The sequence below is a fragment of the Lontra canadensis genome, unplaced genomic scaffold (assembly GCF_010015895.1).
Source record: "Lontra canadensis isolate GAN:19392208 unplaced genomic scaffold, GSC_riverotter_1.0 scaffold12, whole genome shotgun sequence".
In the NCBI taxonomy this organism is placed as follows: Eukaryota; Metazoa; Chordata; class Mammalia; order Carnivora; family Mustelidae; genus Lontra; species Lontra canadensis.
Window position 1 is genome coordinate 22,236,596 of NW_022631006.1, and position 72,089 is coordinate 22,308,684.

Consider the following 72,089-nt stretch of genomic DNA (forward strand, 5'->3'; position numbering starts at 1 on the left):
TGGGATGTTCCTTTGGTGATGCTATATTAGGTAAGACTCCATTTTAAAGACCAGAGACTTTCCTTGAGGGTTTGAAGTAAGTAGGGATGCTCAAGAAACCCATGTAGCAAGGAATTGCAGGTGGCCCCAGGATGTAAGGGTAACCATCAACAATACAGCTGTCAGTCGTACAGCCACAAGGAGGAGAATTCTGCCACAACTGGAATGAACTCAGAAGTAAATTCTTTCCCAGTTGAGCCTTTGATGAAAATGTAGTTCGGGTAATACTTGAGTGAAGCCTTATGAGATGCTAAGCAGAGGACCCAGCTAAGTAGTGTCCAGATCCATAGAAACTGAGATAATAAGTATGTGGTATTTTAATGCAGCTAAGTTTGAGGTAATTTGCTATGCAGCATTAGAACAGTAATTCAGGTTTAGGATTTGGTTCCATTATATAATCTGAGCTGGGTGCCACTGAGTTTATTTGTCAAGGGAAATATCCTCTTTATTTATTTGTATGATTATCATAAAAGGACAAACTGCTGTAGAAGTTCAGGTGTGTGCTTGGTAGCTATGAAGAGACTGTCTGAGGTATAATTTCTAAAATGGGAAAAGGATAGTGGTGGAAATAAACAGTTCCGCTTTGCCTCCTTGACTGGAATGGGATACGTGCATTTCTAGAAACTTCCAAGGAGAAACATAATCAGAATAATAGTAATTTACATAATGAGTACTGCTATTTATTAGGGAGTATAGCGGTGGGAGGATTAACATGAACTTGAAGTCATGCCCTGATAGAGTTATGGAATCTTTCTAATTTGACTAGCCCTCTATGCAGACATAAGCTTAAAACTTGATACTAGCTTTCCCTTGCACTTCATTAGCCACATGATAACCAAACAATCCCAGCATGTTGAACATCACTTCTATTTTTAGAACCCAACTAGGACTATTCTATCCTTCTTAGTCATCCATTTCTATATTTAACAACTCTTACAATCAGACTTTTTAACTTACAGCTCGCATAAATCCTTTCTTCTGCAGTTACAGCCTGTGTTCTTCCATACCTGCCCCTGGACAGATGGGAACACCTGATTATATGAATCTCTTGATGGCCTTTGTCATACCATTTTGTTCTGTTACATTTAATTTCTTACTGGTAAAGTGAAAAGAGTGAGGTGGATTTTATTCTGTAGCACAGAGACACATGTGAAATGCTTTAATTTCAACACTGTGTTCTTACTTTAATTTCAAACACTGAATGGATGACTCAGTGTGCAGTAAATAATATAAAAAGTCATGCCACTTCTAACATACAGCTAGATAACTAACCAGACTCACCTCAGATGACTTGGAAGTTTCCTAGTTAGGGGAACAAAGTAGTTGAAAGTGATAGGAAATGAATATCTTATAACAAGTGGAATGGAAGATTGAATCATCACTGAGATTTCCATCTTCCCATATCTCATGCTAATTGTTTCATAAAGAAGCCAATCATTGTTTTGTTAGGGATAGAATCAGCTGTCTTTCTCCTTATAGTCACAACAGTGCTATCTATATTCTAGCCATAGTGAACAGAGATATAATGGATGGAATCTTTTTTTTTTTAGGTAAATGTACATTATGGAATAAGTTTTTCAGGAAGCAACCAAACATTATTTGGACATGGTAAGGGTAGCTCTTCCCATGAATAGGGTCTTAAAATTTTTCTTTGTTTTTACTTTTTATATTGATTTTAAAAATGTGTGATCGCACTCTTATAGAACAAATGGGGATGATGTTTATATTTACATAGTTGATTTCATTTACTTTTGACCATTATTTTCATTTACGGTTATCAGAAAAACATTTTACCTCTTTGCCATGCTGGGACATTAGGTTGTGATGTTGTCTTATTTCCCCATTCTATTACCCATAGCTCTATAATATTTTACTATAGAAGTCTTTGGGTCTGTACTTGGTGTTCTCCATTTATTCCTCTTGGTAACTTGTGGGCGGGAATTTTCCGGATGGCAAATACTATCTTAGCTGTTCTTTATAATGCCTGGCTCCTTGGTCCTCTTGAGTTGGGAATATCAGTTGGTCACGCCTTGTCTCTGTAATTGTAATTCCACATACTTCACAGAACCTTTTTATAAAGGCATATTCCTGTTCATTTGGACCCAAACAGAATTAGTAAATGTTACATTACAGTTATAAATTATAAAATGTTATGTAAAGCAAGGTTTTAAAAATAAGTATACCAGGCATATGTTGTCATGAGGATTAAATTGAGATAGAGCTGATTCTAAACATTTTGCTGTTTTTCTCTTTGTCCTAAATATAGGCTATGCTAGGTAATTTTCATACCATTGGCCCTGCCTATTCCAGTTCATTCTTTGCTGTTACTTGTTGTTCATGTGTTAAATACCACATTAACACCTCCCTGTTACTTCCCCAAGAGACAGCATGACTTAGCGGATTTTCAACGTGCTTCACCTCTTGGGACTTTATGGACATCAGACTCTGTTTAGCATTATTTTGCTTCTGAATTATCTTTTTAAGTGTCTCTGCTCAAGTGTCTCTTAAATTAGAGGCAAGTTGAGATAGTACATGCCCCAGTTATTCTTGTTTTACTCAGAGTTGCTCATTCTCGCATTTGTCTAAGAATCATGCCCCTTTGTTTTATGTTTGTTTTGTGCCAACCATTGTGTTGGGTGCTCAGAATACAAAGATGAATAAAACATTATTCCCTGACCTGGAAGAACTTTTAAAGATGGAAAGAGGCATGCAGGCACATCATTATGACATGATTTAAGTGCTCTAGCAGGGCCAGGAGCCCTGAATCAGCCTGGAAGGGTCAGAGAAGCGGGGTGTAGGTGTGTAGGTATGAGGGGTTGGCGGCTGCAGAAATGATTTCTAGACTGAGGAAATGGCTTGAACAACAGTGTGGAGGCAAGAAAGGACATGGTTGGCTTGGAGAATAGTGAGAAGTAGGGTGTGACTGCAGTGTAGGGTGTGTGTGTGTGTGTGTGTGAGTGTGAGTGATGGGCTCTGGAAGATGAGCTGGGGTGGGGGAAGTTTGGAAAGAGAGGGAGATGTTGTAGGCTGGGTGTAGAATTTCTAACTTGATTTTGTAGCAATGGGGGACAGTGGAGGTCTTAAATAGAATAGTTAAGTTACATGATAGGGAGACAGTGGACACAGAGGTGTATAGATTAGACTTGAGATGGCAGAGATAGGTCAGAGGGAGGCCCTAAAAAAGTCAGCTAATGCAGCAGCCATGGAATCTTCTAGTAGTAAAATCGGACTATGAGGCTCTTGCAGTTAGACTGAGAATTAAGTCAAGGGAAAAACAATGCAGAGGAGGGGCTGCAGCTGAAAAACTTTTCAGAGGTAGAATTGTCAACGATGTGACTGATGGGGTGAGAATGAGGAAGAGAAAGTGAGGGTAAAATTAATATCAAATGTATGTAATCAAGTAAATGGCTAAGTGCTAATAATTAAGTAAAGCGTAATTCCAGGTTATGGACTTCATGAAGGCAGAATAATGCTTGTTTTGATCCTGTGTTACATGATACAGCATTTGGCAAATAGTTGATGTTCCACAAATAGTTACTGAATGTTGTAAATAGATATGAAAATGGCTAACAAGGAAAAATGCCTGCTATCCTGAAGGCATATGAAAAATGGCCTAAGCTGGTCTGGGGGACAGGGAAAGCTCCTGAGGAAAAGCTATTTAGGCTGATCTATAAAGCAGTTGTCATGGTGACTAAAGGCAAAGGAACAGCATGTGAAGAGACCCACAGGCAAGAGGGAAGCTGGTTTGGTTCTATAATTGAGAGAAGTCTAACAAGGATCAGTAGGCACTGATGGGACCAGAGTGTTATATGATCTATTGTGCTGCATAATAGATGACTCTAGAACTTAGTGACTTAAAACAACAGACACCTATTGTCTTATAGTTTCTGTGGGTCAGGTATCCAGGAGTGGTTTAGGTGGTGATTCTGACTCAGGGTCTCTCATGTGGTTGCAATAAAAATATTGGCTTGGATGGTAGTCATCTGAAGGGTTGACTGAGGCTGGAGCATTTGCTTGCAAGATAGCTCTTGCCTATGGCTGTTGGTTGAAATCTTGAGTTCTTCGCTGGCTATAAACTAGGGACCTTGATTCTTTACCACATTGAGTCCACAGGGTTGCTTATAACATGGCAGTTAATTATTTCCAGATAAGTGATTTGAAAGAGAGAGAAAGCCAAAAGATACAATGACTTTTAAGATCTAGCCTCAAAAGTGATATGTCATCACTTCTGTATGCTGTTGGTCACACACACCAATACTGATACAATGTGGGTGGGCTACATAAGGATGTGAATACCAGGAAGCTAAGGTCATTGGGACCACCTTATAGGCTGGCTACCACAAGTGGTAATGAAACAAAGGCTAGATGGAGTAGGGTTTTTAGGCCATATTATGGGTCTTAGACTTTATTTTAAAAACAATGAGAAGACTTAAAGGGATTTCCAGCAGGGTCCAGAAATAGGACTGGAGATTTAGGGGGCAAGACTACTCCCTGAAGGGTGTAGCAGAGTGGCAAGGTGGAAGCATGGCCTTATTTCTAAGGCCTGAGTGCGTATTTGTTCATTTAACCAATATTTATTGTAGAGGTTGGATGTGCCAGGATATTTGTCAGGTATGAAAATGCAGAGGTGACGAGACCTACTCATGCCCTGACCTCCTGGGCCTTACAGTCCAAGGGCAAATAGAAGTTAACAAGTGGGAGTTGTACTCCAGCACAGTGTATTCTGTAATAAAGCACAGGTTTCTATGAGAGCATTTAGAAGGGCACATTACTCATTTGGGAAAGGAAAAGACTCCTGGAGGAGGTGTCATCGAAATAAGGACCTAAAAGATGAGTAGGCAAATGGTCATATTCATACATGAACGTAGGCCAGGAAATGAGAAAGCAAATGGCTTGTTTGGGGGAACCAAACTAGTTCAGTGTGTCTGGAATCTTGATTGAAGGTGGATTTGGGTGGAAGGGTGAGTTTTATGAAGTCAGTGTGGTAACTGGGATCACATCAGGATGAGCTCTTGGTTCTTGTTAAGGAGTTTGGACATTGGGGGAGAAAGAGGAGTTTTCTAAAGGGCTTTAAGAAGAGAATGGATACTTTAGAATGAATACCTTGGCTGTAACATAGAGAATAACTTGCAAGCGGCAAATTTGGAAGTTGGGAGAGGAATTTAGAGGTTATGATAATAAAACACATGTGAATTGATCGTGGGTCAGGTTGGGGTGAGTGAGAATTGGACTTAAGAGATATTTAAGAGGAAAGTTGCAAGAATCTCTTATTTGGTTGGAAGGTGAGGAAGAGGAAATTTAGGGTAGTATCTAGGATCATGGCTTAACCTTCTGAGTTCTGGATGGGGACTAAGACAGCTACAAAAGAAGCCAAAAAGGATATGATGATCAGAACTTTAATAGAAGTTCTGGCCTGGGTCTCTCTGATCATTTACTGAGATTCAACTGTTGGAGGAGAAGGAGATAAGTTAAGGTTGGCTTTGTCACAATCTTCTGAAAGTTGTATCTCGGACCCTGCAAAGAGGGAGCTTACAAATGTAGAGTAGCTTCTTCTTACTAGGGAGTTTGGAGGACAGGAAATAAATAGTTCTTAAGAGTTGTAAGGATTTGGTCCAACTCAAGGGCAAATGAATAATGAACTCTTATATACCCCAGAAGATAATGGAGTAAATTCCATGAGATTTTATATGGTAGGAAAGGGAAAGTCAATTCTTATCTGGGATATTTTGCCAAAAACATTCTGTAACAGCAAATTTTCCACAAAAGGAAACTACATCCTTTTTATTGGTATAAAATGCATATCATTTCCAGGCACTATGAATGCATATCAGTTATTCAGTACTTTTCTCTTCAAGGTTCTGAGAGAGTTGAATTAGTGAAGAAACCCATTTTACAATACCAATTTCCCAAATTACACTTCTGGGAAGAGTGATTTATCAGCAGGAAGCCACTGTGTGTGTGTGTGTGTGTGTGTGTGTAGATATACATAATACCAGCTCTAATTGAGACCTCATGGACATTGGGGGTCAAGAGTTAAAATTATGTCAAATACAGAGAGCCAAATAACTTTCCATTTGACTCCCTCTTCTCCTCACTTTATCCTAGATCATTACTACTCCCACCACTCCTTTTATATACCCAAGCTAGTCTGATTCATCTGCTTCTCCTTCCTTCTTTCCTCCTACAGAAACTGCTAAAATTATTTTCTATTGAGTTATATCAGTATTTCTGTAGAACTCAAAGCTCCACCTTTAGGTTCCATTGAGTATAGGCTCAAATATGAGCTTTTATTTGGATGATTTTTTTTTTGACTTTTCTTGTTTTCCTTTCTTGCTTGTGTCAGAGAAGTTCTTTGTGGTCCATTCTGTAATTTTATGAAAGACGTTTTTGGAGTTCAGTAGCACTTGCTGTTTTGCACCAAGGAGCTGAAGACCCTTTCCAGGAAGAAAAGGTAGTTTTCTTCAACTGTTCATTGCCCTGTTTTTTTGCCTCTCACTTTCTCCCATCACTGCTCTGTAGACTCCATTTCTCACTAATTATTAATGCTTGATGTCCTGCCCTTTTGGAGGAAGCCCTTTATGCTTCTAGAATTATCTGGACTGTTTTTTTCCCTTCAAAATATAACTCTGCAGACAGACTCTGTGCTGTACTCTCTTCCAAAATATTTGCGTTTGAGACATTTCATAAAAAAATTAATCCATGAGCAAAAGCGAGTTTGTACAGGTAGATGCATTTGCTGAGAATTATTGAAAGGAGTGTCAACACTGGTTGAGCCAGTCACTCAAGTCAGAGGTTTGTCCCATTGAGCTGCCGTATGATGAAGCTCAAACAGGATGAATTAATGTGAAGTTAGCAACTCATTTCTGAACTCTTAAGCTCACTTGCTCAGCTTATTACCTATAAAACTGTTTTTTTGAGCTATCTTTAACAAATGCACAGACAAAAATAATTCTGTTAAACACCATTTAGTCATAATCACCACTGACCTTAAATATCTTTTAAAGTGTCTCCGTATGATCAAGTTTTTTCTCATTTTACTGTTGAAGAAAGTAAAAAATAGGGGGTTAAGTGACCAGATCTAGTTACTATGTTACACTGAGTAAGAGATGAGATAGTTGGAGAAACCAGTTTTTAAAAATTGTAGCTTAATATTGGATCCCCTTAAAACATCCTAAATTAAAATTTTTCTTTTCCTTCAACAGCAAATGTTTATTGAGTACTTATTTGCAAGGTACTAGGCTATTTGTTAAAGACAAAAGACGTAGATTCTATCTGCAAGGATCTTGTAGTTGTGGAGATCCTGGGGATAATGATGTACTCAGAAAGAAATAAAATGAGTCAGTGTATGTCAAAGATGGCTCTAATGTGCAAATACTATGATCAAGCATGTCAGGGTGATTAGGAAAAGGATTCTAAAAAAGGTGGAGATAAGAAATGAGAAAAGATCCTCGTGTACCATCCTCCAGACTGGTAGATAGAAGTGCATGCTGGTAGGAGGGTTCTGGAGACTAGGTGACCATTTTGGTTGAAGAAGGGATTTACGTAGGATAATTGTGGGAGCTTCTCATCTATAGGTTAGTAGGCCTGACTGCAGAGTCTTTAGTAACAAACTGAGGCAAACTTTCCTCTGGAAGTTACTAACAAGCTCCTGAAGATTTTGGACAACAAAATGATAGCTTTTCAAAATATATTTATGGAGTGACAATTATATGTCAGACACTATTCTAGTATAGGATGCAATATCAAGTAAGACAAGAGTCGGTACTGTCACCAAGCTTGCAGTTTAGTGGAAACAGACTAGTAGACAGTCATCTACAAAATGGTATGATAATTCTGCAATGAGACAAGTATAGGTAGACCTGGAAACACATAGAGGAAGGAGCCCTAACCTAGGATTAAAGGATTAGGAAAGGCTTCCTGGAGGAATGCATTGTTGAACTAAGTTTTTCAAACACATGTTTTACTTTCTCTGAAAAAATAATACGCTCGTATTTTAAATATCAAACTATTGTCAGGACAATGAAGTAGTTGTCCACCTGGCAGTAATGAGCTGGAGATACCTGTCCCCCAGCCCCTTCCACTGTTGAAGTGATGTCAGAGAAAGCCAGGTAAAAGAGAGTCTTATAACATCATATCAAATACCAATTTAAAAAAATCACTCATTAAAAACCAGGAAAACCTCCTACTGAATGAGAAAAGACAATCAAAAGATGCCAAAACTGAGATGAAAAAAATACTAGAATCATCTGCCAAAGATTTTAAGGCTGCTATCATAAAAATCCTTCAGAGTAATTACGAACATGCATGAAATAAATAAAAAAAACCTTCTCAACAAAGAAATAGAAGATATAAAGAAGAAAGAAATAGAAATAATGTAACTGAAAGATACAGTTACTGAAATGAAAAGCTCAGTTGATGGTCTCAAAAGAAGAATGGTGGGACGCCTGGGTGGCTCAGTTGGTTAAGCAGCTGCCTTCGGCTCAGGTCATGATCCCAGCGTCCTGGGATCGAGTCCCACATCGGGCTCCTTGCTTGGCGGGGAGCCTGCTTCTCCCTCTGCCTCTGTCTGCCTGTGCTCGCGCTCTCTCTCTCTCTCTGACAAATAAATAAATAAAATCTTTAAAAAAAAAAAAAGAAGAATGGTGAGGTCAGAGGAAAGAATCAGTGAACTGGAAAACAGATCAATAGAAATTACCTTATTTAAACAACAGACACTGAACAACGTAAACAGAGCATCAGAGACCTGAGGGACTATAACAAAAGATGTAACACAGTGTCATTAGAGACCTGGAAGAAAAGGAGAAAAAGAGCAAGATTTTAGAACTATCTGAAGAGATAATGGCTGAAAACTTTCTAAATAATAGCAAAAACCAAACCAAAACAAATTCAGAACTTAAAGATTCAAGAAGCTGAGTTAACCCTAAATAGGATATACCAGAAGAGGCACTAACATACATCACAGTCATACTTATGAAGGACTAAAGACAGAGAAAAAAACTTGAAGGCAGTGAGAGGGAAATGACACCTGACCTGTGGGGGAAGAACAATTTGAATGATAAGTTATTCATCAGAAACTGTGCAGACGGGGTGCCTGGGTGGCTCAATGGGTTAAAGCCATTGCTTTTGGCTCAGGTCATGATCCCAGGATCCTGGGATCGAGCCCCCACATCAGGCTCTCTGCTCAGCAGGGAGCCTGCTTCCTCCTCCTCTCTCTCTCTCTCTCTGCCTGCCTCTCTGCCCACTTGTGATCTCTGTCTGTCAAATAAATAAATAAATAACTTAAAAAAAAACCGAAAAAAAAAGAAACTGTGCAGACAAAAGATACAAATACAGTATCTATCTTAAGTGCTGAAAGAAAAGAACTGTCAGCCCAGAATCCTATATCCAAAAAAAATATCCTTCAGGAATGAAGTGGAAATTAAAACAATTTTGGATGAAGGAAAACTAAAAGAACTTGTTGTCAGTAGACCTAACCTAAAAGAATAGCTTAGGAAGTTTTAATTATCCTTTCTTTTTCCTTTCTGCCAGAGAAATTATAAAAAACAAAAACAAAAACAAAAAACCTTAGAACATCAGGGAGGAAAGAAGAATATAGTAAGCAAAAATACAGGTAAATACAATGACTTTCCTTCTGTTCTGGAGTTCTGTAATATATTTGGTGGTTAAAACAAAAATTATAACACTTCTGACAAGATTCTCAGTGTACATAGAGGAGTTATTTAAGATAATTATAATAAAAAGAAGAGGACAAAAAGCTAAAACAGTGGTAAGTTTTCTACACCTTATTCAAACTGGTAAAAGGACTAGTAGACTATATTGTGTATATATTATGTAATATATTAGAGCAACCACTAATAAGGTCTGTACAAAGAGATAGACTAAAAAATACTGTAGGTCAGAATGGAATTGTAAAAAATGTTCAAGCAATTCACAGGACTCAGGAAAAAGTAAAAAAAAAAAAAAGAAAAAGAAAACAAAAAATGACATAATAAATATAAGCCCTAACATATTAATAATTATATTGAAATAAGCTGTCCAAATGCATCAATTAAATGACAGCTATTCATAGAGTGAATTGAACAACTTGATCAAACTACATGCTGCCTATGGGAGACTCACTGAAATTTAACAGTATAGCTATATTAAAAGTAAAAGGATGCAACAAGAGATAATATGTTAACATTAATTGAAAGTAAGCAGGAGTGGCTATATTAATACCAGATAAAGTGTATTTCCAAAGCAAAAAAAAAATTACTAGAGAAAGAGAGGGATATTATGTAATTTAAAAGGGCCAAGGACCAAAAAAATCCTGTGGCAATCTTAAATATGTATGCACCAAACAACAGCACTGTAAAATATGTGAGATGAAACCTGATAGAACTAGAAGGAGAAATAGACAAATCTATAATTATAGTTGGAGACTTTAACATCTCTCTATATAATAGAAAAACTAGACAGAAAATCAGCTAAGATATAGAAGAACTCATTAGTACCATCAGTCAAATGGATCCAATTGATACTTATAGAACACTCCTCCCCAAAACAGCAAAATACATATTCTTTTCAGGTGCCCAACATATGCTAAGATAGATCATATCCATGGCCATAAAAGGAAACTCAACAAATTTGAGACTGGAAATCATACAAAATGTGTCCTCCAACCTCAATATAATGAAAGTAGACATAAATGACAAAAAGATAAGCATGGGAAATAAACAACATACTTCTGAATAATCTGTAGGTCAAAGAGGAAGTTTTAAGGGAAAAAATATTTAAAAAAGTAAATTGAAGAAGTGAGTGGGGGGAAATCAGAGGGGGAGACAAACCATGAGAGACTGTGGACTCTGAGAAACAAACTGAGGGTTTTGGAAGGGAGAAGAGTGGGGGGTTGGGTGAGCCCAGTGGTGGGTATTATGGAGGGCACGTATTGCATGGAGTGTGGGTGTGGTGCATAAACAATGAATTTTGGAACACTGAAAAAAAAAAAAAAGTAAACTGAATAAAATGACCTGAAAAAAAATATTTAACTGAATAAAAATGGAAATGATGGGCGCCTGGGTGGCTCAGATGGTTAAGCATCTGCCTTCTGCTTGGAGCCCTGGGATCGAGTCCCGCATCGGGCTCCCTGCTCTTTGGGGAGCCTGCTTCTTCCTCTGCCTCTCTCTCTCTCTCTCTCATGAATAAATAAATAAAATCTTAAAAAAAAAAAGGAAATGAAACATCAAAATTTCTGAAAGATAGCTAAAGCAGTAGTAAGAGGGGAATTTGTCTCATTAAATGCTTATGTTAGAAAAGTAGAATAGGTTCAGGGGTATCTGGCTGGTTTGGTTGGAGGATCATGCGACTCCTAGTCTCAGGGTTATGAGTTTGAGCCCCATGTGGGGTCTAGAGATTATTTAAATGAATAAAACTTTAAAAACAAAACAAAAAAAAGTAAAGTAGAATAGGTTCGATTATCCAAGCTTCCACCTCAAGAATCTCCATGTTACCCCCCAAAAGAGCAAAATAAACTCAAAGCAAGCAAAAAGAAGGAAAAAAAAAAAAGAGCAGAAATAATAAATGAAATTGAAAACAAAAAATGGAGAAAACCAATTCAATAAAGAGCTTAGTTCTTTGAAAAGATCCATAAAATTGATAAATCTCTAGAAAAACTGATTAAGAAATAAAGAGAGAAGAAACTAATTACCAGTAACAAGGATGAAACAGGATATTACTATAGACCCTACACATATTGAAAGGATAATAAAGGGAAACTATGAACAACTATACATATAGATTTGACAGCTTATATGAGATTAACAAATTCCTCAAAAAACACAAACTGTCATCCAATATTAAAGAGTTATAATGGCCTATAACTGTTCAAGAAATGGAATTTGCAATGGGAAATTAAAACGAAAATTAAAACTCTTCAAACAGAAATTTTCAGACCAAAATGGTTTCAATGGAGAGTATTACCAAACGTTTAAATATGAATTGACATCATTTCTGTATCATCTTTTCCAGAAAGTAGGAGAGGAGAAAGTATTTCCTAATTCATTTTATGAAGCTAGAATTACTCTGGTTCTAAAACTGGACAAAGGTAGTACCAAAAAAGAAAACTACAGACCAATGTCCCTTATGAATATTGATGCACAAATCCTTAACAATATATTGGCAAATAGAATTCAGCAGTATACACAAATAATTATACACCATTTCCAAGTAGAGCCTATTTCAGGAATGCAAAGCTGGTTCAATATTAAAAAATCAATCAATGTAATCTGCCATATTAACAAGATAAAGAAGAAAAATCATACAGTCCTATCAATTGATGTAGAAGAAACATCTGACAAAATTCAACATTAATTCAGGATAAAAATTCTCCGAAAAATAGTAGTAGAGGGTAACTTTCTCCACTTCTTAAAGAACATCTATAAAAAACCTGTAGCTAACATTATACTTAGTGGTGAAAGACTGAATATTTTCTGTCAAAGATCAGAAATAAGACAAGGATAACTGCTTTCACTACTCTTACTCGACGTAGTGATAGAAGTTCTAACCAGTGCAATAAGGCAAGAAAAAATGACATGCAGATCAGAAAAGAAGAAATGAAGCTGTCCTTATTTGTAGGTGACATGATTTTCTATGAAGAAAAGGAATGTATAAAAAAAAAAAAACCCACAAAAAACGCCAGAACTTATGGGTTCAGCAGGGTAACAGATTTAAGATTAACATACAAAAACCCATTGTATTTCCATATACTATCAATGAACATATCAACACTAAAACTAAAAATACTGTACTATTTTAAATAATCTAAAAAATAAAATGCTTAAGGTGCAAATGTAACAAAGCACGTAAAAGGACTTGTGTGCTAAATAAAACTACAAAATACTGATGAGTCAAATTAAAGATTAATGGCATGAAGCAACATACTTTCTTTATGGATTAGAAGATTCGACAAAGTAAAGATGTCAATTCTTCCTAAATTGATGTGCAGGTTTAAAGTACTCACTATAAAAATCCCACCAAGATATTTTTGTAGATATAGACAAAATTATTCCAAAATTTATATAGAAAGGCAAAAGAACTGGGGAGATAAGACAGTTTTGGCAATGACAAAAAGCTGGAGGATTTAGTCTATGTGATTTCAAGACTTATTAATAATAGTAATAATATTGTGTGGTATTAGTGGAGGAATAGACATATAAATCAATGGAACAGAATAGAGAAGCCAGAAATAGATGCACATAAATATGTTGAACTTACTTTTGGCAAAGGGGGAAATCAATTCAGTGGAGGGAAGATAGCCTTATCAACAAATAGTGCTGGAGTGATTGGTCATTTGTAGGCAAAAAATAAAACTTAATCTAAGTCTCCTATATGAAAATGAACTCAAAATGGATCATGGAATTAAATATAAAATATAAAACCATAAAGCTTTCAGAAAAAAAAAAAAAAGAAAATTTTTAGGATTTAGGGCTAGGTAAACAGTTCTTAGGCTTGGCACTAAAAGCATTACCCATAAAGGAAAATTTGATAAATTAGAATTAATCAAAATGAGAACATTTTTTTTCTCCTTAAAAGAGCCGATAGATAGAATGAATAGGTAAACTACAGACTGAGAGAAAATATTTGGAAACCACGTATCTGACAAAAGACTAGTATCTAGAATATATAAAGAACTTCTAAAAATCATTGGTTAAAAAAAAAATCCAATGAGGGAAAAAAGCCCATGAAGATCCATTTCACTAAAAAGGACATATAGGTGGAAAATAAACCCATGAAGAAATGTTTAACATCAGTAGCCATTAGGGAAATGCAAATTATAACCACAAGGAGGTATCACTTACACACATCAAGATTGGCTAAAGTAAAATGACATCACCAAATGCTGGTGAGGATGTGGGGAAACTGGATCATTCATTTACCGCTAGTGGAAATGTGAAATGTCACACTCAGTCTGAAAAATATTTTGGTGGTTTCTTAAAAACGAACAAACAAACAAAACCCCAAAACTAAGTATGCAATAACCATATGATCCAGCAATTGTACTCTTGAATATTTACCTCAAAGAAATGAAGACTTAAGTTCACATAAAAAACATACATGAATGTTTATAGCAGCTATATTCATAATAGGAAAAAAAAGTTAAATAACCCATATGATTTTAATGGCTCATGGTTGAAAAATGGGTCAATAGATGAACAGGTACATCCACTCCGTGTAATACTATTTAGCAATCAAGGAATGAACTATTGATATCTGCAACAACATGGATGATTCTCCATAGAATTATGTTGTGTGAAAAAAAACCCCAGTTTTTTAAAAGGTTACAAACTATATATTTTATATAGAATTCTTAAAATGACAAAATTATAAAAAAGGAGAATAGATCAGTGGTTTCCAGGGATTAAGTAGGAGCCAGGGGTGGGAGAGAAATGAGCATGACTATCATGGGGCAATATGAGAGATCCTTGCGGTGATGGAACTTTTCTGTATCTTGATGGTATCAGTATTAGTGTCTTGGTTCTGATACTATACTATAGTTTTGTATGATGTTACCATTAGGCAACACTGGGTAAAGAGGTTATCTTTACTTGGTTTTCTCTGCATTGGGTTATTTTTGGTAATCTTTGTATTATGTCTTAAATTGTATGTGAATCTACAATTACCTTAAAGTTAAAAGTTTAATTTAAGAAATTAAACTGTTGGGATGCCTGGGTGGCTCAGTTGGTTGGACGACTGCCTTCGGCTCAGGTCATGATCCCGGAGTCCCGGGATCGAGTCCCGCATCGGGCTCCCAGCTCCATGGGGAGTCCGTTTCTCCCTCTGACCTTCTCCTCGCTCATGCTCTCTCTCACTGCCTCTCTCTCAAATAAATAAATAAAATCTTAAAAAAAAAAAAAAAGAAATTAAACTGTTTTGAGTTCGCCAAGAGAAGAGAGTAGAGAAGGGCATTCTAGAGGATGGATAAATGGAACTGTAAGTAGGTCAGCAAAACTGGATGGAGTGTAGGACATGTGCTGGGGTGGGGGGTGAAATAAGGCTGGAGTGGTCAGGCCAGGCCAAATTATAAAGTTAGAAAGAATTCTTTGTCTAAAGAATTTGAAATTTTTAAAATATATGAAGAGCCTTTGAAGAATTTTAAGTAGGAGAGTCACACAATCATATTTCTGTTTTCAGATAGTTGGAAGATGATAAGAAGTCAGACCAGGGGAGATGTGGGTTTAAAGGCTTGGAGGTATAGATGAAGTATAAGAATAGAGACAGAGAATAAAGAGTAAGAAAAGGTGGAAAGATACAATTTGGAAGTGGATATGAGGCTTTTGGTTTAAAAGGTGGAATAGTTTTGGAAATAGCAAAGAATTGGATTTGGAATAGCAGTAGATTCCTGATATAGAGTGGAGGTCAAGGAACTGTGATGTCAGGTTGTGTAGGAGGACATCAGATTCACCTAGATCTTTGAATGACAACAGCACCAGAGAAGAAAGGAGGGTATTGAGATGATCCAGGTACTTAAATCAACAAGAAATACAAGTAGTAACTAGAAAGTCAATAATAACAGTGGCAAGGGAAGGAGTGGGAGCTACAGACAGATGATTTAACCCTCAATGGAGGTGTGTTTATACAAAGGTGGAGGGGTAATAGTCTGAAGGCAGCAGTGTAGAGCAAGAATAATGTGATGGTTATTCCCATCTGAACAACCCAGGATTGGAAGTGGAAACAAACAGCTGGAGGGAGTGTTGGGGGGAAAGGTGGAAACTTAGGTGGTTGACGAAGAATGAGGATCCTGCAGAGTATCATGAGAAGGGCTGATGGATTTGTCAATAATGGGAGAATGAAAGGTGGATTTGGGGTGAATAGAGAACTGAACTGGGGAAGGAGATCAAACGAAAGACAAATGACCGGAGGAGTTTACACTTTGGGTCCTGGCAAAGGATGACAGTTAGCGACAGGCATGGCTGAATTAACTGGCATCCAGATGCTGCCTGGATTTCTGCTATCAAGTGGCTTTTTAGATTGGCAGAGGCATTAGGCCCTGGTGGTGTCTTAGACAGGATGACATTTGGTGTTTGTGTCCCAGTCAGTGGTTTGTAGCCTTCAGAAAGCAGTTTCTGCTGTAGTAAAGCCTAGTCCAATGACGGGAAGTGCAGTTAGGCCAACATGAGACTGAAAAGAATTACCAGCCTTGGTAAAACTCTGGCTTTAGTAGGAAAGGTTGCTGTGGTTAGGCTTATCCCTAACATTCGAGGGACCTGGAACAAAAGGACCAATGGAGATCCCTAGCCTGTGGTTTATCCTGTTGTCTTCTTAGCCCTGGTTTTGCTCTGCCCCAGGAGTCATCCTGGGGAATCCCCAGCCCATGCATCCAAGTTTTGTTCACTAAATCCTGACAGCTGTCTTGTGGCTGCCATTCAGGCCCAGAGGCGAGGACACTGTTGGCCTGGTTTTTGCTCAGGAGGTTTGTGCTGGGAAATCATCCAGGCTGTCTGAGTACCCAGAACCTCAGATTTCTGGAGTTAATGGATGGTATAGTCTTCCAAATGTTTGCATATGTTGTACAATAATTGCTTTTTTAAAAAACATAAACATATCATGGTTATGTTTATCAGTTGGTAAGCATAGACATACAATGTATTTTAAATAGTAGCACAATTTTTGCTAAGAGATGGGGTTACCATTATTTATTTAACTAGTGTTAAGATTATTTCTACTTTTTTCACTATTATAGTGTTGGAATTTACCCATTCATTTCATATATGCTTATTGAACACCTACTGTTTTAAACTATAATGAACTTTGTATCCTTTTAGCAGCTGAAATTTTGGCTCTTATCTGTTACAGCAGCTCATACTTCCCTAATTAATGTTTTTAGTTTTTTAGGCAGATAATCATATCATCTGGTAAGAGTATTTTAGTTTTATAAGAAACTGCCAACTGTCTTCTAAAGTGGCTGTACCATTTTGAATTTCCACCGATTACAAATTAGAGTACCTGTTGCTCCACACCTTTACCAGCATTTGGAGTTGTCAACATTTTTTGGATTTTGACCAGTCTAATAGGTATGTGGTGGTATCTTGTTGTTTTCTAGTCCCATTTTTACCCTCTATATTCTAATTGAAAACTGTCTTTGTCTTGAGACTCTTTAAATACTCTAGGATTATGTATTCCACTTTCCTCCTGTCATATACTGAGATGCAGAATGAGAATAAGGAAACCTCGTAACAGAGGGAAATACAATAAGCAAGTTTAGGCTTATGGGGCAGGTGTGTGCGTGTGTGTGTGTGTGTGTGCATGCTGAATGGGCATTGCACCTCTGTTCATTAATTCAAAAAGCCCTTTAACTCTTGGAAGACAGTTCGAATATATAGAGGTTGGTAGAGTGAGGGTCTGTGAGAAAACTTGTCATTAGAGTTGGTGAATTCATAAATTATTGTATCATCTCTTTTATTATTTAATGAGTAGGAATTACAAGGAGGGTGGAGGTTAGTTAAATGAGTTTCTTAGGAAGAGTAAGAATAGGGGGACTGAAGAGAAACCAAGGGTATTTGGTAACTCATTATAACATCTTGAAAACTGGGTAGGTAGGTTTTGAGACCCTTTTATATGAGAAAATATACATGAAGCAAAAATCAGGTAATATTCAAGAGACTTTAATTTTGTTTTTTTTTGTGTGTGATAGTATGATGACCTCCCAAAGATATCCATGCTTTCATCTCTAGAACCTGTGAATATATTATGTTCTACTGCAAGAGACTTCAAAGATGTGATTAAATCAAGGATCTTCAGGTGGGGAGATTATCCTGGATTGTCTTGTGGGTCTACTGTAATCACAAGAGTCCTTGTAGAAGGGAGGAAAGAGGGATGAGTTAGACAGAAAATGAGAGGCTAAGAGCAGAGGTCAGAGAGGAGAGATGATATCCTGCTAGCTTTGAAGCTAGAGGAAATCACCATGAGCCAAGGAATGCAGCTCACTTCCACAAAGTGGAAAAGGATATGGATTCTCCCATAAAGTCTCCAGAAGAAATGCAGCCAGGAAAACCCATTGTAGACTTCTGACCTCCAGAGCTATAAGTGAATAAATTGCTGTTATTTTAAACCACTAAGTTTGTGGTAATTTGTTACAGCAGTAATGGGCTGTTTTACCCACAATACTTCTATCACCAAATGTGTGGGTTTTCCATACCAAGCAATTCTCTAATTCTCTGTGGACACCAATTGGGTGTCCTACAATTTAATTCATTTCTGACACTAAATACACAGAGTACAGGCTGTACAGGTTTAGGGCTCAGACTCAAATACTGCTCTCCCTTCAGATGCCCTTCTCAAGTCCTAGGTGCATGTACTGCAGACCAACTAGTTATAAATTGGGGGTTTCCATGACCTCCTCCTCAGGTTCAGTCATTTGATAGAATAGACTGAACTCAGCAGAGTCCTTTACTTACTATTACTATATTTTGTAGCGGATATGATAAAGGATACACATGAACAGCCAGGTGAAGAGGTGCATTGGGCAACGTCTAGAAGGGTCCGCAGCACAGTGGCTTCTATCCCATGGAATAAGGGTGCACCACCCTTCCTGCATGTATTTACCAAGTCAGAAACTGTCTGAACCCTATTGTTTAGGGGTTTTAAGTAGGTTCCATTACACAGGCATGATTGTTTATATCAGTGCTTCTTGGTGATTAACTCAGTCTTTAGCTGCTCACCCCTGCCTTGAGATGGAGGAATGGGGCTGGAAGCTCCAATGCTCTAATCACCTTGTTGGTTTCTCTGGCAACCGACCTTCATCCTGAAGCTATCTAGTAGCCCACCAGGAGTCTCCTCATTAGCATTCATTCAGGTATGGTTACTGGAGGGCTGATTGTGAATAACAAAAGATATTCCTCTTATCTCTATCACTCAGGAAATTCCAAGTGTTTCAGAAACTCCTGTGCCAGGAAGGGGGATGAAGATATCTATTTCTTATAATCATAGCATCATAAACAGCATAAGGAATCAAGTAAACATCATCTTAAAGTTTGGTATCTGGCAAAATAAAATTGAAAAATCTATTAGTGTGAGCTCTTGGAATCTTGATAAGTATATTTTGTTTATTTGCTATTTTCAGTTATTGTATGTTGAAATAATAGAATAGCTCATTGTGACTATCAAACTCAAAATAGGGGAGGAGAGGAAAAAATGAAGCAGGATGAAACCAGAGAGAGAGGTAGAGATAGAGAGAGAGAGAAACCATAAGATTATGACTCTTAATCATAGGAAACAAACTGAGGGTTGCTGGAGGGGAGGTAGGTGGGGTGATGGGATAATTGCGTGATAGACATTAAGGCAGGCACATGATATGATGAGCAGTAGGTATTAAGACTAAAGAATCACTGACCTCTACCTCTGAAACCAAGAATATATTATATGTTAACTGATTTTAAATTTAAAAAATGGAGAAAAAAGTAGATTGAATTAATGAACAGAGAGAGATACCAAGGCATCATGAAGGGAATCGGGTGTCTGAAATGTCCCTAGGTGTTAGCAAGTTAGTATTGCTGAGACTAGAGCTCAAGCCTCTAGAGCTCAGTGATGACCCTGTGCCTGTTATTGATGTATTGCATCTCAGCTCCAAATCTGTCCTGTGTTGTCATGCTTGATAGCTGAGATGGATCTTAGAAGCATTTCTTTCTCTACTTCCTGGCGCCATGTTAAATTTTGTCAGTAGAGGGCAAAAGAGGAACACTGCAGGTAGGGGCTTCTCTTCCAAGGGCAGATGTATTTTTGCTCCTCCTTGTTCCTGTGGTGCTTGGCTATCCTGCAGGACACCCCATGGAGGTGACCTCCAACAGGTGTCAGTGATATCAGCTGCAGGCAGCTGCTTTCCCTGTGAGTTTTGTACCACCCTAGTGGGTGCCCTCCAGGTAAGGTCTGTGGGTGCTTCCAGCAGCTTCCCAGGGAATGCCACAGCAGCCTCTGATAGTTTCATTGGCACCCAGTCATGGTTCCCTGCCCATCAGCCTTAGCCTAGAGCAGCCCAGCAACTTCTCTGCCACCCAGGAAGCTGCAACCACCTCCCTCTAACCAGGTCTGATTTCAAACCTGGGGGAGGGGACCCCTTCCAAGTATGTTTCTTCCTTGGGTTCTCTTCACTGAGACCTCAGGTAATCTTTAAAGTTCTTTTGGTAGAGGAAATTAGCTAACATAGTTAATAATTATTTATAATAATTATATTTAGCCATCCCTATTCAAATTTCTGTAGAGTTTCTATCTCCTTTGATATTAGGACACAAAGCCAAGAAAAGAATTCGTGTTCCACATGGGGGTGGGATAAATTGACGCTTTATCATCTCTTCTCTTCAGAATCCTTATCACGATGTTATGTTTACTTTGGATATTTTTGTTGTCATTCTAACATGGATTTTGATATTGTTTACAAACATTTCCCCAGTACATACTGTATACTTCCAAACTAGTCAGAGTGTCTAAAAGCAGTGCACAGTGAGCCACAATACACACACACACACACACACAATCACTGCGTTAGGAATTGAGACAATAGACCCAACTCTGACTCTACTATCACAAGAGTATCAGAAAGTGTGAGAGAGAAATTGCTCTGAACTTTTTTTCTTAGAGGGTTGATTAGGCAAAGTTAAGATATTTTCAGTTCAGGCCACCTGGGTGGCTCAGTCGGCTGAGCATCCGACTCTTGGTTTCTGTGTAGGTCCTGATCTCATGGCTTCTGAGATAGAGCCCCCAGCTGGGCTCTGCAGTCAGTGGGAGTCTGCTTGGATGTTCTTTCCCTGCCACTTCCCCCACTCCCTCTCTTTCTCTCTCTCTCACATAAATAAATTTTTTTTTTAAATTATATATTTTTTAATTTTAAATTTTAAATTAAATTAAATTAAAATTTAAATTTAAAAATTATATAAAAATTTATGTATAAAAATAAATAAATTAAAAAAATTTATTTGAGAGAGAGAGAGAGAGAGGGAAAGATCAGACTCTTCGCTGAGCAGGGAGCCCGACATGGGACTCGATCCCAAAACCCCGAAATCATGACCTGAGCCAAAGGTAGACACTTAACCAACTGAGCCACCCATGTGCCCATTAAATAGATAAATCTTTTTAAAAAAGGATATTTTCATGAAGCTCAAAATTTCTATGATATTTGATCTAAGTGGTATGAACATTTGAACAGTAAACCGTTAGTGAAACAAAAGGACAGTTTTGAAAGCTAGTCACAGATTCCAGGACTGGAGAGAGACACACGTGACAATGAGACACAGGGAATAAATATTAAGAATGAAAAATGTTCTGGACTGGAAGCTGTTCTTGTGCCAAATTCACGGAAATCTAGAAAAATCCTCTCATTACCACCATGGCAGGTAGTAGCCATTCCTAGGCAAATACAGAGCAGACAGTTTTTTCAGAGTTGGAAGAGTTACATAGAAACACATGGGAATGATGTAAAGCTACAGAAATATGGTTGATGCTTCCCTTTTATTTTAAAGTCGGTGCTGAGCATTTGCAGACTGAAAGACTGAGAATTTTAAAAATCACCAGTCCTACATTATACAACAAGCAGACCAATATGAATTAGATGAGTTTAGTGTTCAAAAGTTCAGCTGATGATGGAGAGCTATGAAATAAAAAGATTTCAATAATTATTCTGGGCAGTTAAGGGTCTTAGACGTAGTGAATCACTTCTAGAACAAATGTAATGGGATGTCACTTCTGAGATTAGGTTTAAAAAGATGTTGACTTGGATCTCTCTCTCTTATCTCTCTTCTGCTCACTCTGATGAAGTCAGCAGCCATGTTGTGTGCCGCTCTGTGGAAACAGACATGTGACAAGGAACAGAGGGCAGCCTCTGACCAACATGCAGGGAGAATCTGAGGTCCTCAGTCTGGGAACTTGTGAAGAACTATATCCTTACCCATGCCTGCAGATGAAACCAGAGTCCACACCTTGATGAGAGCCTTGTGAGAGACTTTGAGTAGTGAAACAGCAAAACTGTGCCTAGATTCCCCATCCACAGAAACTGCGAGATAACAAATATTTTTTGCTTCAAGCCACCAAGTTTTGTTACGTGGCAATGGAGAATTGATACAAATATATAACAACAGTGTAGTTTCCTATGTTTCCATAGTCTCCTATGGCTGCTGTAACAAATTACCAGAAATTTGGTGACTTAAAACAACAGAAATTTATTCTCTCACAATTCTGGAGGCCAGAAGTCCGAAATCTTTATCACTAGGCAGAAATCAGGGTGTTGGCAGGACTGCACTTCCTCTGGAGCCTCTAGGGAAAAATCCTATCCTTGCCTCTTCCAGTTTCTGGTGGCTGCTGACATTCCTTGGCATGTGATCCTATTACTCCAGTCTTAAGGCCAGCACCTTCAAATCTCTCTCCGCCCCATTTTCACATTGGCTTTACTTGAGTGTGCGTGTGTGTGTGTGTGTGTGTGTGTGTGTGTGAAGAGTCTCTCTGACTCCCTCTCATAGGGATACTTGTGTTTGCATTTAGGGCCCCCTCAAATAACCCAGGTAATCCCCCCATCTCAAGCTCCTTAACTTAATCACATCTTCAAAGATGCTTGTTCCATATAAGGTAACATCTCTAGGTTCCAAGTTTTCAGATGTGAATATCTTTTCGGAGAGACATTTTTCAGCCTACTACAAATAGCTGATGTTTAAAAACCCTTATTATGTACCAGATACCATGGTAAACACTTTACCTGTATTTTTATTTACATGCACTTCATTACTGTGTACTATTACTCCTCAGTTATACACAACGAAACTGAGTCTCAGAGAGTTTGAGTGACTTGACTCAGGTCATACAGCTGGTAAGTGGTGAAGCCAGGGTGAACCCAAGAAGTCTCACCTCAGAGCTTCTACATATAACTGCTCAGCTGGATTGTCTCCCCACAGATTCATACGCTTAACCTAACTAATTAGAAGACGGTATATCTGTTTCACTGCGTATAATATATGCAATGAGCTCCTAATAACAGTGTGTCTTTTGAGATCTTTATAATTTCCAAGTTAAGATAAAAACCTTTTAGTTATAATTAAGAAGAGACATTTGAACTGAGAAGAATTTCTGTAACATTTAGAATCAATATCCTATTGCCTAGAGCAGACAGACCACGCAAATAGCCTTTCTTACAGAATGGATCCTGGATAGGTTCTGTTCCTCTTTGCGTGTGCCAGGTTTACATAAGCCCGGTCTCTGGTGTGGGAGTCTGAAGAGCCAAGCTGGGCTCTTACCTGTAAGGCTCTCCAGGAGAACTGATTGCTTTGAGCACTTAGAGGCACTTCTCCATAATTTGTTTTGGATGGATTTATTTTATCTTTCCTAGGAGAGTGGGTCTAGAGATGAAATCTGAATGGAGGTAGAAAAGAGGTGAGTCTTATATCAATCAAAAGTTCGAAATGAGAATGTGTATAATGGATTCCAGATTAAGTTCTGCTCAGCATTTGCTATGCTATTTCTTTAACAGTTTGCTGATTTTCTATGTATGACCTGGTAGTCTAAAATTCAGCTCACACAGAAACTTCAGCCCTGTGTAGGTTTAAGCTTTAAGTTTTTGAATCTCTTCCATATGTTTCTTTATGGAAACAGATTCCAAGTTTAAGGAAGTAACAGTGTCAGAGGCCTTAGAGCTATTTCCTGAGCTTTTGTTTTTATTGCCACTGCATTAATGATGGCAAGGCCATCCCTGCCCCAGTGTGACATGCCTGAGCAGGTGTGCAGATGGCTAAAGGGCTGGGGAGATGGGACTCAGATGGCAGATGGTGATGCCTTGTCAGACTTCCAACTACACTTTGAACATTCTGTCCCTCCTCCGACATGCATCACTTCAGATGGCAACCTCATTTGGAGGTGAATTGTTCTTTGCGGTTTTTTTTTTTTTTTTTTTTCATGTTGGAATTGACCTCATGCCTGGCACTGTGTGAAATGCATTGGCCTAGTTTCTGCCCCAGACAGGACAGAGGCTTATTGATATTTAGTGTATGCTTTGTTGTATTGATTTTAGAAAATAAAGCCTGAAGAGATCTTCTGATTTTATCAAGATTACCCAGTCACTGGCACTGTTGTATTGACCTTAAAGCAGTATCTCTCCAAGGACAGATGCTTCATGTATAAAGGAGTTCCTCAGTCAGATTAGTTAGGATGATTTGTGGAAGAAAGCATTTTGAGGGCAGATGAGGTGAGAAAATAATGATTTTCATCCCTCCCCCACTTTTATAGTCAATACTCACACCTTATCTCTTCAACCCCTCTCTGAATTTAGTAGATGTTTCTGGAATGTGAATAGCTTCCTACCTTGAGCTGGCTCTCTTCTTTGTCCAGGGGCTTTCTTTAGCACTCTGGGAACTTCTGGGCTCCCAGCAGGTACAACCTGGAAGTATGGGACTGTTCATACCTTCAGGACAACTCTTAACCATTGAGAGGCTGGAGTTAATAGGTAAATGCCTTAGTCTCCCCACTCTCTGTGGAATGTTCTGAAGCTACATCATAGTTTCCCAGAGAGTTTCCAGCAGATGAGCTCCAGTTGCTCACTGCAGTAACTTGTTCACTAACATAAGTGATAAGGATTTTCTCATTTCCCTATCTCAGTTTTCCCTGTTTCGTTTGTGTTTTCTCTTTTTGCCTCTTACGTAAACTGCCTGTACCTGAGTTCTTGTCTGAGAGTCTGTTTTTGGAAGAACCATTCCTTTGAGTAGTCCTAATGCATAGGTTTGAGAAGTCCTGGAGTAGAGGAATTAACTTAATCCTGTTCCCTAAACTTATAATTTCATGGTTTTTTTGTTGTTGCTATTTTTTTAACTATGAAGTTTTAAGTATCTCATGTTCTTTACAGTAGAATTCCTGAATGACTCTGGTTCTTGGAGTATCAGAGAGAGGTATTTCGTAAGAGTATCCCAGGAAGGAGCCCACGGATTTGCCTTTTACAGCACATTTTTGTCTTTAGGTGGATACCCTTATCAAAAACCTCAAGGTCACAGCTCTGGAAAGGACCTTAGAGTCTAATTGCCTCATTCTGTCACTGGAGAAACTAAGATCTACAGTGATTCACTGTCAGCTAGTTCAGCCATTTGAGATTTTGTAAGGAGTGTGTGGAGAAAGAGGTTTAGGAAACTGTGGCTCACAGGTAAAACTCAGCCTGCTACCTTTTTTTGTGTATCAGTCAAGCTAAGAATAGTTACTACATTTTTAAATGGTTGAAAAAAATTTTTAGAGAACATTTCATGACATGTGAAGATTAATATGAAATTCTGATTTCAGTGCCCACAAATAAAGTTTTATTGGGACACAGTCACACCCATTTATGTATTGTCCGCAGCTGCTTTTATGCCTCAATGACAGATTTGAGTAGTTGTGACAGAGGCTGTATGATCTGCAAGCCTGAGATACTTACTTTTAGGTCTTTTACAGGAAAAGTTTTCCTATCCTTGCTTTAGATTCACAAGACAAGATGAAGGGAAGTGCATAGCCAATATATATATTAGCATCAGTCCATAGAGTGTAGCACATAAGTCATTGAGTTGGGAGTAGTGTGTGACAGTCCTGTTCCTTGCAGCACTGCTAACAAGCTTCACTGGATTTTGGATAAATGACGTTATGTCTTTAAATATCAGTTTCCTCATTTATAAAGTGGAGGGACTGGACTGAAGCCCTTTAAAACTCCCTTAAGATTAAACTGTTTTCTTAGGTTCTGTATTTGTCTGTGTGGCATCCATTAATCACAGGTATGCAAAAATCATGTTACAAACTCCCCAACCAATCCCAAGTCCACACCTCCAACCACCTCCTTTATTATCTAATTCTCATATCCCAGGCCAATATTTTCCTGCTCTAGTCAGTCAGGGCCAGGTACCAGACAACTAGAAGACCACTCCTTATAGTCCAGAGGCTGCCAGCATTACTCAAAGTAGCCAGTCCTAAGCTACTTTCCCTTTCCCACCTTGCCTTTTCCGTGGAAAATACAACCAAGGCTCTAGGTTGTGTTTCCCCCCATTCCTGCTTCTGCCTCCTGATCCACTCTGGTGCTTCCCCATGTGTCCCTGTGTAGTGTGCCTTTCTCTCATTTCCAGGGGAACCATGAGCATCAATAAACTCTTTCAGTGGCCTTGACTTCATTCTCTTGTCACTTAGTCAGTCACCTTTATAAATAAAGACTTGGGTGCACATCGCTTAAGCACAAATAATTTATAAATCTGTGCAGTTATCTCAGAGTTCCATGCATATAACTCAAGAATGTGATTTGTTCCTGATGTTCAATCCAAGCCAAATCCCCTTGATTGCAGCTCATTTCTATCACTCCTCATCTGTGAGAAAGCAAACACAGGCTGCATCCTTGCCACACAGGGAGCCTTTGACTATTTCTAAAGTTCATATGACTTGTTAGTAAGTCTTGTGGTTTGCCTCCTCATAAATCAAGAGCTGAGAGTCAGGAAAACTTTCTCATCCCATCATTACGGTTTTTCAGTTGTCTCTCTCACACACACTGCTCTGAGTCCCTGGAACCTCTGTGTGTTTTACTTAGCCCAGTATGAGTTGTGCTGTGTTAATTTTTCTCTAGATATTACCTTTAATTCTCTGTTATGACCATATTCTTTTCAGAAAACTGTCTTTTGGTACTTCCCCACACTATTGGCATCATCTTCCTTTTAAGAATTTTCTCTCCATGTGCCCCCTGTCAAGGTCAGTTATGATTTACAGGGCATGCGCATAGCACTGATGAGACCAGGTTTGATACAGTAGGAGGGATGGGGACTGTGGTAAGCAAATGGCCATATAAGTCTACTGACTTAACTGTTATTTCTCAGTTTTGAGCAGTTATTGTTACATGAGAATCCTGTCTAGTGATGACAAACTTGTGTTGACAAAACTTTTAGGTCTTTTTAAAAGATTTTATTTATTTATTTGATAGAGAAAGAAAGGGAGAGCACAGAGGGAGAGTGAGAGGGAGAAGCAGACTTCGGGCTCGATCCCAGGACCCTGAGATCACAACCTGAGCTGAAGGCAGATGCTCAACTGACTGAGCCACCCAGGTGTCTCAAAACTTGAATTTTTTAAAAGAATCCTACAATCTAGACTTTAGATGGCATCTCCAGAATTTTAAATATTTACAACAAAGGTAAATTTTTAAACATAAGAGGAACAAAAATGCAACTGTGAATTAAGCCTATGAGCCATTACTTTGTTATGTCTGATCTATGATAAATGGAAAAATTCCTCCAGACTCATTCTTGCTTGTACCCCAAGTCATTCCTTGGCTCTAGAGCTTACGGCTGTCGAACTCTTTGACTTTTGTTAACATGTAGTTGTCCCATATGCTCTCTTCTCAGGATCTAGCTTCTTGCTATTCCAAGGGTAAATTAGCCAATCTAATGAACTTATTCATTCTAATGGGAATTTTTCCTGGCGTCTTTCCTTCCTTCTCTGCTTAGATGTTTATTTTATGAACAAAGTTATGGGGATAAGATGCTTGGCAGTTCTTGTTTAAAGTTGGGGATTTAAACAGGAGAAAGGATCACAAGTCCCCAGCAGGTCAGAGGGGGATATTTTCATACAATGGCAAGTGGCACCTTGTGTTATCTCCCAGATCATAAGTGGTAGCAAGCTGCCAGCCTCTAGGACCATGTCTGAAAAACCTTCTGGACATGTGTCATTGTACTCATTGGTTGTCATTGTTATCAGTGTCAGGTAAGGACTGCCTTACAGAGGACCATTAACAAACTTAGTCAGTTCTCCCTTTCTAAAGTTGAGAGTGTTTTTTGGTGTTGACAGGTAGCTGTGTTCTTAAAATTGTTTTTCTATACACCTGGTAATTGGTTCCATTTGGCATCTTCGATGTTGCCTAAGCAGAGTTTAGCATACTTAATGAGATTCCCCTGAGTTTTTGAAACATTTAAATGAAACATTTAGATTCCACAAGAAGAGGCAGCTGGTGAGACTTGGTCATATGATCAAGGCGGAGAGCATATTTTTGGGTTTAGAAGTCAAAAACAGATTTTGGTCTTCTCTGTGCATTGGTCTGGAAGGGACCCACACTGAACCTGTCTTTCATTCAGTGACGCCAACAAAATGTCTCCTGCTCCCATCTTCTTTGACTTTAGCAGCACTTACAAGAACCCAGTGAAGAGACTTAGATGGCTAGTTGACCAGCTCTCCCCAGGCCACCCCAGCTCCTTCTCAGGAATAATAAGCTTCTGCACCAGGATTGCACACACATCCAACGGCCCAGCGTGAGTCATTTTCCCCCGCCCCATCAGTTGAAAAGAATGGTGGTTTGGTTCCATTTGTTTCCTCTGGGAAGCAGGGTGGAGATGAAGATTAGGACAAACTATTGGGAGATGCTTATTTGCAGAATTAATGTATAGTCGCTTAGACAAGTGATGTCTTGACCACAGTGAATATAGCTTTGTCATTAATGAGAGGAAAGTGGACTGTTTTTTATTTCGTTTTTGGGCAATTTTTTTGAGGCTAGCACCACCATGTGGATAAAGTAGATAAGGCTTGCATAACAGGCCAGTCTTGTGCCTCTGAAAATTTGATTTTGGTATCTTGCCTGTTTTTTGCCTTTCTTCATTTTTTCTTTCTTTCTTGAAGTGTAGTACATTCAATGTTGTATTAGTTTCAGGTGCACAAGAATGATTCAACATTTATATTATGAAGTGATCACTATGCTAAATCTACCTACCAGCTCTTGCCCATTTCTTACATCTTTTCTGAGTCTTCATAGAGTAGAATAGTTATAAAAATATTTTTTTGTAGCTGTGTCCTACTCTGCTGGGTTTTTAAGGACCTTGTGGTTCTATAAAATGACTGAACTACAGCCAGGAAGATGACAGTGGGAGATCCATAGAGTAGCTCTGTATTGGGCAGAGGTAAATTAGAGATCTCGTTTTCGATTAGCTACTGGGCTTTCAAGTGGAAGTTTCTGATTTGGACTCTGAGAAACACCGGAGCCATTCCTGAAGCAATTTTCTGATCTGTATTACTTAAGAGATACAGGCTGAATCAGAGTAAAGGAAGAGAAATAAAATCTGGTTGTAGGATGTAAAAGAATTTTACCAAACCCCAAGGTTTGCTTCCTGTGGGGTGGGAAAGTGAGGTGGAGTTTTTTTCCGACTTTTGGAAAGAAGAGAGTCCTGTAGAGATTCTCCATTGACTGTGGCTTTGAGTCTTAACAACATGGTGGAGGAGTGGTTGGCAAAGATAGGAGATAGAAGTCTACTTCCATGCTTCCTTTCCTGTGTAGCTGGCATCAAGATCCCTGGCGAGGGGCAAGTCTTGCTTCTCCTTGAGGTACTGGTTGGTTCTTCATTTCTAAATTGACTAGGATGTTAGGAGTAGGCTGTCATAGGTGGAGGTTGGGAGAGCTGTTGCTTATAAAGATTTAGCACCGTTTAGCACCTAATAGATCACTTTTCTAGCCTTATTCTTTCTTTTGCATTGTCCCCTGACCTCGAAAGGAGAAAATATTACCAGCACTTAGAAGATGGAGCTGTGGTTGTAGAAATTGGAAGAGTCAAAAACAAATCAGGGTGTGCTAACATTTCCTTTCTTTGATGAGCTACTAAAGTGATAGGAAAATGTATAGAACAGTCCTTGCCACCTACCACTTACTGTTGCCTTTATACCCCCTTCCCATAATCAGCCTGGCTTCTGCAGCTCTGGATATTTATGTGTCTGGGATTTCAGATAGAAGAGCTTCTTGTTATTGAATATGGGCTGCTGATGTCAGTCTGGAAGGAGTTTCTAGGGTTGAGTTGTGGAAATCTCCTTTGCAGAAGGCCTTTTATCAAACTTAAGTGCCACAGGAAAATAGGTGGGCTAGTTGATCTGTAAAATGCAGATTTTGGATTAGATTAGAATTAGAGCAGAGATAAAAGAAAAAAGAAAAGTAGAGAAAACCAATAAAACCAAAAGTTAGTTCTTCAAAAAGGTCAACAAAATTGACAAACCTTTAGCTAAATAACCAAAAAAAAAAAAAAAAAAAAAAAGAACTAAATAACTAAAATCAGAAATGAAAGCACGGGCATTACCACTGATGCTACAGAAATAAAAATTATAAGAGAGTACTATGAACAGTTGTATGGCAACAAATTAGTAGCCTAGATGAAATGGACAAATCCTAGAAACACAAAAATCTGCCAAATCCAGACCGTGAAGAAGAAACCTGTGTAAGCAGACTGAATCAGTAATTAAAAATCTCCAAACAAAGAAAAGCCCTGGACTTGATGGCTTCACTAGTTAGTTTAACACACATGTAAGGAAGCACTAATGTTACTCTTTATCAAATTTTTCCAAAAAATTAAAGAGGAGGGAATGCTGTCTAACTCATGTTATGAGGCCAATATTTCCCAGATGATAAAGCCAGACAAAGATAATACAAGAAAAGAAAGCTATAGATCAAGTTTCTTTATGAACATTGATGTAAAAATTCTCAAGAAAATACTGGTAAATCTGGGGTGCATGGGCAGCTCAGTCCTGCAGCATCTGCCTTCAGCTTAGATCATAGTCCCGGGGTCCTGGGATCGAGCCCCACATCGGACTCCCTACTCACTGGGAAGCTTTCTTTTCCCTCTCCTACTCCCCCTGCTTGTGTTCCCTCCCTTACTGTGTCTCTCTCTGTCAAATAAATAAAATCTTAAAAAAAAAAAATACTGGCAAATCAAATTTAGCAGCATAGTAAAAGAATTAGGCACCATGACCAAATGGAACTTCCTGGAATGCAAACGTGATTCAACATATGAAAATTGACCAACATAATACAATACATTAAGAGAATGAAGGAAGAGCCACCTAGTCATCTCGACTGATACAGAAAAAGACATTTGACAAAATTCAGCATCCTGTCATAGTGCAACATTCAAAAAACTAGGAATAGAAGGAAACTACAAAATTGATGCCATGTATGAAAAACCGACAAACATCATACTGTGAGGTAAAAGAATGAAGGTTTTCCTCTGAAAATCAGAAATGAGACAAGAATGTGGCTTTTGCAATTTCCGTTCAATATAGTACTGAAAATTTTAGCCAGAGCAATTTGACATGAAAAGAAATAAAATATATCAAATGGGAAAGGAAAAAGTAAAATTATCTCTGTTCACAGATTATATGATCTTATATATAGAAAACTCTAAACACACACACACACACACCCCTTTTAGAACTAATACATTTAGCAAAATAACAGGATACAAAATCAACACACAATAATCAGTTGCATTTCTAGACATTAAAAGGAACAGTTTGGAAGGAAAGTTAGGAAGCTATTTACAATATCTTCAAAATGCTTCAAATCAGCTTAACAAAGGAGGTGAAAGACTTACACAATGAGAACTACAGAACATTGCTGAAAGAAATTAAAGGAGATGTAAATCAGTGGGAAGATATCTCGTGTTCATGAATCGAAAGACTTAATTTTATTAAGACTCTAGTGTTAACCCAAAGGGAGCTACAACTTCAATGCAATCCCTACCAAAATCCCAATGATTTTTTTCCCCCCAGAAATACAAAAACCCATCCTAAAATTCATATGGAATCTCAAGGGACAATGGCTAGCTGAAACAATCTTGAAAAAGAACAAAGTTGAAGTTCTCAGACTTCTTTATGTAAACCTTACTGCAAAGCTATGGTAATCAAAATGGTGTGGTACTGGCATATAGACAGGCATATAGACCAATGGATCTAATGGAGAGCCCAGAAATAAATCCTTGCACATACACTCAAATAATTTTCAACAAAGGTATTGAGACCATTCAATGGGAAAAGTTCAGTCTTTTCAACAAATGGTGCTGAGAAAACTGGATACCCACATAGAAAAGAATGAAGTTAGACCTTTACTTAACATGATGTACAAAAATTAACATTTCATCAAAATGGATGAAAGACCTAAACGTAAGAGTTAAAACTATAAAACTTTTAGAAGAAAATATAGTAGAAAAGCTTCACAACATTGGATTTGCAATGATTCCTTAGATATGCAAATATACCAAATGCATAGGAAACAAAAAAACCAAATTGGACTTCATGAAAATTAAAAAAATTTGTACATCAAAGACACTATTAACAGTATTAACAGACACTATTAACAAAGACACTATTAATAGAATAGAAAAATATTTGTATGTTTGTCCGTCCAATATCTATTAAAGAACTAGTATCCAGAATATAGAGAATTTGTAAAACTCAACAGAAAATTGAAGTCTGATTCAAAAATGGGCAAAAGACTTGAACAGATGTTTTCCCAAAAAAGATATACAAATGGCCAATAAGCACATGCAAAGATGCTCAACATAGCTAATTTTTAGGGAAATGCATATTAAAATAAAACAAAAAAAACCACATTGCAATGATTAGGATGGCTAGTGTATAAAAATACTAACAGAAAATTAGAGTTGGGAAGGATGTGAAGAAATTGGAACCCTTGTACACTCTTGGTGGGAATCTAAAATGGTACAATGGCTGTGGAAAACATTATGGCATTTCCTTAGAATTAAAAATAGAATTACTATATGATCCAGCAATTTCACTTCTGGGTGTATATCCAAAAGAATTGAAAGCAGGGTCTTGAAAAGATTTGTACACCCATGTTCATAGCAGCATTATTCACCGTAGCTAAAATGTGGAAGTGAACCAAGTATCCATTGACAGATGGATTAGCAAAATGTGGTGTATGCATACAATAGAATATTTTTAGCCTTACAGAGGAAGGTATTTTGACAAATGCTACAATACAGATGAACTTTGAGAGCATTATGCTAAATGAAGTAAGGCAGTCACAAAAAGACATGATTCCAGTTATATGAGGTAACTAAATGTTTTATTTTGGATAACTGAGTTTCTGTGATTCTCTGAGTTCTGCCATCTAATACTAGTTATCTGTATAAATTGAGGCAAATCACTTAACTTCTCTGGAGCTCAATTGTCTTGGTTGCTTTTTCTAGCCCTTAAACTCTACAAATTTTGGAAGCTGAAGAATTACAAAGGCGCATTACTTTTTATTGATTGGTTCTTTGGTTAGAAAAGGCTCCAACCAACACATGTTCTTGCTACAGAGAATATAGTAAAAATTTGTTTGAGTTTGGGAAGATTAATATGAACTAGTGAGAAACTGAATTTCAGGATGTATTTTATTTATTTTCTTAAGAAATTAAAAAACAATCTCTACATCCAGTATGGGGCTCAAACTTAGCAACCCCAAGATCAATAGTCAAGTGCTTTACCAGCTGAGCCAGCCAGGTGCCTCTCAGGACATATTTTAAATAAATGTAATCTCAAAACCAATTTGATTTTGGAGGGGGGTATCATAGAGTAGCTGGATTGAGGCCATGTTTCAATTAATAGATAAGAATGAGCAAGTCAGGGGCGCCTTCAGCTCAGGTCATGATCCCAGGGTCCTAGGATCGACCTCTGTATCTGGCTCTCTGCTCAGTGGGGAGCCTGCTTCCTCCTCTCTCTCTGCCTGCCTCTCTGCCTACTTGTGATCTTTATCTGTCAAATAAATAAATAAAATCTTTAAAAATAAAAAAGAATGAGCAAGTCATAACTTCAGCTAGTACACATCTGAATGAACATAGATTCTAATTTAAGGATACCCAAGGTAATATGGGTTATTATTCTGCCTTGAAATTCATGTTTTCATGAATCTTTGTGATGTCTGTAAAGGTGAAAAAGTCAACTTACTTGATTATTTTCTTAAAAATAGAATGAAAAGGAATTTTTTAAATTTCTAAAGAATATTTCTTTATTCTGGTAGAGTACAGCATTTTCTATATGTATCCACAGAACTCTAAAAAAATTTTAGTATATTGCTAGAACTCCTATAGAAGCTTACAAACATTATGTACTTTGGATGAAAGAAGATAGGAAAAAAATATACAACTTTGGTTCATTTGCATTTTATATATATACATACATACCACATTTTCTTGATCCATTCACTTGTCAATAAATATTTAGGTTGTTTCCGTATCTTGGCTATTGTAAATAATGCCGCAGTGATCATTGGGAGTTCAGATATCTATTTCAAATGGTGATTTTATTTCCTTGGCTATATACTCAGAAGTAGGATTGCTGGATCATATGGTAGTTCTAGTTTTCGTTTGTGTGTTTTTGGAGAATCTCCATACTGTTTTTCATGGTGGCTGTATCAGTTTATATTCCCATCAATAGTGTAGAAATGTTCCATTTTGTCTACATTCTAACCAATATTAATCTTTTAATTTTTTGATAAAGCCATTTAGTAAGTATGAGGTAATAACTTACTGTGGTTTTGTTTTTCATTTCCCTGATTATAATTGATGCTGAGCGTCTTTTAGTATACCTGTTGGTCATTTGTATGTCTTCTTTGGAGGAGAGTCTATTCAGGTCCTTTACCATTTTTAAATTGGGTTATTTGTACTTTTTGTTATTGAGTTGTAAGTATTCCTTATATATTTTGGATATTAACCTCTTATCAGATACACTGTTTATAAAGATTTTCCTATTCTGAATGTTGCCTTTTCAATTTTTAAAAATACATTTTATTTTTTGAAGATTATTTATTTGAGAGAGAGAGACAGAGATAGTGAGAGAGCATGAGTGAGGAGGAGAGGGAGAAACAGGCTCCCTGCTGAGGACCCTGGGATCATGACCTGAGCTGAAGGTAGATGCTTAACCAACTGAGCCACCCAGCCGTCTCTAACAGTTGCCTCTTGAAAAGATAAAGTTGACAAACCTTTAGCTAGACTAAGAAAAGAAAAGACTCAAATATTAACAGAAAAGAAAGAGAGGACATTACAACTGATACCATAGAAACACAAAAGATGTTAAGAAACTACTATAAATTATTACATGCCAATAAATTGGATAATAGAAAAAAATGGATAAATTCCTAGAAATACACAATATACTAAGACTAAGTCATGAAGAAATAGAAAATCTGAACAAACTAATAAGGAAGGAAGTTGAATCAATAATCAAAACTCTCCCAACAAAGAAATGAGCAGGACCTGATGGCTTCACTGGTGAATTCTACCAAGCATTTAAAGAAGAATTTATACCAGTTCATCTTCCAAAAAATTGGTGAGGGGTGAACACAACAACTCATTTTATAAGACCAGCATTACTGTGATACAAAAGCCAGACAAGGACACTATAAAAAACAAAACAAAACAAAATTAGAGGCCAAATCCCTGGTGAACATAGATGCAAAAATCTTTGACAAAATACTAGAAGACCAAATTCAACAAGACTTTAAAAGGATCATACACTATGATCAACTGGGATTTTCCCAGGGTTGCAGGTTTGTTTCAATGTATGAAAATCAGTAAATGTGACATACCACATTAGCAAAATGAAAGATAAAAACCATATTATCATCTCAATAAATACAGAAAAAGAATTGACAAAATTCAACATTCATTCATGATAAAACTCTCAGCTAAGTGGGTACAGAAGGAATATATGTCAATATAATAAAGGCCATGTATGACAAACCCACAGCTAACATTATACACAGTGGTGATGAGCCGAAAGCTTTTCTAATATTATGAACAAGACAAACATGCCCACTTTTACTACTTTTATTCACCATAGTACTGAAAGTCTTTGCCAGAACAATTAGGCAGGAAAAAGAAATGAAGGAATCCAAATCAGAAAGGTTTAAGTAACATTGTCTCTGTTTTCAGAGGATATGATCTTAAAGATAGAAAACTCTAAAAACTCCACCGAAAAACATGTCAAAACTATTAAATTCAGTAAAATAGCAGTATACAAAATCAACATACAAAAATCAGTTGTGTTTTTATGTACTAACAATGAATTATTGAAAAAAAGAAATTAAGATAATGATCCAATTTGTAATAGCATCAAAAAATAAAATGCTTTGGAATAAATTTAACCAAGGAGGTGAAAGATCTATATACTGACAACTATAAAACACCAGTGAAAGAAACTGAAGAAAACACAAATAAATGGAAATATATCCTGTGTTTATGGTTTGGAATAATTAATATTCAAAACAATCTACAGATTCAATGCATTTGCTATCAAAATTCCAGTGGCATTTTTCATAGAAATAGAAAAAGCAATCCTCAACTTTGCTTGGAACCTCATAGGATACCAAATAGCTCAAACAAACTTGATCAGGAACAACAAAGCAGAAGGCATCACACTTCCTGATTTCAAGCTATATTATTGCAGCTTTGGCTGCAGTAGTCAGAACAGCATGGTATTGACATAAAAGCAGACATACAGATCAGTGGAGTAGAATAGAGAACCTAGAATTGATCCCGTACATATATGGGCAACTGATTTTCAGCAAAGATCCCAAGACTGCACAATGGAGAAAGGATAATCTCTTCAAAATGTGGTGTTGGAAAACTGGATATCCATGGGAAAAACAATGAAATTGGATCCCTATTTTATACTATGTATTAAAAAGCCCCAACAACTCAAAATGGATAAACTAAAAAGACTCAACTCTAAGACCTGAAGCCATAAAACTTCTAGAAGAAAACATAGGGAAACTCCTTGACATTGGGACCTTTGGAGAGAACTAAGAGGAAAGAAGAGATGCAGAAGTATCTTCTATAATCCAGACACCACCAGGAACCATCCTCTGGCACTAGCTAAGATTGCCTTTCCTGCCATCTTCGATAGTCCATGTAGTACTGTTTTTTTGTTCTTTTCCTGAGGATTTCTGCAAATCTTTTCTACTTACTTTTCCATTCTGTAACTTATGGCTATTTCTTTTTTTAAATAAAGATTTTATTTGTTTATTAGAGTCAGCGTGCAGAGAGGGAAAAGCAGACTCCCTGCTCAATAGAGAGCCTGATGCAGGGCTCGATCCCTCATGACCCGAGCTGAAGGCAGACACTTAATCGACTGAGCCACCCAAGTGGCCCTTTATGGCTGTTTCTAAAGCTCTGATTCAGTGTTGACTCAAACTTGAGTCAAACATAATTGCTTTTCTCTCCAAATCACTTCTAAGAGTCTGCAAAAGGCAACTTGTGGAGGCATACATCTACAATGATGTGTGGTAGATTTTAATGGTGACTGAAGTAAGCATGTGGGAGCATACATTGCAGGGCCAGTTAGGAAATCATCTCACATTGGATATTAGCTTTTCTGGTTTTCTGAAAGTTTCATGCCCTCATGGAGTTTTGGGTATCTTCATGTTATTCAGCTTTCTCTACTTCTTCCAGATGTGACAAAAATTCCTTCTATTTTATTATTATAAAGAACATTTCAGCTCTAGTACTTACCACTCCCCCACAAGTCACACTTTGCATAACTGAAGGTCTATTAAGGTGCTCTGCTAAAAAAAGGTTCGTGTATTTCAAATGTTACCCTTTCTTTTCTCCACTTCTCTGTTAATTTTTATAGGAGCAGGGGGAGAAATATGGAGGCTTATTTCCCCAGAGTTAAGAATTATGACTTTACCTTAGAAGACAGGAGGGTACAGTTGGTTTTGTTTTTAAATAACAATTGCAACAGAATCTCCATTATGTTAGTGCCCCCCTCTAAAGAGTTGGGAAATGCTAGTTTATTAGAATGGCCACTGAAGGAAGACGTAAGAGACTAGGTTCTTATCCTGGTTCTGTCATTAACTAGTTGTGTGATTTAGGGGAGAGTACCCCACTGGGCCTGAAAGAGCAGTCTCTAAATTCCCTGCCAATTCTATGAATCTCTGAGTTGTCTGAGAGCCTCCCTGGTGTCTAATTCTTCTGTAATTGCAACCATGGTTGGGATATCCCCCCTGGCTGGTGGGTGAACATCCCACCATTCTGGACCCTGCCCCACCCCTGGCTAGCTGTCTGCGTCAATGTTTGAGGTCAGAAAAAATTGAATTTTTTATAGGTTAACCTTGGAACCAGATGCAGACAAAGATTCTGATTTTTTCAACTCAGAACTTTAGTTGTTATATTTGCTCTCAGAACCGGCTTCCTTATTTGTGTACCTGGCATAATATCTACCTTGGAAAATCGTGTTTAATAATGCAAGTGAAACACGTAGTAAAGTGCCTGACATATAATATGCCCTCAGTAAATGGAATTAATTATTTTTAAAGATTTTATTTACTTATTTAGAGAGAGAAAGAGAGCATACTAAGGAGTGGGAGGAGCAGATGGAGAGAGAGAGAGAATCTCAAGCAGACGCCACACTGAACATGGAGCCCATCTGGGGGCTCGATCTCACGACTCTGAGATTATGATCTAAACCAAAATCAAGAGTTGGTTGCTCAACTGATTGAGCCACCCAGGTGCCCCAGTAAATGGAACTGATGATCATTAACATCATATCTGTTACAAAGGGGCTGGGCGAGTGTCTTGGCACTTTCTGGGTTTGCTGATACATCTTAGTGTGTACTCTGGTTACTATACAGGTTGACTCCCTAACTTTGGTTTTGCTAAGTGGTAAATATAATCTGAGTGGGAGAGCTGAATGGCTCTCAGCAGCATTTTTTTTTTTTTTTTTTTTTTTTTTTAAGATTGTGTGAAGGAAGAGGAAGGCCGATTGATTGAAGAGTTGGGAAGGGGAGGATTTTGAAATGGGAAAATAAGCATGACCAAAGGGGAATTTGATTCAGTTTCTGAAGAGTGATGAGCAACAGGCTCTTTTACCTCCTTTACCTCTGTCTCCATGAATTTTTTTTTAAATTGAAGTATAATTAACACACAGTGTTATAGTTGTTTCAGATGTCCAGTATACTGATTCAAAATTTCTTTTTTTTTTAAGATTTTATTTATTTATTTATTTGACAGACAGAGATCGCAAGTAGGCAGAGAGGTAGGCAGAGATAGAGGGGAAAGCAGGCTCCCTGCCGAGCAGAGAGTTCGATGCAGGGCTCGATCCCAGGACCCTGGATCATGACCTGAGCCGAAGGCAGAGGCTTTAACCCACTGAGCCACCCAGGCGCCCCCTGATTCAACATTTCTATGCATTACTCAGTGCTCATCACAAGTGTGCTCTTAATGTCCTTTATTTATTTCACCCATCCATGAATCTTCAATTTATGTGTTTTTATAACACTCCTAGAAGTAGCACTGTGGAGTGAGGTCTATTTTGGGGATTTATTAAAGTGTGGAATCCTGCTTCATGGATCCTCATGGATCTGCCTCTTCATAGGCAGAGATTATGTAAGGAAATCCCTTCACTCAAGACAAACATGAACATTTTAGGCAGATTACAGTTGTAGGTAGTGCTTCAGCTACTACCGGGTACTATATCTGTGCTGCTGATGTTCAAACATGGCTCGCTATGGCCTATGAACCTGTGAAAAATGGGACAGATTTGCCATTTATCCTGGATATTCCTCTGTCTTGTCTCATCCATACTTTTCCTTTGCAAAAAGAGGACTTTTGAGATCCTGCATACCGGGGAACAGTGCCCTCTGCTGTTCGTGGGGGAACTGTGCAGGCGCGGTGAAATGATGAGGGAAGAGCTCTGTTGCACAGCCAAAGCAAGCTGCTCTGTTTTCCGCGAGGATTTGGACAGCTGCTGCACCTAGAGCCAGTCTCCGCTGTAAAAACTCAGCAGGAGAAGCAACAGCAGCTTTCCTCCCCGTACTTGTTTCTAGGCAGGCCCCGGACCCCACATTACATATGAATGCCCCCTCCCCATTTTCACTTCAAACACGGAAGAGTTTCTATTAGTTTTGCTCTTAATAGAAAGAACTTTTAAAACAGTGGTTTTAACCATTGAACCTTGCCTTCGAAAGAACTCTACTTTCCAGTATTATAAAATAAACAAGTCGATACCACTTTAAGAAAGCGTAGTTGATTGCTGTGATGAAATAAAGGCATATACCATATAAACCAGTAGTTCATGGTAAAAAGTTTATAACAGTAGGGGATCAACATATTTTTCTTTCTTCCTTTCTTTTTTCTTCCTCCTTCCCTTTTCTCCTCCTCCCTTCCTCCCTTCCCTCCTCCCTCCTTTCTAATAAAGTTGTCGAAAATACCACAGAATCTCCTACAGTAAAGATATTACATGATGAAAACTGTTTTGCTGAATTTCTCTACCTTCTGAGAACAGTTGTTTTTTTTTGGCTGACCTCTGAGCAGACATTTGTGCTGTGAATCCTCTCAGCTACTATCTTCTGGGTATAACGGCAAACAACAGTCAACATGTACTTTTACTTAAACAACAAACAGGGAAATTCTGTGGACTTCAAGCTGGTGTTAGGGGTTTATGCCCTGTACAGTAACTTTTGAGCTGTTTTCTCAGCATTATTCCACTTGGCTACAGCAAAGAAAATTCAGTGAACAATGAAATCTATATGGAAAAAAAAGTTTAAAAAAATTTTCTTAAGATAAATGACTCTGAAACCACAATGTGGGAGAGTACGGCTTTTTTTTTTTCCCCCATGACTCTGAGTTTCAAATTCATGAGTTTAGAAGGTATGGATTTCTTGCTTTATCATGTGGTAGGACACTGTAAATGGGAGCTGGCCCAACCTTATCTTTCCCTTCTGCCAAGAATGAAATCCAGGTTAATGTGGTATAGGCTGTCCAGCAGAAAGAAACTGCTAGCTTCTACTGGATCCCAAAATTCCATTGCCATTCACTGTAGGAATAAATGGTGCATGCAATGTAGATCTTTATTGACATGGTGGAAGGTAACTCCATTTACGGTGGTAGGTAAATAACTCAGAGATGTTTGTACTGACAGATTACAAGTGTTTTGTATTTTACTATAATAATTGCCAGGAGAAAGGTTTTTTTGTTTTGTTTTGTTTTCTGAAGCCTGGGATTAAGAAGTAATTTATAATTCTAGGTAACTTGTCAAGAAAGAGAGTTGCTCAATTTTATGGTATTTCTATTTGGTTACTTCTATGTAAAATATCCATCTAGGGTAGAAGATGCTTTAGGTCTTTTGATAGAGAATGGCTTTTCTGACACATGGTTTATTTAGTGCTTGGCCTGTCATTCTTCCTCTCAGGCTAGCATAATCCTTGGATCTGATGGTACCTTCTACTGGGCATAGGCATGGGGAATTAATTCCTCCTTTTTTTTTTTTTTTTTTTCCCTATTCTGGGACTCATCATGTATGCACGTGACTTATCTTTTATTTCTTTTTACCTTCTTTATCTTTATATCCCCAATACTACACAGCAGTAGGGATTTGATTTCTTTTTCTTCCTTTTCTCTTTTCTCTTACTTTCCCTCTGCTCTCAAATCTTGAGCAGTATGAAATCATTTTGAGGAACAATTATTTTGGAATGTAGATGTATAGAGATGTTGCCCAAACAGACCAGTTAAGACCAAGTTAGAAAACCTCTTTGTCTCTTTTCTTCTTATCTACCTCCCTAGGAGATTGGATATATGTTTCATGGATTCATGCTTGACCAATCAGAGTACTCCCATTTCTTTGGCTGCATGGAGTGTCGGGCAGGGGTAGGCACTTGGCCCCAGCTAAGGCAGTTTCTCTGAAGTTTCCTCCTAGAACTGTTGAAAAGACTGATTTTGCCAAGGCTGCTAATCTTGTACTGTGGGACTTAGGCTTTTGGCAATGTCTTGCCACTAAAAGGAGAATGCCAATTCAAAGAGAGAGTAGTGAAACCCCTTTAATCTTGCTTTGAGACTTCTGGATCCAGCCATGCTGGGAACCTCAGTTTTTAGTTGCACGAGGCAATATACCATCCCTCCGCCTTTTTTTTTTTTTTCCTATGAATTTATAAATTAGTTTAAGTTCAGGTTCATTTGTAATCAAATAATTCTAATGTAAGTAGTGAGCAATCTTTTGCATTGCAGGCAGGGATCCAGTCTTTCAGATTTTAAAGATTTTTCTAGAAAAATTGGTCAACTCTAACTTTGCTTAACATCTATGACATTATTCTAAAAACGGTCTAGTTTGTTTACTATCTGGTACATTTAGCTTATCTGTAGTCCTAGAAATCTATTGACAGAGCTTTTTCCCGGGCAAGGTCAATCTTGGAAAGACAACATGGAAAGAGAAGGTGATCAAGTAGACAGACCTCAAGGGAAAACTGGAGAAAACCTTTTCCCTCCATGAATCCCGCCGTCTCTTAGTCTACAGATTCAGACACCACTTGCCTTTTTTTGCTCAAGGATATTTCTTGGGGATCAGTGAGGTAACATGTCCTCTGTTTCAAGTGTGAGAGATGGAAAGAAGAAGCATCTTAGCTTCCACAGGATGTCCCTGCTCAGGATCTTGGGCAGTATGTTGATAAGGAGATCTGGATTTATAAAACTTATATGGAAAAACAAGTAGCCCAGCAGTCTGATGAAAAATAGGGTGGTGAAAAAGACATATTGAAAAATCCTGAAAAGAGAAAGTTAAGAAACTGTTAACCAGAGGTTAGAAAACCAGGAACAAAATAAAACATTCCTAAATGCATGCATTGCTCCTTCTTGCTATTCAAATTGTTGTCTTTATTACCAACAACGCCTTGTAAAGGCAGCTCCTTCCCATATGCTGGCTTGCCTGTTACTCTTTCTTCCATTACCATGTTTTATTTTCTTTGAACATTTATCACTATCTGAAATTATCTTGTTCTTTTATCTTTTGTTTTATTTTCGTTTCTGTTTTGCCATCCTGTTTTCCAAAGCATTGGCAACAATTTGTAACCATAACCATGTGAGTCCATATTTTTTCCAACACTTGATAACATCAGATTTTAAAAATTTTGCCAAATGGGTGTAAAATAATGGTCTTAATTTGCATTTCCTTGATGAACAATGATGCTGAACATCTGTTCACAGGTCTTATGTGTTTCCTCTTGCCTATTTATCTATTAGGTTGTTTGGATTAGTCTTACTGATTTGTAGTTCTTTATATGTTCTTGATATCAAGCCTTTTCCACTGTGTGTACTGTGAATATCTTCTCTCTACTTCAAAACGTTTACTTGCTCTAAGGTGTTGAAGAACAAAAGTTATTAATTTTAATAAGGTCTAGTTTATCAATCTTTAATTAGAATCAATGCTTTTTGGTCTTATTTAAGAACAATTCCCTACACCAAGGCCTAAAAGATGCTCCTATTTTCTACTAACAGTTTATGATAGTTTAGAATATGTCCACACATTCTTTGGTATCATGCCCTTCAAGAGACTCTTCTTCCTCAGCATATGGCCGGGACTTAATGACTTGGTTTCTAAAGAATAGAGTATCATGGAAGTTTGTGGCTTCCTGGATTACATACTAAAGGCATTGCAGTTTGCTCCTTACTCTTAGGAGGAAGCCAGCTGTCATGCTGTGAGTATACACAAGCAGCCCTGTGGAGAGCTCCATGTGAGTAAGAGCTGAGACCTCCTGCCAACAAGCTGCAAAAGTTGCCAGATATATGAGTAAGCTATGGAGGAACTAGATCCCTCAGCCTAGCCAAGGCTTCCACTGACTTTAACTTTGGCCAATATCTTAATTGCAACCTGGTAATAGACCATGGACCAGAACTACCCAGCTAAGTGGCTCAGATTCGTAATCTGCAGAAACTGTCATATAAATGTTTGTTGCTTGAAGCCACTAAGTTTTGGGACCATTTTTTGTGTGGCAGTAGATAACTGATGCCAAATTTTAAAGTTTTTTTTTTTTTTTTGGACATTTAGTCCTTAATACATCTGGCCTCGCTTTTTAAATATTCTGTATAGTAGTGATCCAATCTCATTTTTTCCTCATCTGGATAACTACTTTTTTCCCCCTACCATGTTTATTGAACAATTTTTCCTTTCCTCTCTGGCATATAATCACTGTCATACATCACATATTGAAGTTCTATATATGCATGCTCCTATTTCATTGATTGATTTTCCTATTCCTGTGACAGTATCACTCTATTGTAATTACTGCAGCTTCATAGTAAGTCTTGATATCTGGGAATGCATATTCCCTACTCCTTGCTCTTTTTAAAAATTATCCAGGTTGTTTTTGACTCTATTCTTCTATATAGAGTATATTTTAGAATAACTGTATTTAATGTAATGAAAACCTTTAGGGCAGTTTGGTTGGAACTGAACTAAGTCCTATTTGAAGAGAATTGATATATTTATGATATTATGGCTTTCTATCCATGATCATGGTATTTCTCTTCTTTCATTCATGTTACTTTTAATGTTTCCTAATTTCTATAAATTCCTCTGTGGTGGTCCTGATTTCTTTTTTAACTGATGAATTATTTTGGCCTTGTGGTTTTACTCTGATTTGCACAAGTGAATCTCTACTTTTTCCTTTCCTGTATTACCCTAATCCAGCTGTATATTGGTACCGAATATACCAGTGCCCCATAGGATACTGGAACAGAGCAAGAGGAGAGACCTTTTTAGTTTGATATGATGAGCTAGACTTTTAGGATGTTGTCAGGTTCTCTTCGGGATACCAACTCTTTCAAGGCAAACAGTTCCTATCCTGGGAGCCCACATGGGCAGTTCCATGCGAGGCACTGGTGTCAAATTATAGGCTAAGGCAGCCTGGGAGTTCTAAGGAAATTCTGCTAACTGTTCTGGGAACATTGTATTTCAGGATAGCCAAATATGTAACACTTCACTTATCTGGTATGAGGGGGTATCCCCCATAAGCAAATTTTCCAGACAACTGGGGGTGATATTTAAGCACCAATAATTTTGTTAGCCATTTTGATGGAATTCTTTCTAAATCATATTTCATACCACTTTGAATATATGTCTCTCTGTGCCTTCTTAAACACATTATATTGAACATAATCTGACCTTTTTTGGAAATGCAAGGGTTTCATCGAATGCCAGTTTATTTTGCTATCACACGGATTCCCTCAGGACTAATATCCACTTGGTTGTTTGAATCTTGAGCTCTTACTCAGTTTAACAAGTATTTTTGAACAGTTATTATGGGCTGGGTACTGTTGGGTATGATTCTCTTTCACAATCATTTTTTTCTCTTATTTACTATTAGGCTGGGGCATATGTGCATTTACAAGTTCTCTACTATTTCTAATGTAACATGTTGAATTTTACAATATCGGGGGGAGGCACAGCTGACATAATAGTGTGAAAACCCCATTCATCATCCTATAAACCACAAAAGGATCTTCCCATTCATAATCTGCTGATGTTTTTGGAGAACCAGATCCATCAAGCTAATTCAGATTGTTAAAGGGAAGAGGGAGTATCAGTTTGCCACATTTCTCTTAGGTGACAAAATTCCTGTTTCTGGTTACTACTAGGCTATTCACTTCTGAAACTGGGAAGTTGAGATTAGGAATTGCCTTTGGACAAGGAAGTCATACATTAGAACTGAGAAACATAGTCATCAATGACACTAGTTTTTTGACTTCACTCTGGGAGTATGTGTGTATACAAAGGTCTCCTTGTCTAGAGTTTATTATTTTCATTTTTATTTTTATTATTTCCAGGATGGCTAAGTGGAACTCCCAGTTTTCCAGGAGGTTTACTCAAACATATTTACCTACCTTTTGCAGAACCGCGTTCCCTTCTTTTGTAGAGAATGATCCTAGGAGAATAAAGGACATGGATAAATAAGCAATTTCTGGGAGTTATCATCCCTATCAAATAATATTCAGTGAGCTATTAGTTAATGTTATATTTAGATAGTGTCTTAACAATTTTTTATATGCATAACAGATGGAATTTTTAAGACAACTACGTGTGTGTGTGTGTGTGTGTAATTTTGTATCCCTTTTTTATTTATTGGTAGAAATAAATGGAGGCATAAAAAGGTAAGATGTGTCATACAGCTAGTAAGTGGCAGGACCAGGCTTGGAACCTGGGTCCTCCAAATCTGCATTCAGGGCTCTTTCAACTCTGCTTTTACCTCCTACTTAATCCGTAACCCTTAAAAAAGTTTATAAGCTATGAAAACCATATAAATATATTCTAAGAGAAGTTTTCAGAGCTATAAAAATGTAAAGATGAGGATATATCCTGGATTTCTGTGGCATCTCTCTTCCAAAATATTTTCTCAGTTACTTCATTTTCCTTTTAGCTTCCTTGTGAGATAAAAAATGAAGAGGAATTACAGTCACATTTTAAAATTGTGAAAATGATGCTCACAGAATTAGAATTAGAAAGATACTTTTTGGTTTACAAATTTGGTTCTATAACTTGAGCAGCATGTCAACTGGTCGGTTGCTCAGGCGGACTCTGTAAAGATTGCTCATACATCATAGGTCATCAAACCATCATGGAACTTTGGTAATCTTGATGAAGACAACTCTGCTTTTTCTCCAATAGTTGGTGAGAAGGGATGCTTTGATGAGTCATTGGGGGACAGATGGTAGGATATATCAGGGAGCATGGTAAGCTTGGTTCTAGAGAGGTGGGGTCCAGTTAATTTCAGGAGTTTTGTTTTTGTTGTTTTTGTTTGTTGGATAATATGCAAGGTTGGGACTAGAATGACTTGTATAATATACAAGGTTGGAACCAGAGTGACCCATGACTTCCCATTGAGAACCATGGTCACTGTGAACGTGGTCTAATATATATCCAAACATCTGGATGACCCCAAGGACAATGGTTGTTTGTGGATATTTGCTTTTTAGGGAGAGATGACTTTTTGTTTTCTGACATTATGAAGACCATATATCCAATGATAAAATTTCTGGTGAATGTCAATTCTGGCTCTAAAGCCAATATAAATTACAAAATTGAAGTCTAACAAATGTTTTATCTTTTTGCCCTACATACTTGTTGCCACAAGCAGGCCAAGAGGCCTGGTGCTCTACATCCAACTCTGTGTCCTTTAGATCTCTGCATATATGCTAATGGCACCATGGTGTTAAATATGAATAGACACTGAAGCTGTATCATAAAGTAATGACTTCTCATGTTTTTTTTTTTTTTAAAGATTTTATTTATTTATTTGATAGACAGAGATCACAAGTAGGCAGAGAGGCAGGCAGAGAGAGAGGGGGAAGCAGGCTCCCCACCGAGCAGAGAGCCTGATGTGGGGCTCCATCCCAGGACCCTGAGATCACGACCTGAGCCGAAGGCAGAGGCTTAACCCACTCAGCCACCCAGGTGCCCCGACTTCTCATGTTTTATCTCATGGGTTAGATTAGCTGGTGATGGATGCCCTGGTGCTCTGTGTAGTGAGAGATTTGGGACCATGTTGGGATCACCAGGAAAGAGCACTGTGATTCTGGGAGATGGGAGAAGTGGTATATGTGTCCTGTGTTGGCTTCCTCTCCATACGGTGTACCCTCAGTTAATGTTCCTTCTTGCTTCCATGCAGAACTCTGTGAGGTCTTAGGCTAGTTTCTTTGAGAACACATTATTTGGATGGCGCTAGGAAAGGGAAGATCATTGTTCCATAGCATCTTCTTTGTGTGTTTAGGGTTGGAATGCTTTAGAATTATGTCTGATACTATTCTTGGAATCTTAGAAAATGCACCTGGGAAAATTGGTATGTGTTTGGTGGCTGATAGTGTTTTGGAAACTCCCTTGAAGGCATTGACACAGAGAGAAGCTGAAGGTAGAGTGAAATGCTTACCTTACGATTTTGGCTGTTAGACTCTTTTCTTACAAAATTCATGCTCAAGACTTTTGATCTAGGGGAAAAAGAACCAAGATAGGGACTGAATAAAGTACATACAAATATTCATACTACATCATTGTTATTTAAAAACAGTTTTATATTCTAAAGCTATACTGTCCACTATTGTAGCCAGTGACTATATGTAACTGTTTACATTTAATGACAATAAAAAAATCAGTTCCTCAGTCACAATAGTCATCTTTCAAGTACTCAGTAGGTGACTAGTGGCTACATACTGGATAGCACAGAAAGTTCCGCTGGGCAGCCCCATTCTAAAATCTTGGCTTAGCAATGAAGCCACACTTAATATTCAGGAAGGATCTCAGGAGACTTGAAGGTGTTCTTTAGGGGCAGGGACCTCCAAGTCCTGGTATTCTAGCCTCCAGGCCACAGTGTGGACTGAGTTTACTTAGAGGCTATGTGCAGTTTAGGTCTTTTTTTCTTGATCCCAAGATTCTAAAATATTTAATAAATGGAAATGCTTCCCAACTGATTTAAGATTTAAATTCTAAAGAGGGTCAGGAAATGAAAGTGAGGTTTTTGGCTTTAGTTTCTCACTATTTAGACTCTTTTGATAAAATCAAGAATTAATTTTTTTGGAGGGGGCTTTTTTCTATTATTTCTAATTTTTAATGTTCATAGTTTCATATAGTGTATAATTTGGTTTCTTACTATGATAGCCCTAGTTTGTATCTACAGATTAGTTTCATGTCTATTCCATATGGTGGAGTTTCTGTATATTTTGGGGAAGTAAAGGTGATACTAATTTTAAGACCTTTTTGGTAAAATTTAAGGAATGTCTTTCTTTATCAAGGTCCCAGACCAGTAACCCTTTTTATAGCATGTGTTCCTGCCTTTAATATAAACCCAAATAACTGGTAATGTGATAAAATTATGAAGGAAGGTGTGTTTCTGCAGTCTTTTAAGAAAGATGGGAGGACCTGCATTTTGATATGGGTGTGGTTTGTGGGGATCAGCCAGCTTGCTAAGAGAGGGGAAGGTTATATGGTGTTGGGGCTCACTCAATTCTGAATAGGAATTGGTCAGAAAAGTTTGCTCTGACCCAGGCTGAGATGGAGTTACCACTAAAACCAGGATGTTCCTTTGTTTGCCAAAGCTCACACTTCTCTTTCAAGGAACTGAGTCTCTAGTTCTTCTTCTATTTTCCTCAGTGTTTCCTGGTACTTCTTCAAAGGGAAATAAAAGAAACCGCAGTTATTAGCCAGAAGCTTTATGCGCTTTCTAATCATATTAAGCACGTTTTTCACTACATTGTCATGTGAATGGTTGGTATTCCCACTGCCATTGTGTCTCCTTTCCCAGTCCCCTAGCCTTCCACTACTCCACATCTCTCACTGCGCTTCACCACTGGGCAGGTGCCTGCGGTTATCAGGATTATAAATAGGAAAAAGTGCTCATTATTAATTTAAGAGCACAGAGTTTGTGAGACTAGGGCACTAATAGAATGATTCTGGTGGTAGAGTGTCATCCTCCCTAAAAGCCTTTGTAATGCCACCTTGAAGAATTAATGTTGTTGCAGTGTTCTTTAAAAAGCCTGGTTTCATTTCATCCTGTACCCTAACAAACCCATTGCTATCCCTTTATTGAGAAACTGTACCTTTATGCAGAGGGCCTGATCCTCACAGAGCTGAGCCACAAATACATAGTCCTCCATTACCTGGGAAGCCAAAATTCAGTCTTAAATTTTGTTCAGTAAATTGCTATAAGAACAGTAGTGTACTTGGTGCCTTGTAGGTTCTAGGCCCTACATGTGCTTTTCTAGTTGTTCTAAATATGTATTTCTGTACATATAAACTCATATTTTTTTAAAGGATAAACAGGCTATTCTTTATGGTCCCAAAGAGAATTATTTGGGGACAGTTGGGAGAAAAATAGATACTAATTTACTGATACAGATTATGGAAGGTATCCTATAAAAATGTTAAAGAGAAGGTGATCTGGGAGACTGTATTCACACAGTCTAGTACATTCCTTCAGACTGTGTGGCCAAGGATCCAGATTTCCTTCCTTTGGGAGAAGTAGCGTTGAAGGTATTGTCATTACCTTGGCTAGCTCTTTCGCTTGGTCTGCACAGGAAGCTTCCAGCTCTTGTAACTTGGCCTATAGAAAGCGAAGGAGACTGGTAACTCAGCCAGGCAAAAGCGGATTCCATTCTGAAATGGGATCTTCAGGGTTATTTTACAGGTCATTCAAGTGCCTCAGGACCAATTCTAGATGTTTTTTTATTGGAGGGGATTCAAACTTGAGGTGAGATGACCCTTGACTTTGAAATCAAATGGTAAATATTAGCCAAATGGAGTACTGGAAGACGTATTTCCCATGCAGAGATTACAGCAAGGACCAAGACTGTGAAATAGCACAAATTGGGCATATTCGAAGAAGTTATGTAGTGGGAATCTAGGGGAGATTTGTTTAGAATGAAGTGAGGTGGGGAAAGGTAGGCACGTATGAGATTACGTAGGGTTTTATAGCTTCTAGAGAGTTTGATTCTTTATTCTAATTGCAGTGAGAAGCCAGGGGAGAACTTGAAGTTGTAAAGACACAATTCGGTTTGTTTTCTTTCTAAAGAAGAGTTCTTTCTGTGTGTGGAATGTGTATTGTTGAGGGGTAAGTGTAAAAGCAAGAGGATCAGTTAAGAGGCTGCTTTAGCATCCAGGTGAGGGTTTAGAGTGTTTTTCAAAAGGGTGGTAGTTACGGTACTAGTAGATAGAAAGGAGCAGATGCATGTGGGATATATCATATAAGCAGAGGGGACATACTGCAGTCTTTCCTCCTTTCCCTTTTCAGTTCTGTTGTTCCCACTCTCATCTAGCTACCATTATTTCATGTTTGGACTCTTCTCACAGTTCCTTTCCCCTTCAGGCAATTACATCTAGGACCAAATAACCAAATGTGCTAAGGGCTGTATTTTATTTATTTTATTGTATTTCAAACAAAAATTTTATTTATTTTTTTTTCAAAATTTTATTTAAATTTTAGTTAGTTAACATGCAGTGCAATACTATTGGTTTCAGGAGTAGAATTTAGTGATTCATCACTTACATACAAGACCCAGTGATCATCATAACAAGTGTCCTTCTTAATGCCCATCAACCATCTAGCCCAGTCCCTACCTACTTCCCTTTCATCAGCCCTCAGTTTGTTCTCTGTTGTTAAGAGTCTCTTATGGTTTGTTTCCCTCTCTCTTTTTTCCCCCTCCCCTATGTTTCTTTGTTTTGTTTCTTAAATTCAACATATGAATGAAATCGTATGGTATTTGTTTTTCTCTGACTTTCACTTGGTAAGGGCTATATTTTAAAGATTTATTTATTTATTTCAGAGAGAGAGAGACAGAGAGTAAGTGGCATAGAGGGAGGGACACAGAGAGAGAGAGAATCCTCAAGCAGATTACATGTTCAGCCTGGAGTCTGACACGGGGCTTGATCCCAGGACCCTGAGATCATGACCTGAGCTGAAACCAAGGGTCAGATGCTGAGCCACCCGGGCAACAGGGCTGTATTTTAAAGACAGTGGTCTGAGTCACAAGTTGTTGAGATAGGCATCCTATTAAACTACTGAACTGATCACCGGCATGCAGGAGGAACAGAAGCAACAGAGACGATGTATATTTCATAGAATTAGAGATGCCACCTGAGAATTCTACAAAATAGGTGGGCAGAAGGGAGTAATTCAAAGGGTTGATAATACTCTGGAACGTTTTAGGGCTGGGCCGAGCACTGCCAGGAAAATAATGGCCATTGTTGTGCTGGGAACTTTCTATCTAGAGTCTATTGGAATCAGCTCACCTGATGTGGCCAGTATAGCCAGACTTAAAAGTGTCACCACTAGATTCTGGCAGGCTTACATTAGCAAAACACATTTTGGGCAGAAGAAGGAAGAAAATTAATCTCCTGATTGTTGCAGAGTTATGGCAAGGGTAGTCAAGGAACTTCATGTTCCTTTGTAGTCTTAGTTCAAATTTATTCCTGAGATACACACAGAGTCCTGATTTCTTTCTTCCCAAATAAGTTTCCTGGATGGGCATGCCCAAGCAAGCTTACTTGGTGGCTTTGGACTTTTTTTTTTTATTATTGCTATCAACACTGATTTGTCCAACAGAACATAGGGCAGTAATGCTCTCTTCTTTCATTTTCTATTTTCAGTGTGTCCATATCTTTGGAGGCTTAAGTATGGGCTTAAATGTGGGTTTAAGAAGCAAGAAAGATTGAGAAATAGGAACAGTCTGTTTAAAAGCCCATTGTATATTATACTGTTAGGTAGTGAAACATAATTTTTATCTTTATACGAAGAATTCTCTCTTTATTTTTTCTTAAATATATAAAAATAACTATCAGTTTAAGAAAAAAGAAACAAGGGGCACCTGGCTAGCTCAGTCTAAAGAACATGCAACTCTTGATCGCAGGGTCGTGAGTTTGAGTCCCATGTTGGATATAGAGATTACTAAATAATAATAATAATAATGATAATAGTAATAATAATATTTAAAAAAGAAGAAAAAGAGAGATTAGGGAGGCAAGGACAAAGAGATAATCCTACAGAAATGATCAAGTAAGAATTTTATCTGCTCTCTGAATAAAAAAGTCTAAATCTTATATCTTTGATCAGATGGGTTGTGGTTGTGCTCGTGTTCTTAGCTGTGGAACACAACTAAGGAAATGCTAAGCACTCTGTGATGCACTTAGCAGAGGTCACTCTATACTTGAAGGACCAACTGACTGAATCCTTTTCTGGATGGGAGTCAATGACAGGATGTGTAAATTACCTAGCACACAGTAGACTTACAAATCCAAACTCTGCCTGTGAATTCATACATGTGCTTCAGCCAGACTTTTAAATAATCACCTTAAAATCGTGACCCTTTAATGTTTTAGAACTCCAAAAAAGAGAATATTTTGTATATACAGTTTCATTCATTTTCAAACTGAGGCTGGGAGGGACTGATTAAATTGCCCACCTTCGCATATCCTCTGTAAGTACCTCTGGGGCCAGGATTTAAATGAGGGACTTCAGCTACCTCTAATATTAATATGTATTTGTGCATTTGTATTCTGCTCTTTTTGATGGAGAGAGAACAAAAATATATGGCTTCAGACTGAAATTCCTTACTAAGGGCAGAGGAGAATTCAGCACTTAGCAGCCAAGGCTTAAGACTGGCATAGCTGAAACTACAAAGAATTTGTCCTAACTTTGACAATTGTTTCCACTTGAAGGTTTGTTTTCTGGTCATGCAGCCCAAACCCATTCGAGGTTGCTTTTTTGTTTACCTTTGACTCTTCTGGGGATCCCTTTGTTTTGTCTTGTTCACACTTCGTTGCCTTATGTAATTTTCTTGTAAGCTGTGGGTTCAATTAGAAAAAATAGATTTCAAGTAAAAAATATATCAAATTAAAAAATATGGAAGACAAAGATATTCTCTGGTGTGTGGGGCCAATAAGTTGGCCTTGATTGAAGCTGCCAGGAAATGGTCTCTTAGTGGATACTTGGTATATTTGGGAACATCTTTGTTCTACCTCCCTCTTCTCATTAGTTTTGACCACCAAGTAGAGTCTGCTCAAAGCAGGAGTACTTCCCTGAACCCCCTAGTCCAGGCTGGATTACTCAGGGCTCCAGGCATAGGTCAGAAAGTAGGGTAATCATAAAGAAGCCCACTGTATTTTAACCAGGCATTGAGGTAGAGGGATTACCTGGACAAAGAAGAGGTAACTTTTTGGCATTAAGTATTTTAAAAGTCTCTAGTAAAAGTAAAATTCACCTCTCACCATAAGGGTCCCAGTCAATCCCTTCAACAGATTGTCCATTGGAATCCATTTCTTGTGATAGAATGAGGAAGCCATGGGATCACGGACTACCTGGAATACCCTATGCACTCCTTTCACCGGACACTTGCAAGCCAAAGCCATGGCACTTAGCTCATGAGGTTCAGCCTCAGGAGAGTGGAGCAGGAGTAGCAGCCATCCCCAACACAGGTCTCTCTGACATGTGGGATTTTGCATGATCTTTTCCCCTCCCTTGCCTCTTTGATGACTAGGGGATACCCAGGAACACGAGAGCTCTTCCCCACCTTTCTTTGAAGTTCTGCTATACTGTGGACCAGAGTCTCATTCTTCCTATCCTGTTGAGAAAAAGAAGCAGAGTATAAGTAGAGTATAAGTGTGCATCTGTGCACCATCATCTGTTTTTATTCAGTTGATTGTTCTCCATTTCACCCCAGAGATGTTTTCTTGCAGTAACTGTACCTTCCTGCATAATGGCAGGTGAAGGACCTGTGGTTTGATCTCAGTATGGACACACCAACTTACCAGGGATTGAGATGTCCACATGCAGGCCTTCCTAATATTAAATATTACCAGAGAAACCCTAACCTCCACACATCTCCTTCCCATGGAAGAACACAATCTGCCATGACTTTGGAGTTGACTATTCTTTGTGTGTAAAAAGGGGAGACTATTTTATCTAACAGTGCTGAGGAATCAAACCTATCAAATTGCTCTTCCCTGCTTTTTGCTTACAAGTCTGGCTGTTTCTTCTTCCAGCTCCTGCAAGGCTTTTTCCCTCCCTACTGCGGTGCAGTTCTCCTTCTCCCACTCCTCATCTTCAGCCAAGTCTCTGGTCTGGGTGATCTCACTTTCCAGCCTGTATAACATAAGCACACACTTAGGGGGAATGACAGCCTTCGAACTGGTAAAGCACATGTCAGTTTTAAGGGTACTCAATGATAATAAATACAAAACTCAAGTTGGAAATCCTTTCTTTCCTGGAACATTAGGATCAGAATCACTTTAAAGATAAGACAAGCAAGATTCCTATGATTTCCACGTCAAACACCCCAGTGTTCTTTCAGCTCAGGTAAGCATCACTCATTCTTTTAGGATTCTTTTTGAAAATTGCTATATTTCAGGGTTTGAGACATAGACAAACACCAAAGAATGAAGAAGAAACTCTTTTCATATATAAGATACAGGTCCCCAGAGTAAGCTGGAAAATTCAATTGTGTTTCATTTCCTCCACCCAGATCTTTGGGTTAGGAACATCCCTCATGAAGCCCCAACACTCACCTCTGAATCTCGTTTTCTTTCTCGTGGATTTTGAGAAGAAGTTCTTGATTTGCTTCATCTATTCTCTGCATATCCCTTTCAAGGTCCATGTTCAAACTGTTAATGTTCCTCTTTGACTGGACCAGTCTTAAGATTTCCACTTTCTCTGACCTATAAACTCAGCCCCCCAAATGGACAAGGGCCAGTTATCTTAAGATCAATAACCTTTGGACCAAAGAGAATATCTAGAAGACATGTAACTCATTAGCCTGGTTATTTCTGGTAGTGTACTTTTCCTTTTTTATATTTAGGAAATTGCATTTCTTAATTTCTTAATTATTAATTAAAATATAATTAATATTCTTAATTCTTAATTTCTTAATTCTTAATTTCTTAATTATGCTCTACAGTTTGTTTCAATAATTCTTAACTCAGTCAGCAAGGGCGGTTTTACCCAGCCTTTCTCAGCCAAAGTGCTCAGCATTATAGTGCACCTCCACTTTGGTTCCAGGAGAAGTTTTGCTTCCTTAAATAGCCTTTTGCATTGGAGAGCGTGGTTTTTCAAATTGTTCACAATGCTATACACTTTTATCAAGTACTTCTATTTGGGTAGCAGGTACATAATTTATGCTTGGACCCTGCTTTACGCAGAGCCACAAGAAGTTTCCACCACCAGTTAGGGCTTGGTCTTTTCCCACCTCCCCCATATGAAAACTTCTCCACTGTCTGCTGTAAAGTGTGAGAATCTACTATGGGAGTCACTCCATTGAGCACACAGAAGTAATCCAGGCATTGACTTTCATGAATGCAGACATCTTTTTTGAAGTAAATTTGAATGAAATAATAGTAACTTAATGCTAGTATAGTCTAGAAAGTTACCTGGCACGTGGGAACCTCTCAATAAATTTTTCATTTTCTTTTGTGGCACTTAAGTAATTGGTTTCTCTCTAAAATAATTAACTAGAAATAAGATAGTGAGGCAGAGGGACTTTTGTTTTGAGTAGGCATGAGGGATGATTTTGGAATAGAAAAGTCCTACCTTGGAGGGGCTGGTTTGGATGGTGGATTTGCAATGGCTATCACTTCAGGAGGGCAATAGGGTGCTTGGGGTGGAGAGTGGTGAAGGATGGATGGATAGGAGCTGAAGGAAAGAGGGAGACTAGAAGATGAAGAAAGGAATCAACAGCAGTCATGCTTCATACCTTGGTTCTTGGATGTGGCTTTGCATAATCATGACTACTTACTCATAATCTAGCTGAGTGTTCTTGTGTTCTTCCATTGTAGATTCCCTAAAATACCAGCAGAGATGTATCTAATAAATCAGGGGAAACAGGTCCATTTATAAAACATAGTAACTGGCAGAGAGTCCCAAAAGATAGGAATAAAATTAAGTTAACTGGTTTCCTCCCTCCCACTTCTACATTTTGGACATAACAAAACTTAGCATTCTGAGTCTTCAGCGCATGATATGATTATGCTTCAGTAAGGATATGGTGAAGATAAAGGGATAACGCTGGAAAATTCAATATATATCCTGCTAGTACTGAGATGATTCACCAACACAAAATCCTTTGGAAATGTATACATGGCAATGAGAATCAACAGAGGTCATCAGCTGTTCTTAAATCTCTTTTTTTTCTCTATGCCCAGCTGCTTCTCTGAACACCCCATGGGCATGGATACATGTACATAACTGCCCTGAAAAATAATCTCTTTGCTTTCTCGCCTGGCTTCTGCAAGGATCTCCAGATATTAAGATCTCTAGTATTAAATAGGACTCAGAAAAAATAAGCAGTAGTAAATAATGTGGCTTATTCTGGTACTTAGTTGCCTCCTTTTCTCCAATAAACTCTACCTCCCTTCTAATGTATGGTCTTCTTGATTCTGCCCTAGTCTGTTAGCTTCTGAAGAGTTTAAACTTTCCCCACTGGAACCATCCAATAGAATCTCAGAACCTTCCATTGGGTCATGAGTCTGCTATTGACATAGGATGGGTGGGGCAGTATGTCACAGTAGGGTGGGTAGCAATGGGTTCTCATCATTTGTGCCAAGTTCAGAGCCTAGATGGGTACATGTTTCATGACTGAGTCTTCCCTTTGGTAGTGGTAGTTTCAATGGATCTGATTTCTAGGCAGTTTGAAGGGATAGCCTCTGTCTGTATTCCTCTGGCAGACTGAGCACTTTCCTTGTCCAAATGTGACTCATGTGGGAGCTCTGGGTCCTAACACCAGCATCCCAATCCCATAAAGTAGCCAACTCACTACTCATTCATTCAACAAACACTGAAACTTTGAAGGAGCACCTATTTTTGCCAGGCACTCTTCTAAGTACTAGGGAGACAGAGTGAACAAAATAGCCTAAAGCACCTGCCTTTATGGAGTTTACATTCTAGGTTATGTGTGTCGGAGAGATGCAACAAGCAACAAAATAAATGAGTAAATTTATCTTATCTGGTAGGTACATTTTGGCCAGATTCTGCACAATTTGTAACTTTCTGTGTGTGTGTTAGTCATGGAAACCTGGAAGTTTCAGATCTTGACTTAATAAGGACTGCATTGAGTTGATTTGTGGGCCAGAGTGACTTCTTAACATACTGTAGTTTCTAACAAACTATTTGTAAAATTAATGGCCTCTGATGACCCCCATTACCATCTCCCTTCTTCCTGAAAGAAGGCATTTCATTGCTTTATGAAGCTGTACACAGAAGAGTAATTAAGTAACAATTCAGGCCAATGGCCTCTCCTAGGAATTAATGGTAGGGAGAGTTCATTAACCCCAGCTGGTTATAGCTTCTCCAGGAAATGCCCTGGACCAAGGTTATTGTAGCGATTAATGTATTGGATAGAGACTTTAACTGGGATAAAAATAAAGCTCTATCCATCTCCTTCCTGGGGAGGTTTTCTCCTTGAGGGGCTACCAAAGGCAAGCCCGTAGGAGCAGCAGAACCTCAAGCTTGGGACCTTGTGTGGGATGAAGACAACAGATTGCCATTAGTGAGACCTGTCCTGCTAAATCAAAGTAAAAACAGGGCCTTGGGGGCAAATTAAGGTCCTTGATATAAACTTTCCTGCTATTTGGGAAGTGGCTTTTGATTAACACCCAGTACAGCTGTTTCCACCTTGTTAACTTTTCCATGCCATACCTGCCCTGCGCAGAAGAGTGGTGGAGAGATGCAGATTTTGCTGCAGTCTTGCCAGGGACGGAGTGGCCTTTATGTGGAAGTCTGCTGTGTAGACACCCTCTTTCCACAGGCTAGACATTTGGACTCTTTTTCCTGGGGCTTCACCCTTCTGCTGCGAGGGCCCTGGTCAGATACAAGAGTCCCTGATAACCTGCCTGGGCTCTGGTCCTTTCTGCTGCCTCACAGGGATGGAGACATATTTCTTCTGCTCACTTCAGTTGTCCTTACTTTACTTTGGCAAAGTCTTCTCTGGTATTTTTATAAATGAGCCTGATTTTGAGGCTCATAGCCAGGCAAGGTTCTAGAACCTCATTTTAGATCAGTTTTCAAATACAGAATCAAGTATACTATTTTCCTTATGTCCTTACTTATTTTTAGTGACTGTTTCTGTACAGTCTTTAGGCTCGTAAAATCTTTGAATTTCCTTTCAGAAGACTTCTCAGAATAGCTTTCTCAAAAGCAGAAACTTGAACTAAATTGAAATGTGAAGCAAAGAGAGCGAGAGCGAGAGAGAATGTACCAGTAGTTAATGTTGTCATTATTTAATATCCAGTAAACTGTGGTAGTTTAAATTGATAAAAGGTCATGTATTTACTTTTGAAACTAAATCTTTCTAAATTTATTGCATTATTGCTATTACAACAGCAATAAAGAACTAACAATGAAAGTTCATCAAGGATCTCACTTCAGCAAAAGCCTTGTATTTTTTCCAAGTTTTCTTCTATTTTTTTTTTTTTTTTGCCTGTTAACAAACTGTCTTTTATAGTTATCATAGAATAGACATATTTTGCCTTTTCACGAACTTCTCCCAGGTTGCTACATACTTTCTATAATTATATTTTTAATTGCTACATAAAATTCTGTTGAGTTGATAATATTCATAATCTGCTTCATCATACCTTTCTTACCATACTATTTATCTTTTTGCATACCTATCTTCTCTTGAACGCCAGGAGGGTACCTATATTAACTTTTTAGAGCTGTCATGACAGGTACTACCACAGACTGGGTGGTTTAAACAACAGAAATTTATTTTCTCACAATTCTGGAGGCTGTGAATCCTGAACAAAGTGCTGGGAAGGGTGTTTCTCCTGAGGCCTCTTTTCTTGGCTTAGATGGCTCTGTTCTCTCTCTGTCCTCACATGGTCATCCCTCTGTGTGTGTCTGTGTCCTAATCTCCTCTTATAAGGACAGCAGTCGTACAGGATTAAGGCCCAACCTAATGACCTCATTTAAAGTTAATTATCTCTTTAAAGACCCTGTCTCCAAATAAAGTCACATTCTGAGGTATTAGGTATTTAGATTTCAACATATGAATATTGGGGGGGGGGCACAAATCAATCTTTGTGAAGTACTGAACAGATGCTTTAACTGGGACCAAATTTATGAATGTTCAGGTTGTTCTCCCTTCCCCTAAATAACAACACTTGAAAGAACACATATGTATAGTCATTGTCTTTTCCAGGTATAACCAGAATATCAAAGTATATATACACTTAAATTTTTACCAGTTTTGAATGTCTGTTCATTAGTGTATCAGTCAATGGCTTTTTATTTTACAGATGAGGAAAATAAAGACAGGAGAGATTAAATGTCTTGTTGGAATTAAAAAAAGATTTTAAGAAATCTGCCAAACCTGAGACCACGCCTCTCAACATTTTCTGGTTCATTCCTCTGTAAGCCTAGGAAAATATAATAGGAAGAGGACATTTCCTCAATTGTACACCTGGTATTAGGGACTAGCAGGTGTTCAGGGTATCTCACCTGCTAGTGACAGATTTTTGTTTTCACTGAGGTCATTTCAGAGGTAACCATGCTTGATCTCTGCTTTAATAACTCTTTGCTTTACTTTAAATTTGCTTCTGTAGTTCGCAGTTAGGAAGCGATCACTAAATGGAGGATTCCTAAAAGGGTAACTAGAGCCTCTGCAACCTAACTTGTAGAAATGTTACACTGAAATCTAGTGTAATTTTATACTCCCTTCTCGTTTCTTTTGTGTTCTGTCTGCCATGTACTGGGAACACCTTTAAACTTGCTGATTGGTCCCCTTTGATTATTATAGGGAAGTCTTTCGTACATTGAGGTGTTAGGATATCTTTAACTTAACAGAAGTAATATTATGCTGGTATATTTATACTATGAATGCCTTATATTTAGCTTAACTTTGGCTATATAGTTCTTCATTCTTCATTTATTTAGCAGATATTTTTCTGAGTACCTAGGTGGATAACAGGGTGTCCTAAAGAGGACTCGAGTACTCAGTTGCGTGAGGCACTACAGTGTGATAAATGTTATAGTGGAGACAGCTAAAAATTGCTTTGGGATTCCAATGGGGAGCATCTCACTTTATGAATTAGGGAAGCTTCAAAGGAAAGGTGCCATTTGGATTGAGTCCTGTAGGAAGGGAGTAACTTTATAGAGAATTGGAAAAGATCCTCTAAGAGGAGGCAACAACAGGTTAAAAGGCACAGTATGCTCATTGAGTGGTGAAAATTCACTGTAGTTTCTGTCTGAAGTAGTACATTCCAGTGTGTGGTACATGAATTATTAGTCGTGTAACTGATAGTTTTATGTGGGTGGAACATGGAGATAACATTTTTGATTTTAAAAATAAATTTTAAGTAGTGATAGTTAAATATTTAGTAAAGCTACAAGTAGTACACTAAAACTTGATTTAGAAACATTGCTTTAAATGAAAATAGATTTATTGGGTAAAAACTAACTTGGTTTAAAGAAAATATTAAGTAGACAGTTGTTCTGCAGGAAGATGAATGTAGCAAACATTGTGAAGGTAGAATGTGAGTGACTAAAGTTTGGGAATGAGTGCTCTAAGAATGTATATGGCATTGCGGGAAAGGGATAGCAAGGTCAGCTGAGGAGCCCTGCATAGTTGCTCAGGATGTTGGGCTTCATCTGGAGGCACCTCCAGAGACATTAGAGACTCTTAAGTAAAAGAATGACATGGTCATTGTATTTGAGAAAGATAATTCTGGAGCGGTGAGGGATGGATGGGAGGAAAAAGGCCCCAGTGCTTTCCATACTGTACATTATGATCAGACATCTCAGGGGAGATATTTTACTTTGTTTCTATTTGGAATGGAAACTCAGGTTTTTATCATGCATTTTTTTCCCCACTGGAAATTGTATATTGGAGTTTTTTCCCCTTTATATTATTTTCTGTTTGGCTTATAAAGGCGATATTAAATCTTCTTGGTGAATAGAGTCTTATCACACCTGTAATGAAAGGGTTTTTGTCCATAACTCCTCACTTTAACTTATAGCCATTGCTTTGAATATCTGCAGTCTGTAGATGGTTTGGCCTCTCCTTGTTCATTCAGATTGTTTTCACTGGGGCTAATTCTTCTTCCCATAAATGGAAATGTGATGATCCTGTGAATTTTCTGGTTGCTTTCAGACACAAAATGATGTTCCAGTTCAGTAATCAAAGGATCCAGTAACAAGTCATAATAACAACTTTGCTCTTGGTGTGGAGTGGAGGTTTCTGCCCTCTGACAGCTGAAGCCTACTGTGGGTAGAAAGACAGTCTGGGCTTGTTGACTTAATCTCTTTCCACAGGGAGCATATCTACCTCTCCTTTCCACCATGTTGGCTACAATTCAGACCAGGTAAAAGAGGAAAGGAGACTTTAGTCCTTACTTAACTAATTCTGTTAGGCACCGGCACCCTGTCCCATGGGGCCTACTTGAAGTTTAGACCTGATGCTCTCTCTTGTGGATGTTCTTAAGAAATTGTTGGAGGTTGCCTAACCACTCTCATGACATAATTGGAAACTCTAGCTCTTACCTGGACAATTGCATGCATGTCTAATTGAGTCATTTATTTGCATCTTCTTCAGCCACTCAGACTTTTGTCATCCTGCCAGCTTCTCTTTGCTGATCACTTGCTCTCCTGGGTGGCTGGGACTGGCTATATAATTTGTAGAACATAGTGAACTGAGTTCACTTTGTGTAGAGCTCTGAGAATATAGGGCCATATCTCAAAAATTAAGAATTTTAAGCTAGTGACAGAACACATCCATGAAGCTGGCCTTGCAGGTGGCTCTCATGAATGAGACCTAATAAGACTGTTTGGTGCAGGCAGACATACTCACATATTCTTTGTCTAAATAGGCTCTGGAACACAAGGCAGCTCCCACTTGTTTAGTCTGCTGTCAAAGCAGTTAGCTAACCTGTATCATGCCCTTAGATTTTCTAGATGACTCTCTGACAGTGCTCTCCAGTATTCCCTGTGTATTCGAGGACACCTAGGAAGATCTCCTAATAGGCTCCTGAAAACCCTTTTCTTACATTCATTTCCTATCATTGGTAAAGTAAATCCCCACAAACTTTGTGGCTTACCACAATACAAATTTATTATTGTGCAGTCCTAGAGGCAGAAGTCTGACATGGCTTTCAATGGGTAAAATCAAGGTGTTGGCAAGGCTACTTTCCTCTGGAGGCTCTGGGAAAGAATCTCTTTTCTTGCCTTTTCCAGCTTCTGAAGGCCATCTGGATTCCTAGGCTCATGGCCCCTTCTTTCTTCTGGGAAGCCAGAGGTGTAGAATCATGAAATCTCTCTGATTTTCTGACCTTTGCTTCTGTGATCTCATGTCTGCTCTCACTCTGACCTTCTTGCCTCCCTCTTACAAGGTTCTTGATTAATAATTTCTGGTCCAGGATAATATCGCCATTTCAAGATCCTTAAACACATCTGCAAAGACCAGTTGTTATGTGAAGTAACATACCCACAGAGGATGGGGACATGGGTGTGTTTGGGGGAGGGGGTCATCATTCAGCCTACCTCACTTATCTTGAGGCAAAGAGAGAAACAGCCCTCCCATCCTTCCCTTTGAATTCACATCTCACTAGGCCAGGGGGATTTCTATACCCCATTGTGGTTATAGACACAGCACAGCGCAGTGTTCTGAAGGAATCTTTCCTCCAATCTTGGCTCTACATTAGTTCTAAAGGTAGGTGAAGAGATTAAGAGTCCTCTAAGAAGTTCTCCAGGTAAACTATTTATACTCCAGTCCTTACCTCAGGGTCTGTTTCAAGTTCATTTTTTTGTCTTATGCTTTCCTGATTTTACTGTTAAAATATTCCATTTCCAATTAGTATATCAACACTGGCCCTTACAGAAAGTGTTAGAATAGCATCTAAGTAGGAAAACAATAATGCAACATTCCATTTTTTGAGTTAAACAATTCATTTCCCCTTGATGAAAAGTTAATTTAGAAAGTTCTGGAAAGTGATTCTTCTGTGCCCTGCTTTGAGTCCTGATACCTTACAGTTTCCACACTTACATGATTTAGAGTAAAATCTTAAATGTTATTTCAAGAACAAGTTTTTTTTTTTTTCCCTTCCTTTTCAAAATGGGATAGTCAAGTGGATAGCTGTGTGTGACCTGTTTGACTTTTTCCTCCACAGCCTGACAGCTCCAAGATTCAGTTCTGTGCCAGTCTGCAGAACCACTCCCCTCACTGATCTTAGGAATCTAACTCATGTAGAATCTAGCCAGTCCCCATTCCTGTTTTCTCTGACTCTGTACTTGCAGCTTGGTATCTGAGCTAGTACCTCATTCCCAAGACCAGTGTCCTATTTTATTCCTTAGTTTTAGGGTTTGAAATTCTGTCACAAGCCTACCTGGGAACACAGTACTGATTTATCCTGCAATTAGACTATTTTTGTTGGAACCTGATGCATGGATCTCTGACCCTAAATTCTTCCTCAAAGCTGGGCCAATCCAAAGTTTCCACAGTTCTCCAAGGTTCTGCCTGCCCTAGTGCTCAGGTCTCTATAGTCTGCCTGCTTACTGGATTGTGCCGCTATTACCATTGGTTGGGTTTCCTTGGTTCAAATCACCTGCCTTGTCCCCCTCCTTTGTCTCTATACCGGCTCTCTAGATCTTAATGCTTTTTGTACAACCATCATCTGCTTTGCTGCCAAATCAGAATCTTAATAGCTGTCCTTTCCAGAAGTTCTGTTTTACTCCTGTTTCAGCAGCTTCTCCTCCTGTGGAATATGCTACTGTGAATAGAATGCTTGTTGTAATAATATTAATATATAAATTGGGGTATTTTTTTATGAAAGTGGAAAATGAGATTTTATAATGAGGATATAGTTTGAAAATTCTATGCATGGGATATAGTTTGGTGACAAACACATAAAGCATTTTGGGAGCTGTTTCACAGATAACATAGTGTTCTCAAAGAGTGAGTTATGCTACAGTTCAGGAGAGAGGGTGCTCATCTTTAAATTCGATCTTTTTCTTCTGGTACTCATTGATTTTTGTTTGGGTCCTTGTCATTTCGTAGACCTTTTTCCTATAAAAATGTAAATAAACAAAAATAAAGTGAATGTTTTCTTAAGCTGATTTTAGTTTTTAACAAAACATCTCTGAGAGGTCAAATTCAAGATAATTTCAGAATTCTAAACAGGTTTTATAACCTCTGTTGGCAAGAGATCTGTATTTGCAGAATCCATAAAGCTTTTAAGGTATAGTTGATATTGAAACAATAATGACCCTGGAACAGGATATTTCCTGGTGATTAATGACCAGCTGGGAGGGGTTGATGGCCTGAGGTGTAGTTGAGGGCCATTAACCTCAGACAGTCATTAAAGCCCAGGAAATGTCCTATGTCTAGGTCGTTATTGTTATTATAAATTGAAAATGGAAAAAAGAAACAGGCATACAGATGATCTGAAGGGCGCCTCCATTTCCAATGGCTTGAACAGGGAGCATTCTAGGAGAATTTATTCCCCTGTCCATTAGCCAACCAATCTCTCTGAATCCTCTGTCACATTGCCCTTCAAGTGATGGGTCTTTGTGCTGGAAACCCCTGAATTCTCTAGACACCTGAGTAGAGAAAATAGTTCCCTTGTTGTAGCTACCTTTGTTCAGAGTGACTGGATTAAACAAATAGTAATGGTGAATAGCTTTGCTCCTGGTCTTAATTGTACCCTACATTGCCTTCTACTTGCTTACCATGGGATCAGCTTTTTTCTTCTCTATTTAGCTGTAGTAAACTTCCCACAGTTAAATTTTAAGCCCTTGAATATGTTGTCTGTGCTTATTTCCCAGGTTGCTGAGGGCTGAAAGTGCATGTTATTTGCTTTGCAGTTGTGCTCTCTTTAGTCAAGCTACATAAGGCATCCTAGTCCAAGTCCTTATTAAATTTCTGAAGAGTACTATAATTCAAAGATATCTCTAATTCCCAACCAAGAAGCGATGCTTAGTTTTGAATGCAGTAAGTTTCAGCTTTTATACTAATTCTATGGTCGCAAATTCACCCTCCCTTTTTTTTTTTCCAAACAAAATATTCAAAATGGAGAAGTTACCGCTTTAGGGTTTCCACTTAGGTTTCATAACAAATAGTTGGATATGAAATATTCAGCTGGAATATTCTGAAACAACTTGCCAAATTTATTTTATTTGTTGGCTGTAAGAAATTTCATATAAGATTTACCACCCCCTCCCCCGCAAAAATCAGAGCAGTATGACCTGAAGATCATCAGGCTACCATTTCATTTAGTCGGTAGTCACAGGTTTGAGTCATGTGTTGGATCTGCTCAAATTCACTGATGACTGTAAAAAAATGAAGAAAATAAATAAAGAAAAACTCAAAATATTTCCCTTGATAACACTGGTCAGGAATATCAGCTTTATAGAAGAATAGCATTTCACAGGATGGTGCTAGGCTGCCAATATTGTTAGGAATTTTATAAATATACAGCCCATTCTCAAAAGACTCTTTTTCTCCCTGTAGTGGTACCTGAAATTCCTGTTGCTTATGACTTTGGTCTAAGATATTGAAAGTCCCAGTTAAAATACAAATACTAAGTTTTCAACCATTGATATTTACTTTAAGTTGTTAAATCTTCCAGACCACAAGTAGCCTGGGGATTCAACAGAATCAAAATGGTTTACCATTTTGATTCTGTTGAATCCCCAGGCTATATCTATATATCTATATCTATATTTAATTTATTATTATAAATAATAAAGGGAAGTATCATAAAAGTATTCTTTTTTCAAATCCCTGTCCATGTAATCTATGAAATTCCTTTTCTTGGCAGGATCTTCAGAGTAATTCACATTCTCTCTGATGTTCCTGAAAGTCTTCCTGTTCCACCATTCCTTCTCATTTTAACAGGTTTTTATCAAATGTGTTTTTTTGTGCTAGTCTGTGCTCTATTGCTTTCTAAAATCTCTTTATGCTGACATTTCTGGTGAGGTGGGCTGACTTTCATGCAGGCTGCAGGATTTGTTGTTGCCTTATGGTGGCACAACCCAGGAAATGAATGTCATCCTATAGCGTTGTTAGTGTTACTCCGGTGAAGTGTGGAAGGATGCTCTTCCCACCAGCTACAACTGTTTTTGTTTGTTTGGTTTTGTTTTAACAATCTGATTTGAGTTTTTATTTATTTCATAATCTGCCTGTTGATTTCCTAATTTATTTTAATTTAATAATTCTCTTTCCCACCCCTTTGACTTCCTATATTGCCCCTTCGAGTGGAATTTGGTGCAAGTTATTATGGACATAGTACAAATGATGTCATCCATGGTGACCATAAAATCACCCCCCGGCCCTTTACTGTTGTCTAATTCTAGGTATCTTGAGTCTGCCTTTGGGATGAATCTCCTCCATATTTCACACTGCCGAAAAGTTCCAGGGGCCTCTCTCTGAGTGGTTATGTAACCACATTTCTACTCCACCAGTCACTGCTTATTTATGAAGGCCCTGCAGTCATCCTGGGTAGTATACACAGAAGCACCCTGCCGTATCTGAACCCTTGCATTGCAAGGGAGAGACTAGAGACGCTTTGAGGATTCTGACTTCAGATTGTTTTTTCAAGTATTTTTATTTATTTTATTGTGCTTCTCTAAGGGATACCAAAAGGTGTAAGTATCCTGAGTGTGCAACCACAGTATAATCTAGGCAAGGGAGAGAACATGAGACATCAAATAATGACAATCAGGCTGCCCTTATTCTAAAAGAAGATGAAGGCATGGGAATATAGAACTCTATTTGTTGGCGAGTTTCAATTTATTTGGGTATACATTTCTAATTTACTGCTCTTCTTCACTATATTATGGTATAATTATGTTTATAGTACTTCATTGTAAGTAATTAATAACAAGTACCTTAGTAGTATGTTGGCTGGGTTGCAGAAGGTTTCAGTCACTTTTAATTATTAGAGTAGTCTTGTGTTGTTTCAAAATCTTAATTTTAAATTAAATTCAAAGCTTTATCCCCCCTTCATTCTACACAGAATCGACTTTTCCTTATTCTAGCTTCTGGCCAGGAGTTTTTCTATCACGTTTAGCAAGGTAGAAGGAAGGAAACAAGGGTAAATTCTTCCTATTTAACTGCCTGTGGTGAGGTTGAGTTCTCTGGTTAGTTGTCCTTATTTATTTGGTTCAAGGTAATCATTACTGCGTTTTGGGGGCAGGCATGTTGTTGGTCCTTCTCGTATGTAGGTTCTTCGGAGGGTTTCCAAAGTCCTTCCCTTCCTAATATATAGTTCCTGATGTGTTTCTACTTCCTTTTTTAGGATATGTGCTGCCAAAGCGAGCACGTGTTTCTACTTCCTTAATCCCTCCAAAAGTTGTCAAAAACTGAGGTCCCTTTCCTGTCGGTCAGTCTGCTTGATGAAGTCTGGAAAGACAGCTAGAATTCAGCAACTTTTCTCCTGTTTGTTGACCCTTTGGAAGGTCATCCATCTGTGACATGTCAAATAATGGGGCAGATAGCTTCACAGCTCCCTCTTCTTCCACCATACTCTCCAATTCTCTATGGTTCAGGTAGCCCTGGTATGCTGGCCAAACAGACTGCCAACTGGAAAATAAATTGCCCAGCTTCCCTTTCTGTAGACATCTCCTGTTCCTAACACGGATTGCTTTTGAACCCACTTTCTGTGGTTTTAGGTAACAAGATAATCTACTTCCATTCTCCGTCTTGGAATAGTGTCTCTTTAAAAGGCTACTCTCCTCACTACCCTCAAGGTTCTCTTTTTATACTGCCCAGGGAGAGGTGGTAATGCTTGGTAGTAAGGCTTGTTCTAAACTGAGGTCTGTTAGTAAGCCCTGTAAGGATATTCTACGTATCCAAATATGGGGGTCTTAGCATGTTTTAGTGTTCAGGTTGGTATTAGGTGCAGTTCTGTGGAACCTAGAAAATTCCCAGTTGATAACCTGTTTCGATCCAGAAAAGGATTTTATGGAATAAGATCACTTTTGCTGTTCCTACCCTAAAAGAATGAAATCAGAGTTAGATAACCAAAGGTGAATAATATGAACCGTTTGGGGGAAATTTGCTGGCTCAGAAAGGGTACGACTTGCCAGATATCCTACAAGGAGTCCAGAGGGATGAGACTCGTTTTAAGGACAGCTGGCACAATAGCAACAGTTAACAGAGAAAACAAAAGTCACATTCTGCTCCTGTTGGTTCTGAGAACCTGATCTCCCTCCTGGAATGAGTAGAACTGAAAATATGAAAATATAATTAAGTTTCAGGGGAGTGGAGCAGAGAACACTGATGTGCTTTGAGTTCAGGTCTTCAGGCTCTGATACATTACACTCTAGGATGCCAGAACCAACAAATGGGATTTCTGATTACATTTTGGTCATCACTAAGAGTACTTGATTTTTTTCTGTTATTGTTGTTTCACTTTTTTCTTCTCGAAAGTACAATGAGAATTTACAGAGAAAATGACCCCTCCCCCGAAAAAAATCAAATGGAGGAGAAAAAGAAGGAAGGGAAAAGGATTTTGAAAACTGTAGCCTAGTAATTTTGATGTCACCATTAGTATAATTTTTGACTGGACTAGTAAGTAGATGGTTTATGAACAGTTATCAAGAGAGAGTGATCACTGAAAGCAGCATGAGTTTGAGAAGAACATTAGCTGGACCGATCAGATATATTTTCCCTTTTTTTAGACGAGTAATTCAGAGTAAAGTTGAAATATAATGTATTCTAAATTCCATAGGGTGTCTTAACCATTCTCTCATTGCATTTTTCAAAGGTATGATGGGGAAGTGTGGGCAGATTGTTGTTTGCATAGGTGGATTCAGAGTTCTTTGAGAAAAAGCTCATTCACTTAACAAATAATTTTGAATCCTTGTTGTATTCTAGGCAATGTGTGTAGCCCTCAAGATAAGAGACTAGAGAATTGACACTCATTAAGTGTCTGCTGTGTGCACTTATCCTAGGTGCCTGTCCATGGGATCTCTTTTACTTGTCTGAGAGGTGGGCTTCATTATCTCTATTTTCTATATCAGATAAGAACACAGCTAAGTAATCCAAGTGTACTGCAGCATTATAAAAATCATCCCTTCACCACAGTGTAAGATTTAAATGCATCTGCACAAGGGTGCACACTGTATAAAAGGAATAAGGTTGCTGCTGCCCTGCCAAGCACTTCTGCTCCCTACCCAGGTCCGACTGCAATGCTGGTGGTCCCAATGGTTCTATCAAAATAAATCGTGTTTGAAAAATAAAGCATTTAAAAAGACAAGTCACAATGCCTCAGAAACCATATCTCCAACTCAAACTTCATCTATTTAAATGTATTATTTGCCTCCCACTAATAAACCTTTATTTCACTTGTTATAACTGAGCAATAAATCTTCTGCACTGAAGTATCTTCCTTGCCCAATTAATCCAAAGGAAAAAAAACTGAAATGATTAGTAAAGAAAAATGTAGGGGCTAACACACCCTTTTAATATTTTTTAAATATTTTTAAGGTTTAAAAGTATTTAAAGTTTGTAGTTCCTAGTAGGAAAACATTATCTGAATGAATACCCTAATGGCAAACCACTGTAGAATGTTTCAGTTACATGGGGACAAAGGGGTAGGCATTCTCTTCACAGCACCCCAGCTTTCTTCATGAGAAGGTCAGAGGTACACTGGTTTGTATTTTTGCAACATCCATTAGGTGATCGAAGTTGCTTTTTCTTCAGCCAGGGCTTTATTTGTCAGAAGGGCATTATGCTTGACCTCCAGATTTGGCTGACAGTTTACTGATGAGATTCATAACCTTTGGGTTGTTCTGGTATTTTGACATATTCGCTGGGTTCTGGGCCACCTCCTGGAAGGCCACCATAACTTCTGGACCCTGCATGGCTGCAAAAACTTCTGGATTACTGAGAATTTCATTGAGCCCAGGCATTCCTGCCATTCCAGGCATCTACCCTGCCATTCCAGGCATTCCTCCAGGAAAATTACCAGGCATTTCCCCCAGGAAAGCCAGCTGGGAAAGAGCCATACTGAGTTCCTGATTGTTGTCTGGCTTCTTCCTCCTTCTAGGCTCTCTCATGTTCTTCCTGAGCCTTCTTAACCCTTTCTATTCTTTCTTTGATCTCTCACTCTTCACGTTTTCGCTCATACTTTCTCTCATGTTCAGCAATTTTCTGGGCCCTCGGTTGAACTTCTTTCAGCATTGCACTAGCATCTTCATCATAATCCAGTTTACAAGCACAGGCAAGATCATGTGCGGCTTCTTCCCAATGGCCCAGAAGTCTGTGTGCTTTCCCTCGCCACTTCTAAGGCTGAACTGAATCAGGATTTATTTCAATAGCTCTGTCACAGTCTCGAATGGCTGCATTTGGCTTCTGTAATTTGATGAAGACACTGGCTCTCTTGGCATACAGAATGGCCAAGCGAGAATTTAGTTTGATGGCATCTGTGGACAAGTCAGTGGCTTTCTATAGTTCACCATCATTTAGGGCATCCATGGCAGTCACTTTTTTATCATTTGCCTGATCCATCATTTCCTCATTTATCTCTACATTTTCATCTCCCATTTCTTGAGGGGCATCAGTATCTGGTTCAATCACACCTTCCTTGCCAATTTCTAGATCACTTTCCTCACTTCATGGTTCATCTGTCTTAATGTTTTCCTCTGCCTTCTTACTATCTGGTTTTTCTTCCTTGATACTGTCTTCTGATTTAGTTTTATGAGTGGCAGGTGGTATTTTACCCCCCATGTTTTCCACCCACTCCTGCAGGAAACGTGTTTCCTCAGTGTGCAGAATGCTTGGATCCTGCTTACACATTTTCATGAAGGCTCGAAGCTCGCTCACTTTGTGGGGGTCCATGGTCCAGAGGCAGTGGGAGGCAGCAGGCGCGGCTGAGGTTGCGACCTGATTCCAGGTGCGGGTACTCTAAGTATTGGAGTCTTAAAGTGTATGTGTGTCTCTGTGTATTTATATATGTCTTTCTTCAGTCTCTCCTTGCCCTCTCTGTGGGGGCTAATTTCAGATTTTGCCCAGGAAGCTCCTGAGGTTTTCAGCCAACAAAAGTATGTGTGCAGAATTATATTTCCACAAGAGAGCTTGAGGGTGCTTCTCTTATCTCATCTTTGCTTCTGTGCTGGATGATTATCACAATTTTGGGTAAATATTTAGGTGAAAAATGGTATCCAAAATATGCTTCAGTTTTACTTCTTTGATTATTAATGCAATATATTTAAAATTTTTCCTATTTATTAGCCATTTTATCCTCTTATTAAATTGTTCACTTTTATGAGGTAAAAATACCAATTTATATAAGTAATTTGTATACTTTGTCATATACATATTTATATAACATACATATAATATGTACATGAGAAACCTCACCATAAAGGGGAATTGGGTAGGAAAAGAAACTTTAAAAGATCAGCACACTGGATGTCTGGGTGACTCAGTTGGTTAAACATCTGCCTTCAGCTCAGGTCATGATCCCAGGGTCATGGGATTGAGTCCCACATTGGTCTCACTGCTCCTTGGGGAGTCTGCTTCTTCCTCTTCCCCTCTTTCTCTCTCTCTATCTGTAATGAATAAATAAATAAAATCTTTAAAAAGAAAGTTGAAAAAAGATGAGCACACTGTCAGCCCACAAACTGTAGAGAGTTTTCAGGGTGGCCAGTGTGCCCCAACCCCCTTTTCTGTTTGCCCCCAAAAAGCAACACTTCAAAAGAGTGTAAAGTTTAAAGACCGTTCTGTTCATAAGCTATTCAAGATTTTTCCAGCATTAACTGATACAAAGCATGATGGGACGGCATTTTTAGAGAGAGCAGCTTTAGACCCAGAAAAGAGTGATGAGGTGAGTTTATTTAATGTGCCAAAATCAGTGGCAAACACAATTTTCTTTTTTCTTTCAAGGAGGCAGGAAAGCAAATAAATGGTCACTTCAGCATAAGGGGAACTTGATGATTCACTCTGTGAGTGGTTGGGAAAGGGATAAAGATAGGACAGGGAGTTGGTCTCAGAAGTCTCACAATCTTAATTTGTTTGTTCACTTCTGAAAAAAAAATAAAAAATAAAGTTTTTCAAAGATACCCTAAATCTGAAAACCTGAGC

General features: G+C 38.3%; 1 protein-coding gene and 1 pseudogene across 9 annotated transcripts; both read right to left on the minus strand.

The window, feature by feature from the left end:
- Positions 1-42,089: 42,089 nt before the first annotated feature.
- On the minus strand, positions 42,090-56,503 carry TMCO5A (transmembrane and coiled-coil domains 5A). 9 transcript variants are annotated; one of them, XM_032857111.1, is made up of 13 exons: positions 56,424-56,503; positions 55,809-55,853; positions 55,604-55,723; positions 54,586-54,735; positions 54,040-54,163; positions 53,592-53,642; positions 52,795-52,866; positions 49,574-49,630; positions 49,128-49,187; positions 48,632-48,696; positions 47,465-47,522; positions 45,426-45,466; positions 42,090-42,309 (listed from the first exon to the last, which is right to left on the minus strand). In XM_032857111.1, the coding sequence occupies exons 2-13, from the start codon at positions 55,841-55,843 to the stop codon at positions 42,111-42,113; spliced, it is 1,032 nt and encodes a 343-aa protein (XP_032713002.1). In that variant the 5' UTR covers positions 55,844-55,853; positions 56,424-56,503; the 3' UTR covers positions 42,090-42,110. The 9 variants fall into 9 exon arrangements, with proteins under 9 accessions (XP_032713002.1, XP_032713001.1, XP_032713009.1 ...); XM_032857110.1 differs by having other exon boundaries at positions 55,809-55,876; positions 56,424-56,487; XM_032857118.1 differs by lacking the exon at positions 55,604-55,723 and having other exon boundaries at positions 54,586-54,660.
- A 13,230-nt stretch (positions 56,504-69,733) lies between these two features.
- LOC116867488 lies at positions 69,734-70,844 on the minus strand (annotated as a pseudogene).
- Positions 70,845-72,089: the final 1,245 nt, after the last annotated feature.

Excerpts from the sequence above, each read along its gene's own strand:
- TMCO5A (XM_032857111.1), bottom strand. The coding sequence starts at position 55,843 with ATGGAAGAACACAAGAACACTCAGCTAGATTATGA. Across the intron at positions 54,164-54,585 it reads AAAGAAAACGAGATTCAGAG|GCTGGAAAGTGAGATCACCC; the intron begins GTGAGTGTTGGG and ends TATGTTATACAG. Across the intron at positions 48,697-49,127 it reads ATCAGGCCCTCTGCATAAAG|AAGTACCAGGAAACACTGAG; the intron begins GTACAGTTTCTC and ends TTCCCTTTGAAG.